General features: G+C 33.7%; 7 protein-coding genes and 1 long non-coding RNA gene across 10 annotated transcripts in view; 2 read left to right on the plus strand and 6 right to left on the minus strand.

Moving 5' to 3' along the window:
- The window catches only part of LOC111419358 (phenoloxidase 1-like), an 8454-nt gene extending 7531 nt beyond the window's left edge, over positions 1–923 (minus strand). Inside the window, exons 1-4 of the mRNA XM_023052140.2 lie at positions 784–923; positions 512–716; positions 231–454; positions 1–124 (exon numbers count right to left, since the gene is read on the minus strand). The exon at positions 1–124 is cut by the window's left edge and continues 482 nt beyond it. Of these exons, the coding sequence (XP_022907908.2) occupies positions 1–124; positions 231–454; positions 512–716; positions 784–885 (655 nt within the window). The 5' untranslated portion in view covers positions 886–923. The remainder of the gene's footprint in view (positions 125–230; positions 455–511; positions 717–783) is intronic.
- Positions 924–5015: 4092 nt separating this feature from the next.
- On the minus strand, positions 5016–18299 carry LOC111419364 (phenoloxidase 1-like). The gene is made up of 6 exons (XM_023052146.2): positions 18164–18299; positions 17905–18109; positions 17623–17846; positions 5725–6787; positions 5441–5664; positions 5016–5378 (listed from the first exon to the last, which is right to left on the minus strand). The coding sequence occupies exons 1-6, from the start codon at positions 18263–18265 to the stop codon at positions 5160–5162; spliced, it is 2037 nt and encodes a 678-aa protein (XP_022907914.2). The 5' UTR covers positions 18266–18299; the 3' UTR covers positions 5016–5159.
- Positions 18300–18680: 381 nt separating this feature from the next.
- On the plus strand, positions 18681–32167 carry LOC111419366 (splicing factor 2). 3 transcript variants are annotated; one of them, XM_023052147.2, is made up of 6 exons: positions 18681–18932; positions 19032–19216; positions 19290–19462; positions 25979–26194; positions 26349–27251; positions 31518–32167. In XM_023052147.2, the coding sequence occupies exons 1-4, from the start codon at positions 18766–18768 to the stop codon at positions 26135–26137; spliced, it is 684 nt and encodes a 227-aa protein (XP_022907915.1). In that variant the 5' UTR covers positions 18681–18765; the 3' UTR covers positions 26138–26194; positions 26349–27251; positions 31518–32167. The 3 variants fall into 3 exon arrangements, with proteins under 3 accessions (XP_022907915.1, XP_022907916.1, XP_071056953.1); XM_023052148.2 differs by having other exon boundaries at positions 26328–32167; XM_071200852.1 differs by having other exon boundaries at positions 26349–32167.
- On the minus strand, positions 24860–25983 carry LOC139432363 (uncharacterized). Its single transcript, XR_011642171.1, has 2 exons — positions 25142–25983; positions 24860–24970 (listed from the first exon to the last, which is right to left on the minus strand). It is a non-coding gene; the product is annotated as an uncharacterized lncRNA (long non-coding RNA).
- Positions 32168–46327: 14160 nt separating the features above from the next.
- LOC139432401 (uncharacterized) lies at positions 46328–46933 on the minus strand. The gene has a single exon (XM_071200921.1). The coding sequence runs from the start codon at positions 46931–46933 to the stop codon at positions 46328–46330; it is 606 nt and encodes a 201-aa protein (XP_071057022.1).
- A 2117-nt stretch (positions 46934–49050) lies between these two features.
- LOC111423322 (potassium/sodium hyperpolarization-activated cyclic nucleotide-gated channel 1-like) lies at positions 49051–50886 on the minus strand. The gene has a single exon (XM_023056563.2). The coding sequence runs from the start codon at positions 50816–50818 to the stop codon at positions 49115–49117; it is 1704 nt and encodes a 567-aa protein (XP_022912331.2). The 5' UTR covers positions 50819–50886; the 3' UTR covers positions 49051–49114.
- A 10950-nt stretch (positions 50887–61836) lies between these two features.
- Positions 61837–63088, minus strand: LOC111418792 (peroxin 12). Its single transcript, XM_023051461.2, has 4 exons — positions 62857–63088; positions 62165–62809; positions 62025–62110; positions 61837–61976 (listed from the first exon to the last, which is right to left on the minus strand). The coding sequence occupies exons 1-4, from the start codon at positions 62974–62976 to the stop codon at positions 61862–61864; spliced, it is 966 nt and encodes a 321-aa protein (XP_022907229.2). The 5' UTR covers positions 62977–63088; the 3' UTR covers positions 61837–61861.
- A 1141-nt stretch (positions 63089–64229) lies between these two features.
- LOC111418791 (required for meiotic nuclear division protein 1 homolog) lies at positions 64230–65576 on the plus strand. Its single transcript, XM_023051459.2, has 2 exons — positions 64230–64845; positions 64912–65576. Exons 1-2 carry the CDS (start codon positions 64271–64273, stop codon positions 65429–65431), a joined length of 1095 nt encoding a protein of 364 aa, XP_022907227.1. The 5' UTR covers positions 64230–64270; the 3' UTR covers positions 65432–65576.
- The last annotated feature ends 6513 nt before the right edge of the window (positions 65577–72089 follow it).

Here is a 72089-nt window from a genome sequence, read left to right on the forward strand (position 1 = left end):
GGGGGTAAACCAAGTGCCAGTGCCAATGGTGCGAATTAACACCGATGTCTTCGCGGAAATAAGCGAGACGTTGTTCTTCTTCTAAACCGGTGGCGGTGTAAGTGAGAGGAACTTCAATTGGAATCTAAAATGTTTGTTATAATATAGTGACTTTCTGTTGTAAGCGGTTGGGTTGGTAAGTAAGAACCATTATGGCGCCCATATTTTAAAACCTTTATTTTTTTATTTACCTTGTACTCATCTGGTACAACGCTGATTTCTTCGCTAGCTTTTTGCAAAGCCCTACCATCGAGGAACTTATATGGAAACGATTGAATAAAAGCTGGTAATTCGAGATGTTGCGTATCTGGACGATGTATTAAAGCAACCGAAAGAGCATAATTAAAAAGGTAGGGGTTTACTCTATCTCTTGTGTAGACGGCAATTGCTAACAAATCATCAATGGATACCATTCCTAACAATTTATTAATGATTACGCTTCTAAATAATTGTAATCTTAATTAATATGTACCTCTAAAAATTTGGATTAAATTCCCGGCAATTTCTCTGTGCTTCGGAATAAAAAGAGAGAATCCAGATTGTCGGGGAAACGCTAAAATTTCTCTAAATTGGACCGAATCCGGAAAGGAAATGTCTTTTACATTTATTTTATCGTTTACATATTCATGCCCGATATCATTGACCACCGATTCTGGAATAGCTTGATATCTTTCAGGCTAAAAAGTTAACATTAAATTAAATAAATCATAAATTAACATAAATCATAAATCATTATTTCCTTACCATTAGATGTGGAGGCACCTTAAACGATTTCTTTCCAAGTCCTTTCGGAAGAAAACATGGCTCGAAAGGACGGTCGTATAATAAAAGAAGATTTTCTGCCATTTTTGGTTTATTTAGTGTTTGTGTACTAAAACGATTTTAGTCAAATGATGAAAGTTTCTTCTCTTTATATAGTTAGTTAATTGTGCCATCATAACCCCAAAAATTTGTTTTCTTGATATTTGGCCAGACAACAGGATGAGGTTAACAGATGTCTAGACGGAAAAAAATAATTTCTATTTTTATTAATTTGATTATAACCGTTTTAATTGATATTACCCAAACTTTCAGTTCATTTGGAATGTATTTTCCCATATTTCTTTGGTTGATTCTTTGAAAATTAATGTTTAAAGTTGCGAATTTTTAATCTTTATGTCAGTTTGACACAAATGACATTGACACTAACCATATCCGCCACCCTTTTAAAAATGAATGGTTCCTTGACAACGATTTTCCATGATATTTATTAAATGCTTGCCAGATCTCTTTTACCAATATGTACAATTCTTCTTTTGCATATAACAGGTGTCCTTGTTAATATTTATTTCTCGATCTAGGTACAATTGGTATTTGCTTTTGTATTTGAATCCCTTCCCATTATGTACCATCTTATTCGATGTTGGTACTCGCGAGCTGTTGGGTTGTCATTAATAACACCGGCTCCTCGGATGTTTGAGAACAAGCTTTCCAGTACATCTTGATTCAAACGATCAGTCAAAATGTATTCTATATCGTATTTCTTTTTTAAATAATGGTATAATTTTAGCAAACACTTGTTGTTTAATAGAAATGCCTTTTGAAATGGCAAAAGTGATATATTTTCATTAACAGCTTCAAGCAACCACATTTGTTTTTCCAAATCTACTCCAAATGCGTTAGACTGTTTTGAGAATTTCATGTTTGAGTTAAACACATCAAACCAATTATTAAAGAGTCCTACAATTTTATGTGTATACTGCCACTTGAATTTTGACAGAAGGCCTTTTTCACCGCATCATTTAATTGCCTGAGCAACAAGCGGGAGATAACTTGAGCAGCCAATTTAACATTTTGTCGTTGCTGACCTGTTACATCCATATGAAACTGAGTTATTTTGGGAGTTAATTTTATTTCTCCTTTTTGAAGAGCTAGTTAAGCTTCAAAACATACTTTCAAAGCAACTTGTTCACCACACCTAAAGCCAATAATGTGTAGTGCATCAGAAAAAAAAAATACTTCTTGCTGCCTTTTCAATCTTAGAATAGTTCCTCTCTGTTTTCGATAATGTACATGATGCAAACATAATTGAACGTTCTTCACCATCTATTAAATGACTTAATACTGCTCCGATTCCATATTGTGATGAGCCACCTCACCCCGCCAACGTCAAGTTGTTCGAGTTGGATAACGTTATAACCAATACTCAACGGACGTTGTTACATCCCAAGGTCCGTTGAGTATTGGTTATAAGGTTATCCAACTCGAACAACTTGACGTTGGCGGGGTGAGGTGGGAAACGTGACGTCATTGGAGGAAAAATATAACATAATATAATATAATATAAATTTAATATAATATAATAATAATATTTATGTTAATAATTATTTAAAAATTCAACAAGTGTTATTAAACTCAAGAAATTATAGCTTTGTTCGTTGGGACTGCACTACTTGCACTAAGCAGTTTAGTGAAGATGTTGTGTGTTCGTTGGGGATAGTGTAGTTTAGTGCAGTTGCACTCATACTGTTCGTTGGGCCATGCGCAGTGCAATTTCGTGCAGCGGGTGCAAGTTAGTGCAGATTTTGTTGCACCTGCTTTCGATTAAGTTCAATAAGTAATTAATATTAATATTAAGAAATAAAACCTTATAATAATTAATATTTGTTGTGTTAGAGAACACAATATATTCAATCCCAGTAGAGGCAGTAGAAAACTACCCCTACTTTTTTGGAATAATTTAAAAACTACCCTGTCGATTTTGGCGGCATTAAATACACTTATAGTATATTTAAAAATATTAATTAACTGCTTTTTCTCATTTAGGGGTGGCTGGGGTTAACTACCCTCAGCACCCCAAATTTTTTTTTTTGCAAGTACTTCTATCGATTTTGGTGCAATTTAGCATGTGATTTCTTTATACGTTAAGTAGTACTTTTGAAAGAACTTATAAGGGTTAGTAGTTTGGTGTAGAAAATACATATTGTTAGCAATTAGGCGTTTTAATTTAAACATTGTTAAGAATTGTTATTTAATTTGATATTTTTATGAAACAGACTGTACCCGCTCATTCTGTTTATGTCTAGAGGGAATGAGCGTGTACCTGGTATTTGTTTACTTAAGGCCCCTCGACACTTGAACCGCTATCGGTTTCCGAAAAGATACATTCTTGGTTCGGACCCCGTGTCAATTGCTGTTCTAATTGCGTCTTGCGTAATAAAGTGTTTTTAATACGAGTGTCATTGTTTTTGAGTGCGCCCTACTTTATATTATCGTTATTAAAAATTTTGAAAAATTACCTAACAATATATATCGCTAATAATTGAAAAAATAAAAAATAATAATAATTGATGAACCGCTACTAAAAAAACATTCTGCGATGATTTCATTTTCCACGAGTATTTCGCTGACAATCTCCTGTTCGTCCACTTTTTTTTATAAAAATCTGTTCGTTGAGACCATGGTTTACACACTTTTCTGACCTGCACTAAATAGTAGAAACCACGAGAGCTGGCAGTGACAGATCGCTTAAAAATGGTATGAATCAAGATATGGACGTACGACTTAGATTATTTCACCACATACATTTAAATGTAGGTTATGTTAGTAATGGAGGTTATATGTCAAACATTGTCAAAGATATTATTTAATGATTTTCCTTTCAAAGAAAGCATTTTCGGCTTGTGAAAACACTAACAGATTCATGACAACGCTCACAAGACGTTTCGATTTGAGGTTATAATTATAGAATGACATCCCTTAGAAGAACAGACATACTTTTTCGATGTGGCCATTTGAATTGTACAGCAGACATATTAAACTAATGCTATCTCTTTCCAACACACATTACTCTCTAGCGGTTTGTGAACTACGCATGGCATTTGTAAGAGCGGAAAATGATGATTTACTGCCAGCTCTCGTGGCGTCTACTATAAGTTGACATGACATTGCACTTATTTACACTTTATTGCACTATGACGTCATACTAGTGCCATGTCGTGCAGAGTAGTGCAGTCCCAACGAACAAAGCTTATGAGTTTCTATTGGTTTACGTATATAAATGAAAACAGAAATGACAATTCTTCCAATGACGTCACAACAAGGCCTTTGTCTATGGGCCTTTGCGGAGGGGATACGTTCATAACAACAGCGTTCATAGGGAGTTGGATAACCTTATACAGTATGTTTACTCAACGGACCTTGGTTACATCCTTGGTTTGCTTTGAAACTGTCACACCGCAAGCGCTATCTAACGGACAATTTAATTTGTTTCAGACTGTGCACTTCCTGGCACTTCCTACGTCACAGAAAAGCCGCAAAATTATTTCGTTTGAATACTTGCTATTTTCCACTTCAAATTACGCAAAATATAAAATTTATCAAAATATTTCCTTTGCTTTGTGTTCATACATATACTTGCATATCTCGTTTTATGTAAAAATTTTCTCTAAATTTAATTAGTGCGTATGCGCCTATTAGAGTAACAAAGAAAATCTGTTTTTCCAAGTTTTCCAGTTTTTTAATGTGGGGCTATTCAAAAAAACCGTTTTTTCGGTTTTTCTCGCCAAGTTTTTATTTTTTCTATTTGTCGCTTTGAAACAATGTAGAACAATTCTAGAACAACAATGAAAAATCAAAAAATGGGGGGCTAACTTCCCGCACTCGCGTCAAGGCCTGTAAAGACAAGGAAGCTTCCTTTGAGTTTGAATTAGGAATGGTGGACGAATCTACCTTGGAATAATAATTAAGTTATTCTGTTGTCATAGCGCAAGAAGAGGGGTAACTTTGCAGACTTTAGAAATAAGTAATTAGTTTTTTCGTGTTTTTTCCTTTTGTACCAATCATATCGTTGATTGGTATTACGAATGAATGTTGAATGGAAAGGACGTTACTGATTAAAATAAACGACACAAGGTCAATCCTTCGTTTTATTTCGCTCCACTCGAACATAACAGACAGGATAAGGTGCGAAGAGGGTAATTAGGTAAACAAATAAATATATCATAACATTTATTAAGTTTTTTCAAGTGGATTCATTAAATACACAACAACAATATATATTATATTAATTATACAAAGAATCATGAATCGTTAATCCATTAATCGCAATCAAGTCGTCAACATTAATTTTTGCTTCAATTCTACAACGGTTGTTTATGCGGTTGCACCACACGGTCATTGAAGAAAATTTTGCAGCTTACAACAATCATATTAGATGTAAGGAAACTGTTTAAAGTCGTGGAAGTAGACGGTCTATCGAATGGATATCCCATAGCTCGTTTGTCCGGGTATTTCCGGTCCTTAACTCCACAGTAACTCATAGCATCCTTACATTCGTTGCTGGATGTTGTTTCACCAACCTTCAATAACAAGATACGAATATAAAAATATTAGAAAATAAGTGAATTAAAAATTTCTTTACTTTATCTAGCTCATAATCGGAAATCATCACGAATAGTTGACATCTCATCCCTCCTTCGGTCCCTTTCGGTATCAACATGTGTTCGGGCCAACCACACCGACAATAATCAGAACGAGCCGATTGTGTAATTGAAGAAATCGTCTCGTTATCGAACGTTTTATGGAATGGAATCGTAACGGAGGACTCCTTGGAGTGGCGTTTTATCGTGTTGGGACCTTGTTTGACTAAAAATAATTAGTAAATTAATTAAAATTAAATTACTAAAAGGTTTTTAAAGTATTTACGCGCGACAGTGAATCGATCTAATTCGATAAACATCGTTCGTTGATCTCTAAAGACAAAATCAACTTTTCGTTCATCTTGTTGCGGTGCCAAAAAGATGCGACAAGTTCCCATGCGTTCTCCTCCAGTATCGTTGGTCACGGTGATGTTATAAGTAAAGGGTTGGTGTTGTAAATGGGTAAAACGCGCGTAAACTGAGCCCCACTTGCGAAAATCTAATCCCCGGGATAATTGGAGATCCGATTTTTGCCAAAATGTGTATAAGTTGTTTTTCACCCCATTAGGGGCTTCCACGAAGACATCGTTCATTTTTATATCTTTAAACTCTAATTGTTGTTTGGTGTAAGGATTTAATTTATTTTTATGCCTTTGGAATAATCCGTCAATGTACGAATGCCAACGATAAAAAACTGGATCTCTCATCGCCGTTGCTGTATCCCCCATAACAGCACTATCCTCAAGGTAACGATTATCCGGATCGTGAGCCAAAGAAATAAACGCATGACCCATATTGTGAAGGTCCCCATAAAAATTTCGATCCGGCGATAACACACTCGACTCCACCATATTCCCCAACACATCGATCCCGGTTTCTTCGGTTAATTCCATCAATCCATCCTTTGTTCTAACCTGATTTCTATCAATTGCTTCTATTATTCTATCGTTCCACTGAATTAAGTCACTGACGGCCATATTTATGTTATCTCTGTTTAAATTTTTAATCAATTGATTTTCCATGCGAGCGGGCCATACTCGAGCCGCCACTTGGCTGTCTAATTTGGGAAAATATGCCTCCTTAATCGGCGTTTTCCAATCACTCCAAGGTAACACACGATTCAAACTATTACAAAGACGCTCGAAATTGTACCTGGCAATAACCTGTTGGTGCATATAAAAGAAAAGTTCTCCTCTTCGATCTTTATTGGCTTCCTTCCCGGAATAGGGATAAACCAAGTGCCAATACCAGTGATGAGAATTAATCCCAATATCTTCCCGAAAATAAGCGAGGCGTTGTTCTTCTTCTAAATCGGTGGCTGTGTAGTGACGAGGAACTTCAATCGGCATCTAAAATGTTTATTATTAATTTCGATAATCTTTAAAAATGAGTAATAATAAATGTGATTGCTGTGATATTAGTTGTCCTCTTAGCAAGCACCAACATAAATGAAAAAACAAAAAATGATTAATTGTACCACTCTAAAGAATCAACACAATGAAGATCAAAGTATTTATTATAGAGCTAACATTCCAAGGCAACATATCCAATAAAATAAAACAGAGTTTAAAACAATATAATATAAATCTTAATTTCAAACCAAATAAAACATTAGAAAGAATGCTTATAAACAATAAGGACAAAATAAATAAACTGGACGACAATGGTGTGTACAGGGTGTCCCAATTTCGATGTCCACATAGGCTATCTCCGAAACTAAAAGAGATAGAAAAAAAGTAGCTTACATGTCATGATCTCGTTTTTCGAGAAAATGCTAATGCCGAAAACTCCGAACAGCTATCGTCTTTTGTTTTCGCCCTATCGGCAAAAACTGAAAATTTTGCGAAAACGACATTCGCAAATATCTCACTTATTATCAAAGATGGAGTATTATAAATAAAACATTATATGGGCAACTTTTTACGAAGAATAATTTATTTTTTTAAATGGAAACCACAGTTGGCTATGACCTAAAATAATTTGTTATTTTCTTCTGATAACAAATATATATAGTTTGTGGGGTATATTTTTTATGGTTATTGAATAATTAACAAAAATTCATTTTTTCTTCAAACGTCATTAAATGACAACTTTGTTGTCGTGTTTACTCGCGGTAGAAGTAAGTCATTGTTGCATAACGACGGTTGCTAAGATCAACATAGCAAAAAAGTACTTCAGCGTTATGGCGCTAAAGTAAATTTCACTTTAGCGCCATAACGTTGAAGAACATTTCACTTTAGCGCCGTATTATTTGCAACGTTTGAAGAAAAAATACTATGTTTTATTCGGAAGAGAAGCAGATTCGTTTGTGGCTGGTCCGTCATTGCCGGACTCACTTCGTTCGTCCGGCAAACTGTCGGACACGCCACAATTTTAACGGCTCATCTGTCATTAGCGACTCACTGCGTTCGTCGCTAAGCGACAGACCACGCCATAAAAAGCACTGCTTCTCTTCCATATAAAACAATATACTATTGTTCCATCTAAAACTAATGTATGTATTTAAAAGTTAATGTTGCTATGGTGATAACCATACATACTATGATGGAACATAATGTATCAAATAATTGCCAAAGTTTGTATTTAAAAATTCGATATCAACTCTGACATTATGTGCTGGCATTATGCACCAGCGTGTTAAGTGTCAAAGTATAACAAAACTGAATAAAACTTTACAATGAATTTCGAAAATTATGAAAAATGTAACATGATGGAATGCTATATGTTATCAGATAAGAATGCGACGTTAGCCGCGGAATTTTATTTCCGCACGTACGAACCTTCAGCCGATCAGCAGAAAATTTAATAGATATTTGGTCCTTCCCCAAACCACATACAAAAACATACCAAAATGACCTGCAAAAAAAATTGCAACAAGACGTCTGACCCAAAAGACGCTGCTCCCGAATATGAAAGAAAAATAACTATAAACCATACAAAGCGGGGCTAACTCATTATTTACGTGCCGGAGATGTCAATCGAAGATTAGAATTTTGTAGATGATATTTAAAAAAATTAAATAATCTGCTGTTTGTTCAAAATGTTATCTGGACCGATGAAGTCTCTGAGTGTTCAAAGAAGATTGGGGTTCAATGTATGGTGTGTCCTTTTAGATAATAGAATTTTGGCATATAGTATCTACCATAAAAACTTAAACTCAGGGAAATACCTCAATATATTAAGGCAGCACATTGAGCCTTTGGTCGACAATTTGCCACTAAATATGTCTCAAATGATATATTTTCAATATGACGGAGCACCAGCACATAATGCCAGAGTTGTTAGTGAATTTTTAAATACTACTACAAACTCAAGGACAGTAGAATCTAACAGGACTGCTACATCCATTGTTGTGACAGCCTACCCGCAAACTACGTCACACTATTTTCCACGCCTAGCTGTTGTTATGGTCTATGCGTTTGCTGTGTGTTTTTAGAGGTTATATCCTAGACGTATTCATATTAGTTTTGAAGTTTTATGTTTTTAGACGTATTAATGTCTATCATATAACCTCTAAAAACATAGACAGTTATCAGGCGGGGCAAATAGTGTGACGTAGAGTGCGGGCAACCAACCCGTAGTCGACTACAAAAATACAATGGATGTAGCAGTCCTGTTAGATTCTACTGTCCTTGCTACAAACTTTGGCAATAATTGGAAACAATGCTTTCCCTCATGGTATGGTTATCACCATAACAACATTAAGTTTTAAATACATACAATAGTTTTAGAAAGAACAAACAAAATTGATACATTATATTCCATCATAGTATGTATGGTTATCACCATAGCAACATTAACTTTTAAATACATACATTAGTTTTAGATAGAACAAAATGAATTATTGTTAATTATTCAATAACTATAAGAAATATACCCCACAAACTATATATATTTGTTATCAGAAGAAAATAACAAATTATTTTAAGTCATAGCCAACTATGGTTTCCATTTAAAAAAATAAAGTTACGTCTAAAATCTCGAAAATAAAAGATGGGAAAAAAATTCTACCTACGCCACTGAATTCTTCGTAAAAAGTTGCCCATATAATGTTTTATTTATAATACACCATCTTTGATAATAAGTGAAATATTCGCGATTGTCGTTTTTGCAAAATTTTCAGTTTTTGCCGATAGGGCGAAAACAAAAGACGATAGCTGTTCGGAGTTTTCGGCATTAACATTTTCTCGAAAAACGAGATCATGACATGTAAGCTACTTTTTTTCTATCTCTTTTAGTTTCGGAGATAGCCTATGCGGACATCGAAATTGGGACACCCTGTACATACTAGAGTGCGACACTTGTAAAGCAGCGTACATTGGAGAAACAGGCAGAAGCCTTAGAAAAAGAATAAGAGAACATAAACACAAAAATAACTCCAACTTCGGAAATCACTTAACATTTAACTCAAAACATGAATTTAATGAAGATAAAAATTCCAGAATCCTTCATCATATCAATAAAAGTTACTATTTAGAAATAATGGAAAACTATGAAATTAATAAATTCCTCAACAACTGCCCTGATGTAACATGCCTAAACGAACAAATTATACCTACAAGAAGACCACTATATACCTATCTCAAACAACTATACACACCTCCACGAAAACCTCCCGAACTCTAAAAATAGCTGCTCTCTCTGTACCATTATATTTTTCAGTGTGTTTGATGTAGGGAGTTGATATGTTTATGTTGTAATACCTCATTTTAACCTGTTCAAAATCAACCTATTCAAAACAAGAAAGTTTAAATTCAATACACGACAATCACATTTGACAGATTACCAACATTAAAATAGAAAATATACCATTGACAGTTTCAACATAACCTAAAATATAATAAAAAGTGATGTATGATAGCACATATTTAGAGATTAACATTTTAATAGTGAATTAATTCAATAAAATATCACATACATGTTTAGTTGTTCAAAAAATTGACGTAAGTTAAAATGTAAAATTATATAATAATAGAAAGTGTTGTAAAATTAATAACTTTAGAAATTCCTGAAGATGCTCCGAAAGGAGCGAAACCGGTAGAGTGATAATAAACACATTTCACCTTTAAGTACAAAATTTGTTTAATTGAATTACCCAGGTGAAAAGAAAACAAAAATGAATATTAATAAATGAAAGAGGTGAGTTGTTTTTTGACTACCTATTAGGGGCTTACTGTTAAAAATAGATCAGAGGTACTTGAAATTACGTTCAGCTCAAACATATTAAGCTCAAACATAACCTCCTGGAAGGTAAAGATCTGCTCTTGACAGGGGAGTGGAAGCAACTATAGCGGGTTGGATCCACAGTATGCGTGATAGTAGAATAGTTTCTAGTTCACTTCACGGTGATAAGATACGCTTCAGGCCTGGATGTGGCTGTCCGCATTGAGGGGTGTTATCTCCCCTGCTTTGGTCCCTTTTGGTTGTAGAAATACAAGCTTATGCTGATGACATTGTCGTTATGGTCAAAGGAACCTGTTTCTCAAGGATATCCAGTGACCTTAGATACTATTTGCGCTTGATGTAAGGGAGAGAATCTCTCGATAAACCCGCAAAAGACAATCGTTGTGCCCATCACCAGGAGACGACAGTTGGATGGACGACCCCAACCCAACTATCCAAGGTGAAGAAATTCCTTTCTGGAAAGAAGTCAAATATCTAGAAGTAATCTCAGACAAAAAACTCTCATGGAATGAAAATTTGCAGGGAGTTTTATACAGAGCTAGACTATCCTTGTGGACTTGTCGTAGTCTTTGTGGAAAAAATTGGGGTCTTACCCCTGAAAGACTGTACTGGTTCTATGTGACTGTGGTTAGAGCTATGATCACATAGACTTCAGTTATCAGTAAACTTTCACGAATTCCATGAGTAGCTGGATTAGCAATCTCTGGTGCGATAAACACAACGCCAACTCTAGCAATGGATCTTCTGCTTAGCCTATCTCCTTTGCATTTGCATATAGATAGATACAAACCAACAAGAGTTACGCCATAGCGAATGTACGTGATCGTGTAGTTCCTTCTAATTTTTTCTTTTTTGACGGTTAAAAGTTGTCGGTGTTGTGTTATATCAGTGTCGTTTCACTCGTGATAACCTCCTCCATCCGTTTTCGTTTGTTTTTCTTCCGTTGATTATACCGCATAAGAGTAATTTGTAATTTATCTCATTTGACTTATTAGTTTCGGTTCGTGGTGTAAAAACTAGTTTCGATGCCGTCATCACAGTGCGGGGTATGCGGACAGATGGTGGGGAGAGATAAAGCAGGGATACACTGCGTGTCCTGCGATCTTCTCTCCAAAGCGGCGGCTTGTGCGCTCTCCACCCCCGGATCGTCGTGGAAATGTCCTGGTTGCCGTTCATCTTCTGATAATCGTAGGAGGACAATGTTACCGCATGATTTAAATCGTGTCCCGACTCTCGATGCCGTTTATGAGATGGTTAGGGAAATTCGATCGGAACTTAGGGATATGAAGGCTAATAATGATGATCTTATAAAGTCGGTGCAATTCTGCTCTGACCAGATTACCGACTTCGAAATACTCCTTAAAGAGAAGTGTAAAGTAATCGATGGTCTTTCTACAGAGAATGCTTCGTTGAGGAAACAAGTTGACAATTTGTCCACTAGGGTCGCGGACTTAGAGCATTATTCCAGGCGCAACAACCTAGAGATACAGGGTATTCCTGAAAAGTCGGATGAGAATATTACTCAAATCATTAATAAAATAGGTGACTTTCTTGAGATCCCGTTAAAAACAGATAATATTGACGCCGTTCATCGTGTGCCGCAATTTGGAGATAAGAGCCGAGCAAAGAACGTCATCGTTCGCTTTTGTAATCGTACAAAGCGCGATTCTGTACTGGCTGCTGCTGTCGTCAAGAGACGTTCCCTCCCTAAGGGATCCCGCCCAGGGTTTGCGATTGAGGGTTTATCACAGCAGTGTTTCATTAATGAGCATCTCACAGTTGCTAATAAGAAATTGTTTGGCACTACTAGAGCCGTGGCTAGAGAAAAAAAAACAAACAAATCCATCTCTATCTACTACCAGAATGTGCGCGGTTTGCGAAGCAAAAGCACTATTTTCAGCACGAACCTTCTAAACGCGGATTTGGATGTTGTGTCTCTTACAGAAACATGGCTCTGTCCCGGAATTGAATCCGCGGAGTTCTTCCCCGACTCGTATGTTGTTTACAGGCGCGACCGGTTCATGAACGTTGATGCGGGTGCTCGGCGTGGTGGCGGTGTTTTGTTGGCCGTTTCTAGGGCGATTCCCAGTGCGGAGCGACCGGACTGGTTTACAGGTGTTGAAGCGGTGTGTGTAGCTTTAAGAAGTGGTTCCTCTGTGCTTATATATGTTGTGCTTATATACCGCCGAATGACAACGCTGCGTTTTCGCAATTCTCCCAATCCCTAATAAATGTGATTGAGCGACACCCTAATGAGGGATTCTTAATTTGCGGTGATTTTAATGTACCGGAAATTGGGTGGTCCCTTGATCCCGCTTGCCGATATTGTATTCCGTCTAGGGTTACCTCTTCTAGAGCTGCGGACTTCTTAGATGACATCGCTCTAACCGCTCTGTATCAATTAAATCATTATTGTAATAATTTTGGTAACATTCTTGACCTTATTTTTACTAACACGTTATTTGACTTTGAGCTGGTTTTAAGTACTTATGCACTTGTTTCAGAAGATATCGCGCACACTACACTAGATATTTCATGTAAATTTTCAATTGCTAGAAATCTATCTCACTGTAACGAGTTGCTTTATAATTTCAAGTCTGCATCATTTATTAAATTGATCGGTTTTTTGTACCGCGTAGACGAGTCGTAGGGCTCGGTTTCCCGTGCTGGTTTTCAAAAGATACAATAAAAGTTATACGTGAAAAACGTAAAATGCATAAAAAGTGGAAGCGGTATAGTAATGATCTTGATTACGTCACCTTTTCCCTCTTACGGGGTCGCTCAAAGTTTCTTATCAATCGTGATTACCGAAACTTTGTTGTAACTAGTGAAGAAAATATACGGCGTGACCCCAAAAAGTTTTGGTCGTTCGTGAGGAGCAGACGAGAGGGTTGTCACATACCTACCGAGGTTACGCTCGACGGCGTTACTGCTACTGATGGTACGCACATCTGCGATCTGTTCTCCAATTATTTCGGTTCGGTATTTCGCTCATCGCGGGTTACGGGTGGCAGCAATGGTTTTCTCCCTGTAAATTCGCGCTTTTGCGACCAGTCCCTACAGTTTGAGCAAGCTCAGGTCTTGAGAGCTCTGCGAGCAGTTAACTCTACTGGGGGGCCCGGCGGCGACGGTGTACCTCCTGTTCTCATTAAAAACTGCTGTGAATCTCTTAGTGAGCCTTTAACAATTTTGTACAATAGATCCTTAAGAGAGTGTGTATTTCCGCAAATATGGAAGCGTGCCACAGTTGTACCTATATTCAAATCTGGCAGTAGAAGTTCCGTCAAAAATTACAGGCCCATTTCTCTACTGCCTATATTCGGTAAAGTTCTCAAGAGCTTAATTTATAAACCAATTTTTTACATTGTTAAGAATGTTTTAGACCAACAACAACATGGTTTTTTTGCTGGTCGCTCAGTAGAGACTAATCTTCTTGAATACACTAATTATATTTTACATTCTTTTGACGATAACTGCCAAGTTGACTCCGTATACACTGATTTTAGCAAAGCTTTTGATAAGGTTGATCATCTGCTATTATTAAATAAAATAGAACAAGTTGGTTTGCCCAGCAATATACAACAGTGGCTCGCTTCCTATGTGGTTAATAGAACGCAATGTGTCAGGATTAGAGGTTTCTCCTCACAGGCAGTGGCCGTCTCGTCCGGTGTCCCTCAGGGAAGTATCCTTGGCCCCTTGCTCTTCAATATTTATATTAATGATATTTTTCATTGTTTTAAACATTCAAACTGTTTAATGTACGCAGACGATTTAAAAATTTTCTGCCGTGTATCTGGCCCTAAGGATTGTTCTGCTCTTCAGCGCGATCTCTTCGACCTTGCTCAATATTGTCTGACAAATTTTATTAGCCTAAATTTTAGTAAATGTGTTACCATCACATTTACAAAGAAAGCTAATCCCATACGTTTTGATTATTTTATTGGTGGGGAATTGTTGCAGAGAGTCACGTCTATAAAAGATCTGGGGGTAACTTTTGATAGCAAACTTTTATTTAATGAGCACGTCGACTCGGTGGTCAACAAGGCTTCTCGTATGCTTGGATTTGTCATGAGATCAGCGACTGATTTCACTGATATCAGTTCCATAAAAACTCTCTATTTTGCGTATGTATTCAGCGTTTTAAATTATTGTTCTGTCATCTGGAATCCTAAATATGATATGTACGTGAAAAGATTAGAACTAGTCCAAAAGAGATTCCTTCGATTTTTATGCCGAAAGTCTCATAACACCTATGTTGACTACGACTCGGCGTGCCAATCCTTTCGGTTTCTGAGACTGACTCAGCGACGTTTTGCTAGTGACGTATTGCTATTCTATAAATTAATTCATAATATCTATAATTCGACTTCGCTTACGTCTCTAGTGAATTTGCATGTTCCGCCCAGAACGTTGAGATATGATTTTCTCTTTTTCACTCCTACAACCCGCACTAATGCTTATCAACATTCCCCATTGTTGCGTGCCGCTCGTTCAGCCGATCGTCTGTCCATCGATATATTTGCTTATGAATCCATTAGCTCGTTTAAAAAATCGACCTTAGCTGCTGTTGGGAGCATGCCGTATAATTAACATTACAATCAGCAATTCCTTATTGTTGTTATTTTTTACTTGTTTATAGAATGTTTGCTTAATTTCAATCAGAATTTTTGATCGTTTATTTTACTTATCTTATTTTATTTTTTTTTTTTGCTACTGTTCACTACTGATGTTATTTTGTGTCTTTATTATTTTGTTTTGTTCTTATTCTTTTCAGTGACACAGCTTTTATTGGGTTTGTCCTGTGCTGTGTCCTATGTACAGGGTGGTTCAAATTCGATGTCCGAATAGGCTAACTCGGAAACTATAAGAGTTAGAAAAAAAGTAGCTTACATGTCATGATCTCGTTTTTCGAGAAACTGCTAATGCCGAAAACCTTATAGCGCTACCGTCTTTTGTTTTTCCCCTAGAGGCCAAAATTGAAAATATCGTAAAACCAATAAGTGCAATTATCTTGGTTATTATTATAGGTGGAGTATTATAACTACGACATTATATGGACACTTTTTTACAGAGAATTTCATGGCATAGTCAAAAAAAAATTTTCGGTTTTAGATTTTGAGATATCATGAGAATTTTCGTTTTTTTAAATGGAAACAACCACTGATTATTCGCTTATTAAATTCGTTATTTTTTTCTGATTACAAAAATATAGGGTTCGACAGGTCTATTTCTTATTGTTTTAGAATAAAGCTAAAAATAAACTTTTTTATAAAATTTCCATCTAGTGTCGTCGAGAAAATTAAATTTACAGTTTCCTGTAAGTTACGGGGCGGTAGGTAAAATCTAAAAAGTTAACAATTAAATACGAAGATAACTTCTGGTATTTAAAAACAAATCATTTTTTAATATGTAACATTCTAACATGTCAAACTTTTCAAAATTTACGTAATTAATCTTAAAAACAGGATTTTTAAAGTGACACTTCAGAAAATTTTTGAATACAAACAAATGTTGCTATGTTTATTTGAATTAAAAAAAAAACATGAGCGCCATCTATCGATAATTTATTAAGTAATTTAAAAATAATATTAAATCGTAATAAAAAATGTGAAATAATGCAATCTATTCCAATTTTTGTGTAAAACATATATAAATTAAACAGTTCAACAAATATATTTGTTTCAAATATCAGAAATATGTTTTTTTAAATTTTAGTTATAGAACCGTAATTTACAGGAAACTGTAAATTTAATTTCTTCGACGACACTAAAAGAAAAGTTTATTTTTAGTTTTATTCTAAAACAATAAGAAATAGACCTGTCAAACCCTATATTTTTGTAATCAGAAAAAAATAACGAATTTATTAAGCGAATAATCAGTGGTTGTTTCCATTTAAAAAAGTGAAAATTGTGATAATATCTCAAAATCTAAAACCGACAAAATTTTTTTGACTACGTCATCAAATTCTCTGTAAAAAAGTGTCCATATAATGTCTTAGTTATAATACTCCACCTATAATAATAACCAAGATAATTACATATGCGGGTTTTGCGATATTTTCAATTTTGGCCTCTAGCGGAAAAACAAAAGACGATAGCGCTATGAGGTTTTCGGCATTAGCAGTTTCTCGAAAAACGAGATCATGACATGTCAGCTACTTTTCTTCTAACTCTTATAGTTTTCGAGTTAGCCTATTCGGACATCGAATTTGAACCACCCTGTACATAAATAAATAAATAAATAAATAGTAGCTAGAACTACTATTTACAGATTTAAGCAATATGCTCAAAACTATTCCGACATGTCCTACCAATGGCATGCGGAAGACATTATAAGCACCGATACTGTGCTATCAATGCCGTCAGATTTAGCGGGATCACTATCAGTGATTAATGCTTAATACCAGATTGTACTGCCTAAACGGCAGTCCTGGATCGAAAACGAAAATTCTCTGATTCAGACAGATATTTGCATGTTCACAGATGGATCAAAAACGCCGGAAGGGGTCGAAGCAGGAGTATACTGAGAGACACCTCGGATTAAGCAAGCTCACAGCCTGGGAACGTACTGTACTGTATTCCAGGCGGAAGTATTTGCTATTGACATGGGTGCTAAAATCCTTCTTGACTGAGGGGTGAAGAACACGACGGTACGATTTTTCTCAGACAGTCAAATTGCTCGCCAGGCGCTGCAGGCCGTGAAAACGGTGTCGGCTCTGGTAAATGACTATAAAAGGACATTAAATATGGGTCCCAGGTCACTCTGGGGCTGCTGGCAATGAGCAGATGAGCCAGCACGGAAGGGCAGCGCTAAAGCGTTTGTGGGGCCAGAACCACCAGTTGGTGAATCATTTGCAATGGCCGATGGATTTGCTGTAGACCAGTACAATAGATCCTTAGCGTCGTGGTGCATGGTTGGTTGGTCCGCCTACCCGATATGTAATCTACATAATGTAATGTAGTTCTTGGCTTCTATGTTATGAAAGAAAAGAATTTCGTACTTTGTATGAATCTGGTACCACACCAAGTTCTTCGCTAGCTTTTTGTAAAACCTTTCCATCTAAAAACTTATACGGAAATGATTGTATGAAAGCCGGTAATTCTAAATGTTGCGTATCCGGGCGATGTATAATAGCGACCGAAAGTCCGTAATTAAAAAGATAGGGGTTTATTCTGTCTCTGGTGTAAACAGCCATTGCCAATAAATCTTCAAAGGTTACCATTCCTACAAAAAAAAAACAATTTTTGATTTTTGAGATGAATTAAAAGAATTTTAATTTTACCTGTAAACGTAGCAATTAAATATCCCGCGATTTCCCTATGCTTCGGAATGAAAAGAGAAAAACTAGCTTCTCTAGGAAACGATAAAATTTCTCTAAATTTTGCAGAGTCCGGTATCGAAATTTGTTTTACAGGTATCTTATCGTTTGTGTAATAATCTGCAATATCATTAACCACCTGTTCTGGTAAAGCTTTGTACCTAGCAGTCTGAAAAAAAAGAATCAAATTAAATAGAATTTATTAAAATTTAGTAATGTTTACCATATATTCATGTGGCACGATAAAAGATTTTTTTTCGGGACCTTTTGGGAGAAAACATGGTTCCAAAGGACGGTCGTAAAGTAAAAGAAGATTTTCTGCCATTTCGGAACGCTTTGATGCACTTAAACGAATGATAAAACGGAATAAGCTGCATCCTTTTTATATCATTCATTCTAACCTCAAATATTTGTTTTGACTGGATTTACTTGAAAAACAGGATGCGGTTAATAAACTAAAGAAGTACGTCTAAAGAAGAAAAATAGTATTATATAGGTATGTATTAATATTTAAATTTTAATTTAAGGGTTATGAATTTCTAACATTGTTGCCAACGTTAATTTGTTTTCCATTATGTGGGGATATTATAATGTTAAAAAAGGAAACAAAAACAAAATGTTTGTGTAAGTTAATAACGAATTAATTTTAATTATTCATTTTAATAATTAAACTTTAAAAAATATTTATTCTATTTAATTAATTTTTGGATTTAACGGTTGGTAGTATTTAAACGCGACCATTTCAACCGCCATTTTGTTTGGACCCAAGCGCGTTTTGCGGCGTCGTAATTTTAACTTGTAAAAATTCAAGAACTCCTTCCAAAAATGTCTCACGGTAGAAGCGATTGCAGAATTTACGTTGGGAATTTACCTCCAGACATCCGTACGAAAGATATTCAAGATCTTTTCTACAAATTCGGTAAGGTTACGTTCGTCGACTTGAAGAACAGAAGGGGTCCGCCATTCGCTTTCGTTGAATTCGAAGATCATAGGTAAATTTAAAAATATACAACATTCTAGAGAACCGCCAATATTTACTTTTAGAAAGAATGTCATAAAAAATTTAAAAAAATTTTTTTTTGGGTAAATAGGGATGCAGATGATGCTGTTCATGCTCGAGATGGTTACGATTACGATGGTTATCGTCTTAGGGTTGAATTTCCAAGAGGGGGTGGTCCTGGTGGATTTAGAGGTGGCCGAGGAGGTGGTGGAGATCGTGGAAGAAGTTCTAGGGGCCCACCTGCTCGTCGGTCTCAATTCAGAGTTTTAGTTACTGGTAAGTCATCTGATCCAATTTAATAATCTTGTTTCCAATAACATAATATTTATTTAATCTTTTCTTCATTTAGGACTACCTCCTTCGGGTTCATGGCAAGATTTAAAAGATCATATGCGCGAAGCTGGGGATGTGTGTTTTGCGGATGCTTTCAAAGATGGTTCTGGAGTTGTTGAATTTTTGCGTTACGAAGACATGAAGTATGCGATTAAGAAATTGGATGATTCTCGGTTTCGATCACATGAGGTAATATTCTTTATTAAAAAATTTAATATTAAAAAAAATGCTAGTGCGATTGAACAATTAATAGGAGGATGTGGTTCTTACGATTAAAAAAAAAGTTCTGTTTTTTATAATAACCTTGAATTTTTAAATTGTTTTTCTTTGACATATTGTGTTGAAAATATAAGAAGCTGATTTGTTTAACGCAAATTGATAAGACTGTTTTATTAAATTATTAATTTTATTTCATTTTACTTTTAAATTTTGTCAATTCTGTCAATTGATGTAGGTTAAAAATTTTTTTTGAAGTTATGTTTAATGATTATTTTAATTATTTTTTATTGAAAAAAAATTACAAAATGAGGCATATATCAAGATTAGAGCTTTGTTCGTTGGGACTGCACTACTTGCACTCACTTGCACTATGCAGTTTAGTGCAGATGTTGTGTGTTCGTTGGGGATAGTGCAGTTTAGTGCAGTTGCATTCATACTGTTCGTTGGGCCAGGTGCAGTGCAATTTAGTGCAGCCGGTGCACGTTAGTGCAGATTTTGTTGCACCTGCTTTCGATTAAGTTCAATAAGTGCAGTGTAACTAAAATGGCGGAATATCGACCTGTATTTCGTTTAGGACGAAATGAACCAGTCTCACCTAAGCGGTCATACAAATTTTTAAATAACTTGTGATTTGGTTGTCTTCTGTTGGGGTATTTTAATAAATATCTTCTGCACGCTTCCCTTCCATTAAACTTTTCTTGAGCGTATATGCGTGTTAGAAAAAAAATTATGCCGGGGCATTATTTCAAAGTAACAAATACATTGATTACAATAATACTGAGCGTAAAATGAAACGGAATGTCAAACTGATTGTCTAGTGTTTGACTAAATAAAAACTTTGTCAACGCCAACTAATGTTTATTGAGCATAGTGAAATTTTGCAATGTGCGCTTAAACAGTGATTATCTCGGGAACGGAGAACTTTAGAGAATATTGATAGGTATACCAAATTTATGTAAAAATGTCTGAGAAACTGTTTTATGTTATGTGAGTTGTAAAAATTTTAATGATGAAAAAGATATGCCTACTTTAAGGATGGTTTTTTAAGGTAGACAGCGCCATCTGAAAGATAAATCAAAACTAACACCAAATTATTATTTATTGTAATAAAAAATGATAATGTACCAATTTGCATGTTCATAATGTAAGAGACAACGAAATTATTAAAGAAAAACGAAAATAAAGTATTAACTTTAACCATCTGTATCTTCGTTATTATTAACAATTGGACTAAGATAAATTGGGTTAAATCGTAATAATTATATGTAAGGAATTCACTGTTGCTCTGTGTCCCATTAGTAACGGACCACCCTGTATATATTAAGAAATAAAGCCTTATAATTATTAATATTTGTTGTATTAGAGAACACAGTACATTCAATACCAGTAGAGGCAGTAGAAAACTACCCCTACTTTTTTGGAATAATTTAAAAACTACCTGTTGATTTTGGCTTCATTAAATACACTTATAGTACATTTAAAAATATTAATCATGTGTTTTTTCTCATTTAGGGGTGGCTGGGGTTAACTACCCTCACCACCCCAAATTTTTTTTTTTCAAGTACTGCTTATCGATTTTGGTGCAGTTTAGCATGTGATTTCTACTAATAAGGGTTAGTAGTTTGGGGTAGAAAATATATTTCGCTAATAATTGAAAAAAATAAAAAATAATAATAATATAATAATAATTGATGAATCGCTACTAAAAAAACATTCTGCAATGATTTCATTTTCCACGAGTATTTCGCTGACAATCTCCTGTTCGTCCATTTCAAATATTACACACTTTTTTTATAAAAATCTGTTCGTTGGGACCACGGTTTATACACTTTTCTGACCTGCACTAAGTTGACATGACATTGCATTGACTTACACTTCATTGCACTATGACGTCATACGAGTGCCATGTCGTGCAGAGTAGTACAGTCCCAACGAACAAAGCTTAGGAGTCACTCTTAAAAATCGATGATTTTTTTTTTAATTGATAGGAAATGAGTCAAAAGAGGCGTTAATGATAAAAAAAAAGTGCGGAAAAGTGTAGTACTTACCGAAAAATCACTTTAAAGTTGCGATTTGACGTTTCTTTTTGCAAGTTCAAAGCAATGTTAAAATTGCATTTTCATATTAAATCCTAACCTGAAATTGTTTAATTTATACCCACGCACTAAATAAAAACTTATTTTCACTAAACTTATTGAGATTACAACATATTTTCGGATGAAAACCTTATTTCTTAGGCTATCAATGCATAACGACAACTACCTGTCGTTAGATAGAATTGTTTCTACCAAATGTGTGTTAATAGACTTTGTGTTAATAGATTGTGTATCAATTGATCTGTCAAACGACTGAAATATCTTTATATTGTAAATATAAATGATAAATAAGTATAATAGCTTATTTAATAGTACCTTACTTAAGTTAAAATAGTTAATTAATTAAAAATTAATATTAAAAAAGACGTGTACATGGTTACAAAATAACAATAAAAAAAATAACCCGTGTGACGATGGCAACAAACTGTGTATTTAACCAAATGACAATTACAACTAACAACACAAGCAATGTTAACCATGACATGTATTTTCGTATTAAATCCTAACCTCAAATTGTTTAATTTATACCCACGCACAAAATAAAAAGTTATTTTCACTTAACTTGAGATTACAACATAACTATTCATAATGACACCTATGTGAAGTTAGCCCCCAATTAGATAGGATTTTACATGTATAGTATTTTGATTATAACATGAGAACCAGTGAACCCATTTCGATAAACAATGTCTCATTCGAAAGCTTAATCTTTGGTCAATACGACAGTGGAAATGCCCGATTCGAAATCTCTTTCGAATTTCGTTAAAACGCCAAAATAATGCGAACATACACGAAAATTACACAAAATTGACCTTCTTTAAATGGTGATAACTCGTAAACGATGTACCCGTTAATCAAGATCTATACGTCACTCGATTCGTCATAGTGTCTTCTATTGAAATTACAAGATGCCCGATTTCAATTCTCTTCCGTTAACTTTATACAGCCACGTGTGAACGCTCAAAAGTATAGTCCCCAATATAAAAAAATTAATTTAAACTAAATCGACCATAATAATTAAAGAACAGTTTGACGGATTTTAATGTTTTATATCTCAATCGAAAGTTTATGTCTGGCTGAATGCTGTTGTCGAAATGCCCGATTCGAAATATTTAAGGATTTTGATTAAAACACAACAAACGAATTAATTAAACACATCAATTATCTTCGTAACTAATTGACCAATTTTAGTCATCAAAATCTCGGTCGAAAGTATGATCTGCAATGAATGCGAAGGTGGAAATACCCGATTTCAAAATTTACTAATTATGTACATACAAACATTGAAATGATTCCGCGAGAGATTTCGAGTCGGGCATTTCCACTTTCGTATTGGCCAAAGATTAAGCTTTCGAATGAGATTTTGATTATCGAAATCGATTGACTGGTTTTCTTGTTATAATCAAAATACTATACATGTAAAATCCTATCTAATTGGGGGCTAGAAAAATTTGGAGCTAACCTCGCATAGGTCATGATGACTAAGTGGCTGTCGTTACATAGACTGTGTGTCTATTAACTATGTACAAGAGCGTCGCCAGATAGGAGCAAAGATAGATTCGAAAAAAAAATTGAATAGAATATAAGATACAAATAGATTCTAAAAATCCATTACTATACATGTAAAATTCTGTTTAATTGGGGGCTAACTTCACATAGGTCTCATTATGAATAATTATGTTGTAATCTCAACAAGTTTAGTGAAAATAACTTTTTACTTTGTGCGTGGGTATAAATTAAACAATTTGAGGTTAGGATTTAATACGAGAAATACATGGTTAACATTGCTTGTGTTGTCAGTTGTAATTGTCATTTGGTTCAATACACAGTTTGTTGCTATCGTCACACGGATTATTTATTTATTTTTATTTTGTAAGCATGTCTTTTTTAATAACTATTTTAATTTAACTAAACTACTATTAAATAAGCTACTATACTTATTTATCATTTATATTTACAACATAAAGATATTTCAGCTTTCAGTCATTTGACAGATCAATGCAATCTATTAACACAAAGTCTATTATAGTGAGTTTACACATGCATGGATTTAGTGGCGCCAATACAAACTGGTGCGCCAGTAAAATTAAATTGCATGTGTAATAGTGAGTTTACACATGCATGGATTTAGTGGCGCCAATAAAAACTGGCGCGCCAGTAAAATTAAATTGCATGTGTAAACATCAACTGGCATGCAAGTTGAAACCAAGCATGCATGGATCGGAAAAGTCTGCACCCTTCTGAAATTACTGGCGCCAGTGATGAGTCTAAAACATGTAACCATGGCAACATAGGTGAGTGTCCACAAAAATTCAAAATTTTTTAATGTCAAATTTAGGTTATGTTTCATTGCATTCAAATTAAATCCCAATTACGTTAACAGATTCAAAGATACTGTTTAATTATCCACATAAAACCTAGAATATATCTATTTTCGTTTCAGTTGAGGTCCTAATTTATGTATATAGTTGTAGTACACTTTAAAATGACACTGGCGTGTCACTTATTTTTTACATGTGCCACGCCAGTGGCACATGTAATGTAAACCTTTACTGGCGTGCAAATAGAACTAGCGCAACTACTGGCGCCACTAAATCCATGCTCTAAACTCACCTTAAACATCAACTGGCATGCAAGTTGAAACCATGCATGCATGGATCGGAAAAGTCTGCACCCTTCTGAAATTACTGGCGCCAGTGATGAGTCTAAAACATGTAACCATGGCAACATAGGTGAGTGTCCACAAAAATACAAAATTTTTTAATGTCAAATTTAGGTTATGTTTCATTGCATTCAAATTAAATCCCAATTACGTTAAACTGGCGTGTCACTTATTTTTTACATGTGCCACGCCAGTGGCACATGTAATGTAAACTTTTATTGGCGTGCAAGTAGAACTGACGCAACTACTGGCGCCACTAAATCCATGCATGTCTAAACTCACCTTTAATCACAGACTACTACCAGACGGCCAACTCCATTGTGAAAGCGAGATCCAATATATACCGGTCTCTCTCACTCATCATGTAACACTTATGTATGTAGATGGCAGTGAGAAGCAAAAATGCAATTGGCGCCAAATTCAAATCTTTTATTTAATTTAATATTTGAATACAGAAATATTTTTGATCTAATGTGCTTTTTGTGGATCTATTAAGCTATATTTAGCTTACGTAAACCAAAATAATTACAGCTTAATAGACCAATAAAAAGCACCTCAAATCAAAAAGTTATAATTTTATAATTTCAATGCAAAATAAAGAGAAATCCGTTGGCGATTTAAAATTTTATATTTAAATTACAATATAATTACACTAAAAACCCCTGTCCTCGTCTTCTCCGGGATGACCCTCACAGGTTGGGTTGGGTTGGCCGTTTTTGTCTGTGGTTTTCAATTGATAAAGTACATATAACAAAAAAGCATTATAACAAATAAATGTTGGTTATCAAACACCAACGGCTTCTTACCCTAAGTGACACGGTGTTATCAAAAATTTGAATACTTAATTTGAATACTATTGAAATTAAAAATTGATATAATTAAAATACTAACCTATCCTTATTCTTGGGAAAACAAAATAATTTTCCAACTTCATCTTCGCTACATCCACACACAATGCAAAACATTTTTACAATAATTATTCTCGAAAATTATTCGTACAAAATACAACGCAAAAATAGATAATAAGTACAAATAAGACAATAAACGCAAAAGGACTGTGTGACATGTGACATACATAAAATGTCAAAACAGCTTAAACAAAGTCAACAGCTTTCTGTAATATTACTAACGACATGTACGCCATCTACTAAGGATTTCTATCAAGATGACAAAGAGAAAATATCGGTATTATGATGTGATAATAAGAGATAGAGAATGGCCTATCATTTTCCCGGTGAGCTAACTCTCTGCCTTACTCTGTGCCTTTAATACACATTTGGTAGAAACAATTCTATCTAACGACATTTAATTGTCGTTCTGCATCGATAGCCTAAGAAACAAGGTTTTCGTCCGAAAATATGTTGTAATCTCAACAAGTTTAGTGAAAATAACTTTTTATTTTGTGCGTGGGTATAAATTAAACAATTTCAGGTTAGGATTTAATACGAAAATGCAATTTTAACATTGCTTTGAACTTCCAAAAAGAAACGTCAAATCGCAACTTTAAAGTGATTTTTCGGTAAGTACTACACTTTTCCGCACTTTTTTTTATCATTAACGCCTCTTTTGACTCATTTCCTATCGATTAAAAAAGAAATCATCGATTTTTAAGAGAGACTACTATTTTTTAGTAATAATTTTGATTACTGCTGATTTGTTATTTACTTTAAATTTTAATTGTCAATAATATATTTCATATTTATGTTAGTTATTTTTTTATTGATTTAGGGTGAAGTTTCATATATTCGTGTAAAAGAAGACAGAGGCGGTTCCGATCGACGTTCTGGAGGTCGGTCTCGTAGCAGATCTTACTCGCCGAGACGTCGCGGATCCCCAACGTACAGCCCCGTTAAGCGGAGTTATTCAAGAAGCCGTTCCCGTTCGTAAAAAAATTTAAATTCTGCCCATGAATTAGAAGACGGAGAGAGTTAAGAAGGGAGATCGGTAAGTGTTCTTTTTCGGTTCTTATTTGATTAATTTTTTTTTGTTTAAAATATCAAAATCAAGATTTTGACATGGAGAAAAAAAATTTTTTTTGTACAAAAACCCTGCTAGACATCACGTCTTAGTTTTTTAGTTTTGTTACGATATGTTTCAGGATGTCGTCGCCTAAACTCTCTCACTCTATCTCTCTCTCTCTCCGGTGTGTGTTGTTAGCGGGGGCAAGTTATCAAACGAAATTTTATGTAAATGAACTAATAATTAATTCCGGTAGAAATACACTTTACACAGGATGAAACAACAAAACACACACACACACTCGTTATTATTTTTCCGATTGGATTTTTGATGTCTCGCGTTTAATAATTTTTTACGATTGTTCTGTTTTTTTTTTTTTTTTGGTTAATTTTTCTTAATTTTCTCTTCCATTTTTTCCATTTTTTATGTTTATAATGTGGACCGATAACCTATAACTAACGCAGGATCTAAAATTATTTAAAAAATGTTGAATAAAATTGGAATTATTTTAGATCTCGCGAGTAATGATGTTTAATTATAAATATAATAAAATGATTAGTTTGTAAGTTATAGGGTACTAACGATGATTTGATGACTAATTTGTAATTGTTTTCTTTCTGTTGCCGATCCGGCCGGATTTTTGGTCGAAACGAGCGTTTAAAATAAAGGATACACATAAAAAAATTAATAAAAACCCGACTGTAAGCGTTTCTTTACTCTTGAACTGAAATAAACTGAGCTAAACTGAAATAAACTGACCGAAAGAAAGAAAGATTTATCTTATCGTATTGATAAAGAGGAATTTAAAAAATTATAAAAATAAAAAGCGGATGATGAGGATGATGATGTGTGGAAAAAGGAGGAAAGGATAGGAAAAAGAAAGGATAGGAGTGTTCTTGAATTTATCTTGATTTGTAAAGCTAAAAGTAATCTGTTTAAAACGGGAGACGCGAAGTAGGGCAGAATAGGAGGGAGAGGATCTTAAAACGGAAGAGGAGATGTAAAGGGAGAGCACAATGAAACGAAAAAGGGACTTTTTGCGGTATTTAGACTGTTTTTGTTTGCTGATTTTTTTTTCATTTCCTTATTACCTTTTTTTTTTGAAATTTTCTTTGTTTGAATGATTTGTTAGCACGACCTAATCCTTTATTAGTAATCTAATTGAACACGTTCGCTACGGCTTCGACGCCATGTTTTATCTTAAATCAAGTGTGCACATCAAAATTGGCTTGACGTTTGTTCATGCTTTAATTTGTTAGATTTTTAAAATAAATGAGTGAAAGTGGAATTTCTCTATTTTTCCTGTTCACATAATATATTTCCAATCAGTTTTCTAAATTATCGAACGTGCATATTAATTGCAAGCACTCTTGTATAATGTAATTCAGAGTATTCATGGACAATTTATTTTGAAAATTTTGTTAACACCAAGGACAGTAGAATCTAACAGGACTGCTACATTCATTGTTGTGACAACCTGCCCGCAAACTACGTCACACCATTTTCCACGCCCAGCTGTTGTTATGGTCTATGCGTTTGCTGTGTATTTTTAGAGGTTATATCGTAGACGTATTCATATTATTTTTGAAGTTTTATGTTTTTAGACGTATTAATGGCTATCATATAACCTCTAAAAACATAGACAGTTACCAGGCGGGGCAAATAATGTGACGTAGAGTGCGGGCAACCAACCCGTAGTGGACTACGTTTTTTTTCTATAATACTTGTCAATGTAAATTATTTAGGGTTTCTGTTGGTATTATCTAGGACCCTTATAAAATTTATGTTGTTTTCATGATTTTTAATAACATTTTCAGTAACTAATTAGTTGAGGTTAAAATACTAATAAATTTGTAGATAAATACGATTTTCACGAAGTACATATTTGTTGTAAAAACGTGCTACAAAGTAATTAATAGAATAAAATACCTTTTCTAGGTAAATAAATGGCAAATAAACACCCCACAACACTTTTTATGCACCTTTTCTTTTTGAATAACGAAAGCTCAAACGTCAATGTGACATATTTACTTCAAAACATGATAAAACAAACCCCCTATTAATTTTGCCAACTTTACAACAATTTGACAGGTATTATAAGGTTCGTTCCAACCGCACTTTTAACTGCCAATTGACAGTCACCAGCCTGCGCAGTTGAAAAGTGCTGTTCCATCCGACCCGTGGACGTGCCGCGGACTGGTCGGCGACAAGTTGTCATGAGTTCCAACGACCGTCGGACGCGTTCATGTACGCGTCCGCGACAAGTCAAATGCGTACCTGGTTTCGACGATGTACGGTTTGTCACGTTCTTTAGCGCTTGCGCATAACTCATTTCCAATTGTGCAGCCGTCCTGTTTGTATCTCTTATGGGTATCTTTACCATCAAGCGTGTCTGTCACGACGAGCTGAGTCTATATCTATGTGGCACTATTTCTCTGAAAATTTGTATATAGCGTTTATCCGAGGTGCTCGTTTCAGCTAAAATATTTTCAGTTTTCTCCAACTTCCGGTTATACCGGAAATGGACCCAACTTCGTATTTTAAATGGAATGCACCAATTTTTATAGAATTTTTGAGATCCACACAAAATTTTAATACAATTTGATACAAGTCATCATATGTCTAGAGTGCACCATTTATGAATTATTTCAGGTTTTTCGAAAATTATGGCAGATGCAACCCTTCATAATAAAAGTAATTTTTCGAAATTACAGGAGTCCGGCCAAATATTCTCAGGGTTTGCACAGAGAGGGCCCATAGGTTACATAACCCTTTAAAAGTTTTTTAAAAAATTACAGAGAGTTGTCAGAAATTTGCCCCGAATTTCCGAATTTGGGGTTGCTTTTCAAGTATTATGTAAGCAGTGGGTCGTCTCTGTGCAAACTTTGGGAATATTTGGCCGGACTCGAGCGTAATTTCGAAAAATTATTTTTATTGTATCTGCCCAAATTTTCGAAATGACTAAAATAATTGAAAAATGGTGCACTCTAGACATATGATGACTTTATCAAATTGTATTAAAATTTGGCGGGGACCTCGAAAATTCAATAAAAATTGTTAAAATAACGAAGTTAGGGTCCATTTCCGGTATAACCGCAAGTTGGAGAAATCTGAAAATATTTTAGCTGAAACGAGCACTTCGGGTAAACCCATATGCAAATTTTCACAAAAATAGTGCCAGTAGTTTGCCATATACATACAGAGTGTATCTGAATGACATGCCCAAACTTCAGGGGGTGATTCTTTAGGCAATTTTAAGGGTACTTTGATATATAAACCATGGGCGACTTGGGCTCCCCTGAGGAGCTACACCCCTCCAAAAATGGCGGAAAATTTTGGTTTAATTTTTTTTTCTCAAAAACCATATACGCTAGGAAAACGAAATTTGGGAAATATGTTTAACTGGTAGTAGGGCACGTTTTCACCCTATTTGTACTTTCAACCTATCCTTCTAAACTACTAAACGTAACCGCCCCCTTTACATTTTTGCTAAAATTTTTTTATGCAGATGGTAAATACATTAAAAAAAAAAATTACATAGGTAGATGAAAGTATCTTAAAACTTTTTTATCTCTCTAAAATTTTTTCAAAAACGACTAATTTTTGAGAAAAAAAATAAAGCAAACACAATCAACAACGGGGTTGTCGATCAAAAGTTGGAATGAATTTTTAATGAAAAAATCTTGGTAGGCTTTGCACTCTTTGTCAGAAATATTTTTGACGTTTAAATGTCAGTGGTTTTCTTACTTAAGTACCCTTAAAATTGCCTAAAGAATCACCCCCTGAAGTTTGGGCACGTCATTCAGATACACCTGTATAAGACTCAGCTCGTCGTGACAGACCCTGTACATTTGGATGTGGATTATTCTCTACTCTTTTACATGTTTCTGGTGTTTTGTTTAACAAATTTTTAAGAACTTTTATTTCATATGTATGTTTTATGATAAATTTCATAGACAAATTAATCAAAAAAGTGTAAAAACATGCATATTTTTATTTCATTTTTCTAGTAAGACTTATTACGTTTTTTTACATTTCTAATTAATGCTACTTTAGTTCATTATTGTTAAAAAAATGAGTAAATGGATTTCGTTTGAAATGGTAAATTGTGGTTGCAGCGCTAACTATCGGCAGGGTTGGATATAAAACGTACATAGAAATTTCAAACCGTTTCAACAGCGTTGACGAAATGTACGCGTACACGAACGTGTCCACGGACGAACATGCGCAGAAAAAAGTCCTGTACTAGTCGTGTACGCGTACACGACGAGTCAAATTTGTGCGGTTGGAACGAACCTAATGTATAGTTCGTTTTTTTTCTATAATACTTGTCAATGTAAATTATTTAGGGTCTCTGTTGGTATTATCTAGGACCCTTATAAAATTTATGTTGTTTTCATGATTTTTAGTAACATTTTCAGTAACTAATTAGTTGAGGTTAAAATACTAATAAGTTTGTAGATAAATACGATTTTCACGAAGTACATATTTGTTGTAAAAACGTGCTACAAAGTAATTAATAGAATAAAATACCTTTTCTAGGTAAATAAATGGCAAATAAACACCCCACAACACTTTTTATGCACCTTTTCTTTTTGAATAACGAAAGCTCAAACGTCAATGTGACATATTTACTTCAAAACATGATAAAACAAACCCCCTATTAATTTTGCCAACTTTACAACAATATGACAGGTATTATAGAAAAAAAATGAACATTTTTTTTTATATGTAGCAGACCTGTTAGATTCTACTGTCCTTGGTTAACACATTTTTTTATAACCTCACTTTGACGCAATCAATGTACTATCTACTCACACCGCGTATGTTGCTAAGCAACGTTATAACACTTTTACATGCAGAAACGTCAATTGAGTTTAAAATAAATTTTTCATTTAAATTTGAACATAAGCATGATATTGACCGCAGCGAACGTGGTAAATTGATTTTAAAATATCCCACTTAATATAAACCCTAAAAATTAAAAAAGAAAAAAATGATGTATTGATTGATTGAGATGTTGGGTGTTGTTGATTGAGACGATGTCAGAAAATTTACAGAATGCGCTTTATATGCAAAATTGTATAGTTTTAATCGATCATCTGTATTTTATCTGATTGTGATTGATTGATGATGTCTCCTCACGTATAGCGTGCGAATGAATTTTTTTCCTACTCTTTCACATCACCACAACATTAATTACTCATTAAATCAAATAAGTGGTTGATGTGAATGTGGTATTGGCAAAAAAATGTGTGAATGCGTCGCGTTTTATATCTTGATTAATAAAATTTTCTCCAATGCCCAGGTATAAGGATGATAATAAATAAAAAGGATTAAGGATTAAATATTAAAAGGATAAGGATTAAGGATAGTGATCAGGATGAGATGAGGATTAGGGATTTCTTCTCATAGGAAAAACGCGGGACGGGACTCTTCTTCTAGAATTCGTGACGAGCGCTTACAAATCTTCTCTTCTTTAAAAATACAAAACAAAAACAATAAAAAATAAAATCGTTTTGGACAGGAGACAGAGAGAGAGACACGCTTTTTGGACGATTCCTTTTTGGATTCTTGTTGCGCTCCGTTGACGACCGAACTCCCTTCTCTCCTCCCTACTCGCTCCATTTGCCGGATCAGCCGGATTAAGTCGGATCCCGAAAGGTATTTTAAAACAAATAAAAATTAATTAATTAAAAAAAAAGAATATATAAGAAACTCACTTTTGAATGATTTTCAATATTTTTCTTATAGTTTGATTTTTTTTAATTTGCTTGCCGATTTTTTTATTAACCGACCGTATTTTTCTTTAAAACTTAAGCCTATATAGTTTGTGTGCATGGATGTTGCTTTCTAAAATTTTAAAGGTTACATTTAACGGAAATAAAGAAGATGGAAAAAACATTTTTAATATTAGTTTTGTAGATCAATACAATAAAGACTATTGCGGTACATTTATTTGAATCGTTTTATTAAATATATCTTTTATCACCTCTAGATAAAGTGATTGCTAACTTTATCTAACCGATAGTAGTTTATATATATTCCTAACAGTGATTTAAACGGTGGGAGGCGTGATAACGTACGTAACGTATAGCATTTTTGTCCTTCGGAGGGGACCTTAAACATCTCTGGTGTCGTCAGTAGTAGTAGTAGTAGCCACCTTTCCTCCTAAAATGGGGTTGACCTTGTGATTAACACAGCCTGTGTCCTTTTTCGTAACATTGTTACAAAACCTCTAGAAATTTCTAGAGGAGGTCAATGTTCAAAAATTGGGCTGTTCGTCACGGATGATTATAATGATTTAAACGGTGTTATATTATTTTGTTAAAGAAAACTGTTACCATAACGAAATTATACACTGGTTTTAAACCAGGAGGAGTAAACGCGAAAGTCAGATTTACACTAGGAAAAATCACCAGAAAATATCACTAGATATTTTGGCGGTAAATTTAAATTGATAATTATTATTATTTATTTTTTTACTTATTATTGTATTTATTTTCGTTTGTTATCGTCAACACTAAACATACAAATTAACATTGAAGTTAAGAGTGTATTTATTTCAAAATATAATAAAGAAGGGTTTAAGAACACAAAATTTACAATAATGACACGAAACTGTCGAATTGTCAATAACCTAACCTTCAAATTCAAAATTGCCTGTGTGTGAACCTTCCTCGCATTCAACCAATCACGTGCAAGGTCAATCTGGTGACAAATTTAAAATACTCCTCCTGGTTTAAAAACAGAGTATAGAACGATTTGAAATTGATGAAGATTTGGAGGAAATTAATAATTCGATTTGATTCAATCACTAGGTAACGTTATTATAGGTACAGGTGTCCCAATTTCGATGTCCGCATAGGCTATTTCCGAAACTAAAAGAGATAGAAAAAAAGTAGCTTACATGTCATGATATCGTTTTTCGAGAAAATGTTAATGCCGAAAACTCCGAACAGTTATCGTCTTTTGTTTTCGCCCTATCGGCAAAAACTGCAAATTTTGCGAAAACGACAATCGCGAATATCTCACTTATTATCAAAGATGGAATATTATAAATAAAACATTATATGGGCAACTTTTTACGAAGAATTCAGTGGCGTAGGTAGAATTTTTTTTCCATCTTTTATTTTCGAGATTTTAGACCTAACTTTATTTTTTTAAATGGAAACCATAGTTGACTATGACCTAAAATAATTTGTTATTTTCTTCTGATAATAAATATATATAGTTTGTGGGGTATATTTCTTATAGTTATTGAATAATTAACAAAAATTCATTTTATTCTATCTAAAACTATTGTATGCATTAAAAGTTAATGCTGTTATGGTGATAACCATACCATGATGGAAAACATTGTTTCCAATTATTGCCAAAATTTGTAGTAGTATTTAAAAATTCACTAACAACTCTGGCATTATGTGCTGGTGCTCCGTCATATTGAAAATATATCATTTGAGACATATTTAATGGCAAATTGTCGACCAAAGGCGCAATGTGCTGCCTTAGTTTAAGTTTTTATGGTTGATACTATATGCCAAATATCTATTATCTAAAAACGCACACCATACATTGAACCCTAATCTTCTTTGAACACTCAGAGACTTCATCGGTCCAGATGACATTTTGCACAAACAGCAGATTATTTAATATTTCTAAATATCATCTACAAAATTCTAATCTTAGATTAGACACGTAAATAATGAGTAAGCCCCGCTTTGTATGGTTTATACTTATTTTTCTTTCATATTCGGGAGCAGCGGCTGTTGGGTCAGACGTCTTGTTTAATTTCTCTGCAAGATGTTGAAGGATTTATCGCAATTGAAGCCAACACTTCATCCTCTTGCAGGTCATTTTGGTATGTTTTTGCACGTGGTTTGGGGAAGGACCAAAAATCTATTAAATTTTCTGCTAATCGGCTGGAGGTTCTTATGTGCGGTTGTCTTTTTTCCGGACACTTGTGAAATATAATTCCGCGGTTAACGTGGTATTCTTATCTGATAACATATAGCGTTCCATTATGTTACATTTTTCATAATTTTCGAAATTCATTGTAAAGTTTTATTCAGTTTTGTTATACTTTCACACTTAACATGCTAGTGCTTCGTACCAGCACATAATGTCAGAGTTGTTATCAAATATTTAAATACAAACTTTGGCAATTATTTGATACATTATGTTCCATCATAGTATGTATGGTTATCACCATAGCAACATTAACTTTTAAATACATACATTAGTTTTAGATCAAACAAAATGAATTTTTGTTAATTACTCAATAACTATAAGAAATATACCGCACAAACTATAGATATTTGTTATCAGAAGAAAATAACAAATTATTTTAGGTCATAGCCAACTATGATTTCCATTTAAAAAAATAAAGTTACGTCTAAAATCTCGAAAATAAAAGATGGGAAAAAAATTCTACCTACGCCACTGAATTCTTCGTAAAAAGTTGCCCATATAATGTTTTATTTATAATACTCCATCTTTGATAATAAGTGAGATATTCGCGATTGTCGTTTTCGCAAAATTTTCAGTTTTTGCCGATAGGGCGATAGCTGTTCGGAGTTTTCGGCATTAGCATTTTCTCGAAAAACGAGATCATGACATGTAAGCTACTTTTTTAGGTAGCTTTTTTTTAGGTATTTTCAAAACATTGCTTTTATGTTTCCTCAGATTTCTTTGGCGTCCAATAGTTCCTTGTATTCTCCTTTTCTTCTGTACCATCAAATTGTGATGTTGTAGGTTCCTTCGAATGCAATTCCGGCTCCATATACAGTGTGTCCCGTATCTTCCGCATCATTTCGAAAAAATTTTATTAGAAAGATCGCTTCAGAATAATGTATCCTACAACCGTATAATGCTCTGATGCGGAAGATACGGGACACGCTGTATACTTCTACAGCAGTTCAGTCAAAGTTATTACCTATTATTGTTAGAAAACCCCAACAAAGTACACATATCTAGAATCAAGTGTGCATTCTTAGATGATTTATCTTTATTTCGTTTTTCTTTGGCAGGCGTGAAGTTGTTCGGTATTTGTAGTCCGTTCCAGTACACATTGTACCTATCTCTACTTTTTTTTAAATAGTACTTCATGTTTTAATTAATCTATTACTACTTATTGCGCTTACTTAATTCGATAACGTCACAAGTTCTCCCTTCTAAATTAAGCAAGGCGGTTCCATTTATATTCTCAATATTGTATAGATGTGGTGTTAATCGCAGCGCCTCGGCTTAATAAGCCGCCTACACATTCTTTATGATAAGTTAAACCGAAGAGCCGTCATACATATCGTATCGAGTACTATCAAATGTACCGTCTCGGCTGCAAGCGACCTTGGCTTAATTACAAGAAATTACACATCCTTCTTTTTAAGTTAAGCCAAGGTCGCTTACGGCCGAAGCACTGCACTATACTATGTATATTGTTGTTATAACATTATCATCAAAGTCTGTGACCCTCTGTAGCTCTGCAATATATGATAGTTTTTAGGTTTATGTAGTACTACTTGTTTTTGCTATGAGAGAGACATTGTAGTTTGTCTTATTTAAGTGTAAAGGATTTTATTAAAAAAAGGTAAGTAGATTTTTTTTAATTGAAATGTTAAGTGAATTATGGCAATTTTTGCTTTAGTTATAGAAAACTGTAATAGGAGTTTACAAAAGCCTGTAATAACGATTAAAGAAATCTGTAATAAATTATAGAAACCTGTACTAAAACTTTTGGGTTAGGTTTATTCCGATTTGTTATAAATGGGTGTCATTTTTCGAGGCGGCAAATTAGATATTTTCAACGACAAATTATGTGTTGACAGCGACAAAAAAAATATCCAACGGCAATTTATGTTATTGACCGGCAAAATATGTAGCTTCATAGCAAAAAGTGTAAATAAGCAGCAATATATGTATTCTAGCGACAAAAAGTGTAAAAGAGCAGCTAATTAATTCGTACTACTGCGCCATCTTACAGATTTTATTTAAATCTAAAACCCAACCCAACAAATTTGTAAGTTCTTGTCCAGCCTATTTAAAAAATTACAAATGCAAACATGCCCTTGGATTAGAAATTCGAATAAAAAAGGTTTCAGTTCCTGAAGAAGCAAAAAATATTCGTTTAGGACAAAAAAGAAAAAGAGGAAGACCTTCAAAAGCAAAAAAAGCTCTTATTCTTCAGAACTAACTTTTGTTTTATATTGGTTTTAAAGAACTAAATGTTTGATTTGAATGGTTATATATGCATGGTTATAACTAAATGTTTGATTTATAATTTGTTATAATATTTATTTATTATTTATGTTTTCTATTATATTTTTTTTATTTTTATTACATACTTAAATAATTTATGTTATGTTATTACTTTTATTATTTTTTAATAAAGTACATACTTTTCAAATCCAGTGTTTTGCACACCCTACACCAAGAGTATTAAAAGTAATTCATAAAACTCAGATAAAATAGAGTCTAATTTGTAGTATATGTTCTGGTGCGCAAGAATTGTCGCTCCGAATCGTTAATTTGCCTCTAGGAGTACATATTCTGCCGCTCAAGAACAGCCGCTCCGAATCACTAATTTACCGCTCGGAGTACATATTCTGCCGCCTAAGAATTGCTGCTCCGAGTTCCCTAATTGGCCGCCCTGATATACAGCCTGATTCAGAGTAAGCGCCTTATTTTTTTTTAGCCACACTATGGGTACTACTTTCAAAATATTTGTCAGTAATATGTTTTAGGACACTCTCTACACGATGGTGATATCATATTTTCAATTGGACGAATTATTTCAAAATGGCGACTGTCAACTTTTTTTTTAAATGGAATGCCAAAATTTTTTTTTTATTATTGAGATCTTAAAAGCATTCTTTTTACGACAGTATTTTGTTTTTCTTAAAAATTCATTTCTTTCCCCATCCAAAAGGAACCTAATATTTTAATCTATACTCTGTTTTTAAACCAGGAGGAGTATTTTAAATTTGTCACCAGATTGACCTTGCACGTGATTGGTTGAATGCGAGGAAGGTTCACACACAGGCAATTTTGAATTTTGAATTTGAAGGTTAGGTTATTGACAATTGGACAGTTTCGTGTCATTATTGTAAATTTTGTGTTCTTAAACCCTTCTTTATTATATTTTGAAATAAATACACTCATAACTTCAATGTTAATTTGTATGTTTAGTGTTGACGATAACAAACGAAAATAAATACAATAATAAGTAAATAAATAAATAATAACAATTATTAATTTAAATTTACCGCCAAAATATCGAGTGATATTTTCTGGTGATTTTTCCTAGTGTAAATCTGACTTTCGCGCATGAATGTTTTACACTTGATGTTATTTTTGTCAAAATAAATAACTAAGTAGATGTTTATTACAAAATAAAGTATAATTGTTTCTTTTGTGTCTAGCGCTACTTGATATTTGGACAAAAATAACATCGAGTGTAAAACATTCATGCGCTACTAGATTAAAATGTGTGCTTTTTGATGGGGAAAGAAATGAATTTTTAAGAAAAACAAAATACTATCGTATAAAGAATGTTTTTAGGACCTCAATAATAAAAAAAAAATTTTGGCATTCCATTTAAAAAAAAAAAGTTGACAGTCGCCATTTTGAAATAATTCTTCCAATTGAAAATGTGGCATCACCATCGTGTAGAGAATGACCCAAAACATATTACTGCCAAATATTTTGAAAGTAGTACCCATAGTGTGGCTAAAAAAAATAAGGCGCTTACTCTGAATCAGGCTGTATATTCCCCGTTATAAATTGGGACTATAATTAGAAATTATTATTTTTTATGATTTATTAAAGGTAAGTGATGATTTTAATTTTCTAAGATCTTTTTTTTTAATTAAAGCAGTGATTTCAATAACTTTCATCAATTTCTATGAATCCTATTCGAAATGGAATCTAATTTTAATGATTTTATCCATATTTAGATTTATAATTAATTTTTCATCATTTTAACACATCTTTATGATTAATGAAGTTTAATATATTAATAAATGATTATATTAGATTTGAGGTGGTTTTAATGGGAAAATAATAACGAAATAAAAGCATTCAAATTAACGGCCATTAAGCACTAAATTATTCATAACCCACTGAAAGAACCCATCAACTTTACTATTCAAGTAGATCTTTACCAGAAATGTTTTATCTAAAACCGAAAAACCTTTTCGCCAACTTCATTTTAACAGTTTTAAATTTAACCTCACACAAACGAATGTGGTCAATAATCTTTTTAAAACTAATTTTTGTTTTAACTTGTTTAAGCATTTTCGCGGAACTAAAAGAAAACGAGACAGAAATTTCAAAAACAACCGGTATTTTAAAAAGAATCATATTAAGCTTTTACAACATCCTAATAAACATCGAAATAGATTTTTTACAACGCAACAATTTTAACTTGTTATTAAAAAATTTGAGACATAAAAAACGATTTTTCAATTTAAATTTTAATTGCATCTTTATCCACATCATCTTAATCTTGGAGCTTTTTAACGCGGGCTTTTACCCCTTAATAATCTTCGATACCATTTTAAAGTATCGGTTAAGTTTGGTTTTGTTGTTAATTTTGGGGTTAATTAAACAAATTAAAATTGGCTTTGAAGAAATAAATGATATTTTGAGGCGAAAACAAAAATTAAAGCTTACCCTAAATAATTACATTCAATTAATTGAATGTGTTGATTATTTCAACGAAATTTTTGGGTACATCTTATTATGCAAAATCTTATTTTTCATCATTAACTTATTAATATCGTTCCAATCGATTTTAACAGCAAGAAATGAAAGAATCTGCATTATTTTAAATTGTATACAAATCTGTTTCATTTTGGTAAGTAAAGATTTTTTTAATTACAATGTAAAATAATTAATATTTAATTTTTTAGTGGGGGTTAATTTCTTTAATTTCAATCGCAAGCTCAACATCGAAAGTAGCAATGTGGTCCTCGTTTTTAATCCAAAATTTAATTTATTCTTCTCCTTTAATTGAATCAAGATTAAATTTGGAGGTTTTCTTGAAACAAACAACGATTAGGAATCCCGTTTTCTCGGCGGGGGGATTTTTCGATATCAATTTCGCTTTGTTAAATCATTTGTTGCAATCTTGCGCTTCTTATATCGTCGTAATCGTTCAATTTAGTGATTTTTAAAATAATAATTGATGTATGATAGACAGTATTAATTTATAAAAGGATCTAAAAGAATCTTTTATTAATATTAATAGTGACCAAATAAAAAACATCTTGACAAAAAGTCAAGAAAGTAAGAAAATACAAGACCACTTTTTTATAATTTTAGAAATTCATAGATCCTTTTTGACATCTATAAGTGTTTAGAAAGCGTTTAGACACTTTTCGATCATTTTAGAAATTCATAGGAAAAATTTTCAGCCGAGGCAACCGTACAGGGTGTCCCAATTTCGATGTCCGCATAGGCTATCTCCGAAACTAAAAGAGATAGAAAAAAAGTAGCTTACATGTCATGATCTCGTTTTTCGAGAAAATGCTAATGCCGAAAACTCCGAACAGCTATCGTCTTTTGTTTTCGCCCTATCGGCAAAAACTGAAAATTTTGCGAAAACGACAATCGCGAATATCTCACTTATTATCAAAGATGGAGTATTATAAATAAAACATTATATGGGCCACTTTTTACGAAGAATTCAGTGGCGTAGGTAGAATTTTTTTCCTATCTTTCATTTTCGAGATTTTAGACGTAACTTTATTTTTTTAAATGGAAACCATAGTTGGCTATGACCTAAAATAATTTGTTATTTTCTTCTGATAACAAATATCTATAGTTTGTGGGGTATATTTCTTATAGTTATTGAGTAATTAACAAAAATTCATTTTGTTTGATCTAAAACTAATGTATGTATTTAAAAGTTAATGTTGCTATGGTGATAACCATACATACTATGATGAAACATAATGTATCAAATAATTGCCAAAGTTTATATTTAAAGATTTGATAACAACTCTGACATTATGTGCTGGTACGAAGCACTAGCATGTTAAATGTGAAAGTATAACAAAACTGAATAAAACTTTACAATGAATTTCGAGAATTATGAAAAATGTAACATGATGGAACGCTATATGTTATCAGATAAGAATGCCACGTTAGCCGCGGAATTATATTTCACAAGGTATCCGAAAAAAAGACAACCGCACGTAAGAACCTTCAGCCGATTAGCAGAAAATTTAATAGATTTTTGATCCTTCCCCAAACCACGTGCAAAAACATACCAAAATGACCTGCAAGAGGATGAAGTCAATGTGTTGGCTTCAATTGCGATAAATCCTTCAACATCTTGCAGAGAAATTAAACAAGACGTCTGACCCAACAGCCGCTGCTCCCGAATATGAAAGAAAAATATGTATAAACCATACAAAGCGGGCCTAACTCATTATTTACGTGCAGGAGATGTCAATCTAAGATTAGAATTTTGTAGATGATATTTAGAAAAATTAAATAATCTGCTGTTTGTGCAAAATGTCATCTGGACCGATGAAGTCTCTAAGTGTAAGTAAGTAAGTTTTTAGATAATAGATATTTGGCATATAGTATCTACCATAAAAACTTAAACTCACGTAAATACCTGAATATATTAAGGCAGCACATTGAGCCTTTGGTCGACAATTTTCCATTAAATATGTCTCAAATGATATATTTTCAATATGACGGAGCACCAGCACAAAATGCCAGAGTTGTTAGTGAATTTTTAAATACTACTACAAATTTTGGCAATAATTGGAAACAATGTTTTCCATCATGGTATGGTTATCACCATAACAGCATTAACTTTTAATGCATACAATAGTTTTAGATAGAATAAAATGAATTTTTGTTAATTATTCAATAACTATAAGAAATATTCCCCACAAACTATATATATTTGTTATCAGAAGAAAATAACAAATTATTTTAAGTCATAGCCAACTATGGTTTCCATTTAAAAAAATAAAGTATGTAAAGCTGTATTTATAATTCTCCATCTTTGATAATAAGTGAGATATTCGCGATTATCGTTTTTGCAAAATTTTCAGTTTTTGCCGATAGGGCGAAAACAAAAGACGATAGCTGTTCGGAGTTTTCGGCATTAGCATTTTCTCGAAAAACGAGATCATGACATGTAAGCTACTTTTTTTCTATCTCTTTTAGTTTCGGAGATGGCCTATGCGGACATCGAAATTGGGACACCCTGTACAGATGAGGCAGTTTTAATATCATATTAATAATTAAAAAAAGCCTTTATTTATTGCATTGTAATACTTGAGCCACTGCCTCGGTAGCACAGGTACCTCAACTTTTGAGTGTACAGGGTGGTTCAAATTCGATGTCCGAATAGGCTAACTCGGAAACTATAAGAGTTAGACAAAAAGTAGCTTACATGTCATGATCTCGTTTTTCGAGAAACTGCTAATGCCGAAAACCTCATAGCGCTATCGTCTTTTGTTTTTCCCCTAGAGGCCAAAATTGGAAATATCGTAAAACCAGCAAGTGCAATTATCTTCGTTATTATTATAGGTGGAGTATTATAACTAAGACATTATATGGACACTTTTTTATAGAGAATTGGATGACGTAGTCAAAAAAAATTTTTCGGTTTTAGATTTTGAGATATCACAATTTTCGTTTTTTTTAAATGGAAACAACTACTGATTATTCGCTTATTAAATTCGTTATTTTTTTCTGATTACAAAAATATAGGGTTCGACAGGTCTATTTCTTATTGTTTTAGAATAAAGCCAAAAATAAACATTTTTTATAAAATTTCCATCTAGTATCATCGGCGAAATGAAATTTACAGTTTCCTGTAAATTACGGGGCGGTAGGTAAAATCTAAAAAGTTAACAATTAAATAAGAAGATAACTTCTGGTATTTAAAAACAAATAATTATGTTTATTACACCAACTGTTAATACGGAAATATTTAATGACTTGCATTGCTTCACACTATTTTATTAGCAACTTGATAAATTATTAAGTGGCTGATTTTAGAAATTGTAGGTTTACTACATACCTACATTTCTTAATACTTTATGAATAACTTTTAAAAATTTTCACATCTATAAGATTGACATTATTTAATATATTATTTGTTTTTGTTAGATCAAATAGTATTTATAAATATTTTATTAACGCAAAAAACTAGTAATTTAACAACAAATACTAATAATTTTATTTTCCAAACATTATTAAAACAATGCTACAAAAAATGCTCAAATTGACCTCCTCTTTTTTCGATGCAAATTTCACAACGCTTTCTAACACTGTTTATTGCGTTAAATATACTTATATTTGGAATAGAATTGAGACAATGCTCAAAATTTATCTTTAATTCTCTTATATTTCCATTATCCATTAAATATAACTGGTTTTTGATGTAGCCCCAGAGAAAAAAATCCAGTGACGTCAAATCCGGTGATCTTGGTGGCCACCGATGGTTTCCGCTGGAACCAATCCAGTTGTCTTCAAAATTAATATTTAAAAAATCAGTTATACGCCTAGCAGTATGCGCAGGAGCGCCATCATGTTGAAAATCAACATATCTTTCAATGTGGTTTGTTAATATGTTTAAATACCGTTCCGCATTTAAATTTTCTTGGTATATTTGATATGCCAAAACTTCATTATTTAGCAATGCTACCCATACGTTAAAACCAAAGCGACCTTGAGTACGCCTTTCAATGGTACTTGGTTTGGGGATTAACGTTCGACCATATATGTTGGTTATTTCTGTTAAATATCCCCGCACTGCTAATGTGTGCTTCATCGGTCCAGATAATTGCTCTACTGAAAACTGGGTTTTCATTAACCTGATCTACGTACCAACGGCAAAATTCAAGCCTTCTTTGGGTATCACCATCTCGTAAATGATGCATGATTCGAGGAACGTATGGCTTATACTTGTGTTTATGTAAAACACGAAGACAGCGATTTCTGGAAATACCAAGATCATTCTCCATTTCGCGGCTTGATATCGACAAATTTGCTGTAACTGCCGCTAAAACATTTATTTCTTCGTCTTCATTTTCTTTATAATACGATTTTGGTCTAGGCTTTTTAAAAGAACCGAATGTTTTTAAATTTTTTTCTAAACGACTAAATATTTTCGCATTTGGCTGCCTTCTTTCCGGGTATCTATTAAAATACAACTCTGCAGCCAATTCACTACTTTTATTTTGTAATATGTAACATTCTAACATGTCAAACTTTTCAAAGTTTTCGTAATTCATCTTTAAAACAGGATTTTTAAAGTGACACTTTTTGAATACAAACAAATGTTGCTATGTTTATTTGAATTCCAAAGAAAAATATATGAGCGCCATCTATCAATAATTTATTAAGTCATTTAATAATAATATTAAATATTAATAAAAAATGTGAAATAATGCAATCTATTCCAACTTTTGTGTAAAACATATATAAATTAAATAGTTCAACAAATTTATTTGTTTCAAACATCAGAAATTTGTTTTTTTAATTTTTAGTTATAGTACCATAATTTACAGGAAACTGTAAATTTTATTTCGTCGATGACACTAGATGGAAATTTTAAAAAAAAGTTTATTTTTGGCTTTATTCTAAAACAATAAGAAATAGACCGGTCGAACCCTATATTTTTGTAATCAGAAAAAAATAACGAATTTAATAAGCGAATAATCAGTGGTTGTTTCCATTTAAAAAAACGAAAATTGTGATGATATCTCAAAATCTAAAACCGAAAAAATTTTTTTGACTACGTCATCCAATTCCCTGTAAAAAAGTGTCCATATAATGTCTTAGTTATAATACTCCACCTATAATAATAACGAAGATAATTGCACTTGCTGGTTTTACGATATTTCCAATTTTGGCCTCTAGGGGAAAAACAAAAGACGATAGCGCTATGAGGTTTTTGGCATTAACAGTTTCTCGAAAAACGAGATCATGACATGTAAGCTACTTTTTGTCTAACTCTTATAGTTTCCGAGTTAGCCTATTCGGACATCGAATTTGAACCACCCTGTACATTGATACAGCATAGAAACTTTTACTTATTAAATATTTTATTATACTTGAATTGCTGCCTCGACAGCTTAGCTGCCTCAGCTTCTAATATCATATTACTGATGAAAAGAAGCCTTTATATGTATATTGTAATACTTGAAACACTGTCTCGGCTTAACAGCAACACATTCGTAGGTACAGTGATGGACTAAAGTGTTGGCACACTTGACATCATTAAGTAAAATTGAGGTCTACGTAAAATTAAAATAAAAATTTTATTTAGTTGTTTCACCAAAAATATTTATTGACATTTTCACTACTTAATATTATAAAATAGAAACATTCATATAAAAAATAACAACAAAATATTTTTAAAATACTAATTTTTGAGTGGACAAAAGTGTTCGCACAGTAACTTTTTCATTTATTAAACATAATGGGTTGGCAGCAATGACGTTATAATATACCAACGGAGAAAATCCCGATCTGTCATACGCGCGTAAAGGTTATTTAAATAGTTGGATTTCATAAAAGTGTTTAATTTACCGATATGAGCGGCAAACGGAAAGAAACAACTGCAGCTGAGAGAGAAATCATAATCCGCCTACATAAACAAAATAAATCATACTCCGAAATTGGAAAAATAGTAAACAGAAGTAGATTTAGCATTAGAAGCATAATAAAACAATTTCAAAACAGCGAACATTTTGAAAGTCGAAAACGGACAGGGCGTCCACGAAAACTTACCGAAAGAGAGGAGATTCAAATTGTAAGAAAAATAAAAAAAAATCCAAAAATATCATCCTCAGAAATTGCGTCAGAGGTAAGGATGGAATTTAAAAAGGACGTCCATCCAAAAACAATACGCAGAACGCTACATCGTGCTGGTTATAGTGCGAGAGTAGCCAGGCGAAAACCTCACATCAGTGAGATCAATAAAAAGAAGAGAATAGAATTTGCTAAAAATTTCGGTAATAAACCCAAAGAATTTTGGAACAATGTGTTATTCTCCGAACAGATGGTCGAATATTGGTATGGCGAAAACCGAATACTGAATTAGAAGAAAAAAATGTAGTAAGCACGGTAAAACATGGAGGAGGGGGAGTAATGGTATGGGGTTGTATGGCCGCATCAGGTGTAGGCGAATTTGTGTTTATTGACGAAATCATGGATAAGAAAGTTTACCTAAATATATTGAAAGAAAATCTAAAGAAAAGTGCAGAGAAGTTGGGTTTAAACAAAAACTTTTATTTTCAACAGGATAACGATCCGAAACATACCGCCTATGATGTGAGGATGTGGATCGTATACAATATTCCACATATCCTTCCTTTACCTCCTCAATCCCCCGACCTCAACCCTATCGAGCATTTGTGGGAGGAACTAGAAAGGAGAATTAGAAAAAATAAAGTTTCTAACAAAACCGACCTTAAAAACATTTTACAAAAAGAATGGCATAATATTGGGGAGGAAGTTACCAAAAAACTAGTATCTTCCATGACCAATAGACTCGCCGAAGTTCTAAAAAGGAAGGGATTTCCAACAAGATACTAAACAAATGATTTTTTTTATTAAAACGCCAACTGTGCCAATAATTTTGTCTACCCAAAAATAGGGTGTAAAACTTTCTTTTGTTGTTGTTGTTGTTTATATAAATGATTATATTTTATATTTCTATGTAATACTAAGTAGTAAGGATGTTAATTATTATTTTTCGTGAAACAACTGAATAAAATTTTTGTTTTAAATTTACCTAGACCATAATATTACTTAATAGTATCAAGTGTGCCAATACTTTAGTCCATCACTGTATAATCTGTTTTTTATTTAAATCAATTGTCATTGCCAAATTTTTATAAAAAAAACGGTCTGTACCACCCTAGATACCATGTTCTATGACCACGCTTTATAATATTTTCCACTAAATAATAAGTAAGGTTGTGTATATTCTAAACGAAGTTGTCACTGATTGTCACTTTAAACACGAAGCCACTAATCTCTCGTCACTTGGCTAATATCTACGTTTTGAAATTAAAACTCGTGAGCAATATATTAAGATAACATAATTAAGTGCTATAATTAAAATTTGAATATTGTTTAAAAATCAGAATTACTGGAAGAATCTGAGTCTTCCGCTAGTTGGATGATGACAGGAGGTAAATCAGTTATTAATGAATTTCCCATTAATGTTGTCCAATCTTTTTTAATTAGTTCTTCACAGTGGCGAACACTATTTGCCCACATTTCCGGAGTGTAATGACCAAGAGCTTTTTGCCAAGTCTCCTTAACACGACAGATCTTTTTCTCCGAGCTGGACTGAACATGTTTATTGTAATAAGTTTTTAAGAACGCCCAACATAGTTCAATGGGATTATATTGGCAATTGTATGGAGGAAGGCGAAGAACAGTATGGCCATGGTCTCTTATTAATTTGTCAATTTCAAAGGATTTTTCAATTTGAGGCTTGTAATAACGGATTATTTCCCATAACGATTTTTTATTTAAGGTTGGTTCAAACTGTATATTATGTTCAGTTAACCATTTTTTCATATCATTTTCTTTTGTGCAGAAACTTGGAGCTTTCTCGATTTGTTTTGAGTGATATGGAGCATTATCCATTACTACCGCACACTTCGCACCCAAATTATTTAATGCTGGAAGTAATTGATTTTTCACCCATTCCATAAAAATAATTGACGTCATATTTTTATGATAATCTCTGTGCTCCGTGTCGTCACTAAGCAAGAGATCGCAATTTGGCAAAAACCCTGACGAAGTGCCTGCGTGCAAGATTGTAAATCTTTTTCCTTCGCCTTCTGCTCTTTGCGGAATACCGAATCTTTCATTTTCATTTACCCATTGATAAACTTGGGTGCCATTTTCGTAAATCCAAGTTTCGTCAAGAAAAACAAAAGTATACTCTCCGGATTGTAGGTATTGCAAGTATGTCTTTAAAAATGTAATTCTTTTTGAAACTATATGTGGTTGTTCAATTAACACTTTTCCATTGTTAATCTTTTTATATCTATATCCCATAGATTTTATAATTTTATGTAATTTTGATCTACCATTAGTAAAATCACATTCATTTCTTGCAAAATTAAGTAAATCATTAAGATTAAAATACTGTTTCTTTTCATGCAATTTTTGTATTTGTCTTCCTAACTCTTCTTTAATAAAATATAAATTATTATCCGTTTTGTAGTTCATTTTACAACGCCCTTGTGTTTTTGGTTTTTTTACAGTTTGATATTTTTTGTAGGTTTGAATCATTTTAAAAACCGTCGTGCTGTGAACCTAATACAATTAAGTCAATTTAAATAAAACAAAATTTTCCTCTTTCTTGCTATTTATTTTATTATGCTTCTAAATCGATTTCGAGGAAACAATCCTCATCTTCAGTAGAATTGTCAGTTTAGTTGAAAAAATATATTAATCATCAAATTTAACACATCCTCCAAAGTTAACTTCATCTTTTTTATCCAAACTTGAAAATTTCTTATTTTAATAATTGAACAACAATTTTAAAATACACTTAAAACAAAATCCAAAATAATATAAAACAAAACACGCGTTTACATTTAACAAAAGATACGAAAAATGGCATTTTTTAACTTTTGGTTTTGAATTTGATATTCTATTATATTTGTTCAATTATTAAAATAAGAAATTTTCAAGTTTGGATAAAAAAGATGAAGTTAACTTTGGAGGATGTGTTAAATTTGATGATTAATATATTTTTTCAACTAAACTGACAATTCTACTGAAGATGAGGATTGTTTCCTCGAAATCGATTTAGAAGCATAATAAAATAAATAGCAAGAAAGAGGAAAATTTTGTTTTATTTAAATTGACTTAAACAAAGCTTGCTAATGAATAATTTAATCAACTAATACAATTATGTTGAATATAAATTTAATTTTAAAACTCAAGTGCAATACACATACATCAAAAATACGTGAAGCTTTATCACATATATATTTTAAATTCGTATTTGGTGTCTCCGTCTGTACTTCTTCATAATACCTAATTATAGAGTTTTTTTCGCGTTTAGACAGTTGACATCCCGTTCCACCCTTTCTTAACATTTTTATGGTAGATTTAGCAGCAAAAAAATTATATGAAAATTGTTTTTTAATCAATCTTAACAAATTTGATAGACAGTGGTGGCACACAATTAAAGTAAAAGTCACGACATGCGCTTTTACTTTCAATACCAACTTGACGACACTTTGACAATTGATTTAAATAAAAAACAGATTATATGTATTTGATATATTTCTGACATTTCATTTCTTTGACAGCGTTGCTTGAGTTAGATTACGGTTTTGTGAGTTTATCGAGTTTATTTTCTATTATCGTTCTATTTCGTTTATCTATTAACTGTTCTTTTCAGAGCAAAAGCCCTTCTCATCTAATTTTCAGGTCAGTAATGTTAATTTTAATAGGTGTCAGATATGTATGTATATAATTTATTTTCACAATTAGATACGTATATTACAAAGTAACTAAGTAACTGTTATGCCAAATTTTAAATTTTTTACTCATTTACAAAAAAAATCGGGGTCGAAAGGGTTAAATCCTTTTGTTTACTGTTACATTGCCTCGGCTTTTACGCCTTTAACACATTTGTATCAAAAAAGACGTTGGTCGCTTCTTTTATTATCAAGTACACGTCTCAACAGCACAGCTGCCTCGGCTCCGAATTAATACATTAACATCGAAATAATGATTTTATTTTTAATTTGTATTAGTTTTTTTTTTGTATTTGTTTCAAGGAAACCCGATAGTTTTTAGTTCAATATAATTAACAACACTCATTTAGAATGAAAGCAGTAACAACATCTATTTATATCATTTTTTTGCAATTTTTAAAACAAAATATTAAAAATCCTGCCCGAATTTAGCCCGCGGCAAACCGCTCTCCAAAATATTCCCCTTCTTAACTTCGAACAAAATTTCGGTTTTCTCCTGCAACTTTGGATCTTGCTTACTCAGAGCTTGCATCAAAATTTCCTGCCTCTTGTCAACTTGATCCATCAATCTCTCGTAAATCGTCCTATTTTTCATATTGCTCAAAAAGTCCTGCTTGGTCATCCGAAAAATCTCCGAAATCTCAAGCGCCACCACGTTCACCGGAAAATCAGTTACATCCATGAGCCTCCCACCTCCGAACACCTCTCCATCCTCTAAATGACATAGCTCAATTCCACTCGTGTGTATCATAGCAACCGTTCCATGTGAAATTATGTACCAATAATGTAACGGTTTATGTGCTGATACAACGACGTCGTTTTTAAGATAAATCTCGGTGTTTAAGCTCGCGATGATGCTTCCAATCAATCCTTTGGGCAATCCCTTAAAAATTTCGACCTTTCCGATCAGATTTCTCATGGTGTACAATTTAATTTCGTTTTGGAGGTGCTCGGAGAGCGTCGCTAAAATGGCCTCAGTTCTAAAATAGCGCTTTTGAAAGCGATATTCGCAATACCTCGTTAAACGCTTATTAATATTAACGGGAACTCGCTTCGACCTCAAATACTCGTAAAGTTGCCTCAAAAGCTCTTCGTATTTGCTTTCGGCCGCGTTTACAGTCCCAATCGCTTGTAATATTATTACGATTACGTATCCGAAAAAGGCTGAGCCTAAGATGGCGATTAATGATAACGTGACGTAATCAAATTTCGAATGGGTGGGAAAAATCTCGCCCCCCATGCTATAAAAGTGAGCTATGCTTAGTTGTAACGACCACATGTATCGCTCAAACACCGTGACGTTGCTCCCGGTGAGATTCGCGTGTCTAAACCACGATTCATTCGTATCCCCCAACAAAACATAAATATAATCCACGCTCGCTAAGAAACAAGAGCACCAATGCAACATATATATCGATAACGATATTAAAGAAACAATTTCGTGCTGGGTGTCGCTTAAACGCATCAATACCGTGATATGTCGCAAATATTTGTACATAGTGGGTACTCGGAAATAAAGAAAGAGAGTTGGGATTACCCCGATCGCTTTTCCCACGGCATTCCACGCTAATAACGTCGACGGGAACAAACATATACAATCGGCGGCGAAATAAGTCTTTAAATAATTAACGGCGATTCGTTTCGGCTCTAAAACCGCCTCTTTAATTTGAGCGTGATGGTACCCGGAGATTAAATTAAATATGATATTAATAAAAATCGTTACGTTAATAGCCTGGCTGAATGCTCTTGGCCACCGAAACTGCGTTTCATCCTCGTAAAAAACGTGTGCCATCAAAATCGGCCACACCGTAAAGATTACGATGTATATTAAACACCATACGATTTCTCGGTAATAAGTGAATTGGCTGAATGGGTGGATTATATAGACGGGGGCCGTTGATATTTGGCGTCTTCTTTCAAAGGTAATCGCCGCGCTGCTGCGGTAATGTTGCTTGGAATTGGGGTGGCGCGAAGATACTATCAAGGTTTTTCGAAATCGCCGTTTTAATTTTTCCCAGTTTGAAGCGTTCGGAGATAGTTTCGGGAGGCACGACTCGGAACGTTTTCTGATGGTACATTCGTGGCGGTTTATATCTTTAAATGATTTTGCCATTTCATTTATATATTACTATTACTTATTTTGTCTCACCAATATAATACGTCAAATTGACATTTAATTATATAATACCACTTGACGTTTCTTTAATTTTTTATTTTTTAGGTTATGCATGATAACTTTTATATTTATTTATAAACTTTAGTATTTCTTTTAAGATATTAATACGTTGTGATGAGAAAGAAATAAAACGAAATAATAAACAGTTTTTAAATTCACTGAAATGTCAACATTAATTAATAGGTACAGTCGTGTTCACGGGAAATGCGTACCGAAGGTCAAAAGCTGTTGTGAGATCCGACATGGCGCTTACCTGCCCGGGACCGCCACAAGTCGCTTCTCCATGAGCTTCGTGTGAGCTCGGCTCAGCCCGTTTAGCCAGCGGCATGTCGGATCTCACAACAGCGCTTGACCTTTTAGTGCGCATTTTTCCCGTGAACCCGACTGTACATTTTCCAGCGCATCGACTTAACGTACAAGAATCGCCCGCAAGCAATCTCGGCGATACAAGAAGTCATTTATCCTCAAATCGCCGAAGTCGCTTGCGGGCGAGAATTTTCCAAAATTGACGATTTGAGGCGAAACGTTATTTCGGTAAAGATACAAAGTCGCTTACAATATAGTATATTATTATATGAGCATATAATGAGGGCTATTATTCACGAAGGTTAAGTTTATGTCACGAGCGTAGCGAGTGGTATAATTAACCTGAGTGAATAATAGCTCATTATATGCGAGTAGAATACGGCATATATCAAGATTAGGAGTCTCTCTTAAAAATCGATGATTTTTTTTTAATCGATAGGAAATGAGTCAAAAGAGGAGTAAATGATAAAAAAAAAGTGCGGAAAAGTGTAGTACTTACCGAAAAATCACTTTAAAGTTGCGATTTGACGTTTTGTTTTGGAAGTTAAAAGCAATGTTAAATATGCATTTTCGTATTAAATCCTAACCTCAAATTGTTTAATTTATACCCACGCACTAAATAAAAACTTATTTTCACTAAACTTGTTGAGATTACAACATATTTTCAGATGAAAACCTTATTTCTTAGGCTATCAAAGCATAACGACAATTACCTGTCGTTAGATAGAATTGTTTCTACCAAATGTGTGCTAATAGACTTTCTGTTAATAGATTGTGTATCAATTGATATGTCAAACGACTGAAATATCTTTATATTGTAAATATAAATGATAAATAAGTATAATAGCTTATTTAATAGTACCTTACTTAAGTTAAAATAGTTAATTAATTAAAAATGAATATTAAACAAGACGTTACAAAATAATAATAAAAAAATAACCCGTGTGACGATGGCAACAAACTGTGCATTTAACCAAATGACAATTACCTACAACTGACAACACAAGCAATGTTAACCATGTATTTTCGTATTAAATCCTAACCTCAAATTGTTTAATTTATACCCACGCACAAAATAAAAAGTTATTTTCACTAAACTTGTTGAGATTACAACATAATTATTCATAATGACACCTATGTGAAGTTAGCCCCAATTAAATAGCATTTTACATGTATAGTATTTTGATTATAACATGAGAACCAGTGAACCGATTTCGATAAACAATGTCTCATTCGAAAGCTTAATCCTTGGCCAATACGAAAGTGGAAATGCCCGATTTGAAAACTCTTTCGAATTTCGCTAAAATGCCAAAATAATGCGAAGATACACGAAAATAACACAAAATTGACCTTCTTTAAGTGGTGATAACTCGTAAACAATGTACCCGATGATCAAGATCTATACGTCACTCGATTCGTCATAGTGTCTTCTATCGAAATCACAAAATGTTCGATTTCAATTCTCTCCCGCTAACTTTATGCAGCCCTCGGAACGACACCGTCTTCGGCTCGCTGTTTATGCACGTGTGAACGCTCGTGCTAAAAAATTAATTTAATCTAAATCGACTATAATTAGAGAACAGTTTGACGGATTTTAATGTTTTATATCTCAATTGAAAGTTTGTGTCGAAACATTTAAGGATTTTGATTAAAACACAACAAACGAATTTTAGTCATCACATTGATGTGTTTAATCTCCGTAACTAATTGACCAATTTTAGTCATCAAAATCTCGGTCGAAAGTATGATCTGCAATGAATGCGAAGGTGGAAATGCCCGATTTCAAAATTTACTAATTATGTGCGTACAGCCATTGAAATGACCCCGCGAGAGATTTCGAGTCGGGCATTTCCACTTTCGTATTGGCCAAAGATTAAGCTTTCGAATGAGATTTTGATTATCGAAATCGGTTGACTGGTTTTCTTGTTATAATCAAAATACTATACATGTAAAATCCTATCTAATTGGGAGCTAGAAAAATTTGGAGCTAACTTCGCATAGGTCCTAATGATTAAGTGCCTGTCGTTACATAGACTGTGTGTCTATTAACTATGTACAAGAGCGTCGCCAGCTAGGAGTAAAGATAGATTCGAAAAAAGAAATTGAATAGAATATAAGATACAAATAGATTCTAAAAATCTATTTGAAATGTTTATAATGTTTGTTTTTTTTGTATGTTCTAACTCAAAATCTAATTTCTACACAAAATTCTTATTTGGGCGATATTACATCGATAAAAGCAAGATTGACGATTTTTAAGCAACATGTATGTTGTAAAATTATACGAAGATGGGTTTATGGAAAAGTTGAACTTGTTCATTCATAAGTAGATAGTTATTATTATTTTTATAATTTGTTACACGAATGTAAAAGCTCAACTCCTCCATAATTTATATTATGTTCAGTCTTTATGTGGTGCTTAGAAACATTGGAATTTGCTTTAGTTTTATGTTTACGAATTCTAGTTTTCAGCCTCCTCCACATTTGTCCGATAGCAACAAACTTTCCAGCAACAAACTTGTATCTGTAATTTTTTATCTACTTTCTTAGCTGATATCTTTCTTATTATTAGAGATAATTCGAGATAATAATTAGAGATTCTTTCTCTATCTAAAACCGGTCTTTGTCTGTCGATAAGTTAATACTAAGATCAATCTGTACTTAAACTACAAAGCGGTGGCTCTGTACTTAGATTAAATAGCTTAAAATTACCAAACTTCAAGCCTTTGTGCAATTGTTATCAAACCGAATTTTAAAAAACTATTATCACACTCGGAAAGAGCGCTCTTTAAATTATCTTAACCCGGGTTTTCGTTGGTAAATGTCTATCGGCGACATGCTTAAATCGCCCTTAATATACATCCCTACACGCAAAAACGCTTAATTACTATTCCTTTAAACAAATTTCTTATTTGATAGGGGGAAAACTATAGAAGTATAGATCTATCTTATCTACAATTTTTTGCTCTCTCTAATGGTGTATAACACGCGGCTATCGCTGCTTGGTTATAGAGTTTTTTCCTGGTGATATAAGAAAGTTATTGATCCCAACAATGTTTAAAAGTAGCTAAAACGTGTGAATTTGGTAATTTTTTGACCAAAAACGTCCTTGTGTAAGTCTATAACTTCATGATATACTTCTATAGTTTTCCTCATATCAAATATGTAAGAAAGTTGTTTAGAGGTAGAGCAATTAAACGTTTCTGTATATAGATTTATATAATATATAGTTTTGACCAACAAAAACCCGGATTAAGATATTTGAAGGAGCGTTCTTTCTGATTGTGAACACAGTTTTTTAAAATTCGGTTTGATAACAATTGCACAAGGGCTTGAAGTTTGGTAATATTAAGCTATTTTACGTACAGAGCGGTGTTCTTCATCTTTTATTGATTTTAATATTAACATATCGGCAAACGAGGACCGACGATTTTATAAAGAAAGAATCAAGCTTTCATATGGTGCATTTAGTGTTCTGCTATATCTAATAATAAGAAAGATATCAGCTAATAAAATAGATAGGAAATTGCGGATAAAAATTTGTTGTTGGAAGGTTTGTTGCTATCGTTGCTATCGTCACATCGTCAATCGGGCATTTCCACTTTCGTATTGGCCAAGGATTAAGCTTTCGAATGAGACATTGTTTATCGAAATCGGTTCACTGGTTCTCATGTTATAATTAAAATACTATACATGTAAAATTCTGTTTAATTGGGGGCTAACTTCACATAGGTATCATTATGAATAATTATGTTGCAATCTCAACAAGTTTAGTGAAAATAACATGTTGTAAAATAAGCAATTTGAGGTTAGGATTTAATACGAGAAAATACATGGTTAACATTGCTTGTGTTGTCAGTTGTAATTGTCATTTGGTAGGGTTAAATACACAGTTTGTTGCTATCGTCACACGGATTATTTATTTATTTTTATTTTGTAAGCATGTCTTTTTTAATAACTATTTTAATTTAACTAAACTACTATTAAATAAGCTACTATACTTATTTATCATTTATATTTACAACATAAAGATATTTCAGCTTTCAGTCATTTGACAGATCAATTGATACACAATCTATTAACACAAGGTCTATTAATACACATTTGGTAGAAACAATTCTATCTAACGACATTTAATTGTCGTTCTGCATCGATAGCCTAAGAAACAAGGTTTTCATCCGAAAATATGTTGTAATCTCAACAAGTTTAGTGAAAATAACTTTTTATTTTGTGCGTGGGTATAAATTAAACAATTTCAGGTTAGGATTTAATACGAAAATGCAATTTTAACATTGCTTTGAACTTCCAAAAAGAAACGTCAAATCGCAACTTTAAAGTGATTTTTCGGTAAGTACTACACTTTTCCGCACTTTTTTTTATCATTTACGCCTCTTTTGACTCATTTCCTATCGATTAAAAAAAAAATCATCGATTTTTAAGAGAGACTCCTAATCTTGAATTATTCCTAGAATACTATACTTTGTTCATGACTATTAAATTATTATAATAAATTTTTGAATAAAGGTTAAACGTCAATGTGACACAAATTCAATGTTACTAACTGTAATCAACTTCACAACAATTTGTCAAAATTAAATGTCAGTTTTATAAAGCGTCGTTTTCTTTACGAAAATTAATTAATTTATGCTTAAATCATACAAAAAAAAGGAATTTGTTAAAAGGTTTTTTTAATGTCAAACATTTAGAAACTTCTATAAAATTGAATTTATGCGCAAGTATTTTTTAAAATTGACTTCATATTTATACAGGGTGTCTCAGCCAGACCGGTCATTAGACGTTTCTGGGGTTCTGGCCAAACAAAAAATTTGAGAATGCAGACTTAAATATTATCAATTACGTTCTCTTCATCTAAAATATTTTCAGATTTCTAGCACTTCCGGTTATATCGGAAGTCGCCACCTACTTTATTTTTTTAAATGGAACACCCTGTATATTTTTACATATTTGGATTTGTCTGTTTTGAAGGTTTATAAATAACTTTACTTTTTGCAATTTGAACCAGCAATTCTCGAGTTATTCGAATTTTTATAGAAAAATTTGCTCCAGCGGACACTTGTTCAAAAAATCATAGAACACTCAATTTTTGAGATATCAATTTAGGATTCAGAACATGCTTAAACAACATGATGGAGTATGTTTTGGTGCCGAGAACGGCTGTCTAAAACGTTTGGTCACTTTACTATGGCACGTTATCTTTTCGAAATTTGGAAACACCATAACTTCATTTTTTTAAATGGCAGCCCCCATATTTTATTACTTAGTCGTCTTCGGCGTCTCATTTTACATCTTTTATATTTCATATGTCCTATGCCTAACATTAATAGTTTGAGAAATAATTAGGTTTTTTTGAAAAATGCTCACATATCATATCGATATTAACCTAGTGTGCCATGGAAAACAAATGTTTAATGACTTATTGATAAACGTCAAAGTCTGATTTACGTTGTTTGATGCTTGTGAGTCTAAAACCAGTTAAAATTGATATTAATAACGTAAATAATGTTTATACGAAGAAAAATGAAGAAATCCATAATTTATTTTTTGTGCACGAAAAGTGCGACAAAGTTCTTTTTAGAACTTGCAGAATGTTTAATGAAAATTATCCACATTTATCTCCGATGACAAAAGGTAAATTTAGAAGAATAGAAGCAAATTTTTTGCATTTTGGACGAATTAATCACGTGTTAAACTGCCCAAAAAATGTAGTAGATAATGCAACGGAAGAAGTGAATACCTTGGCTTATTTCGAGCCCAGTCCCAACACCTCAATTCGAGCTGCCAAAGAAGATCTGGGAATCATACTACGAACTTTGTCGCGCTTTTCATGCAAAAAAAATAAATTAACAATTTCTTGATTTGTGTAAATATTACTTTCGTTATTGTTATCGATTTTAACTCTTTTCAGTACTAATATTAAGGGACCTAACAGATAATTATTAGCTCACATGCATCAAGTGACGTAAACAAGTGAGTCTTTGACAAGAACTCATTGAGAAGGCTTGTTTTTCATGGCACACTAGAAATGAAAATGAAATGAACCCCAACGAGATCCCCGCCAAATTTTAATACAATTTGATAAAGTCATCATATGTCTAGAGTGCACCATTTTTCAATTATTTCAGTCATTTCGAAAATTTGGGCAGATACAATAAAAATAATTTTTCGAAATTACGCTCGAGTCCGGCCAAATGTTCCCAAAGTTTGCACAGAGACGACCCATAGCTTACATAATACTTGAAAAGCAACCCCCAAATTAGGGTTGCCATTTAAAAAAATGAAGTTTTCGACTTTTCGAGATAGGGAAATTCGGGGAAAATTTCTGACCAATCTGTATAATTTTTTAAAAAGCTTTTCAAGGGTTATGTAAACTATGGGTCTTCTCTGTGCAAACCCTGAGAATATTTGGCCGGACTCGAGTGTAATTTCGAAAAATTACTTTTATTGTGAAGGGTTGCATCTGCCATAATTTTCGAAAAAACTGAAATAATCCATAAATGGTGCGCTCTAGACATATGATGACTTATATCGAATTATATTAAAATTTAGTGGGGATCTCGAAAATTCAATAAAAATTGGTACATTCCATTTAAAATAACGAAGTTGGAGTCCATTTCCGGTATAACCGGAAGTTGGAGAACACTGAAAATATTTTAGCTGAAACGAGATCCTCGAATAAACGCTATATGCAAATTTTCAGAGAAATTGTACCAGTAGTTTGCCACATAGATATAGACTTAGCTCGTCGTGACAGACCCGCTTGATGGTAAAGATACCCATAACAGATACAAACAGACCGGCTGCACAATTGGAAATGAGTTATGCGCAAGCGCTAAAGAACGTGACAAACCGTACATCGTCGAAACCAGGTACGCATTTGACTTGTCGCGGACGCGTACATGAACGCGTCCGACGGTCGTTGGAACTCATGACAACTTGTCGCCGACCAGTCCGCGGCACGTCCACGGGTCGGATGGAACAGCACTTTTCAACTGCGCAGGCTGGTGACTGTCAATTGGCAGTCAAAAGTGCGGTTGGGACGAACCTAATAATAACAAATAAAACAAATTTTGACAATGTAAGGAAATAGGTATGCAGCAGTTGGTAACACCGTAACACTTGAAAAGATAAATTTGAATTGACAATTAGAAACTGTCAAAACACAAAATATATTCACCTTAAACAATGTTTCATGTACACCTCCCAAAATAAGAGAAATTGCTCAGTGTTCAATGTCCTCATCATTGTGGACCTTGTATCCGATGCTAAGAACGTGTTTAAACATCCATAGACAAAAATTGTCACATTGACAACTAGAAAAATTAATGACCCAATCTCATTACAGCACCCGTTTGGGTACTGTTAGAGCTTTCGTTACCGTCGCGAATTACAAAAAATTGGTTACCTATCCCGCGACTCAAAGTGACAGTGTGAAAGTGCAGTGACATTGACAGTTTGAACCAATTTGAACTGTCAGATCAAAAATGTTAAATGTTAGCAATCCCAATTAACAACATATCGTCGCCGGGCGTGCAATACCTCTAATGTGAATAATTACAAATTTTACAGGAGAACGAAAAAACTATATAATTGAAGGAGATTCGGAAAAATATCATAAAAAATTGTATTGACGCTGATTTATATACATTTTGAATGTAACAGATCACACAAAAACAATCGGAACACCTTTTTTCTCCAAAAATTCGCTTATACAAGTCACATTGGGGGTATTGCTACATTTTAAAATATAACATTGTTGGTATTTACCACTTTACGGTTTCATTGTACCTATTTTAGGATTTAGAGATAATATATTTGTGCAAAACAAATAAAAGCCCTGTCTACTCAGAAATTTATTTATTATTATATTATTTATTTATATATAGAAATTTATCAAAACGCTTCAAAAGAAAATCAACTTAATTATTCAACTGAAAGAAACACTTTAGTTTTTAGTTTTCTTCTTTTTATGTTCGTGCGGCAATGCGTAAAATGGATGATAATCTTTTTCTATAACTCCCTTTAAGTCTTGCAAGTGGTTGTATTTGTCGTCAGATATTGGCACTTGTGTTTTATAAAGCGGCATAGTGTAAGAAGCAGTTTCTTAAGGACATCTTCGATGAGGTAATTCTTGCCAATTTTTAGAGTAGTAAAAAGGTGTATAAAATTTTACCATCAGGTAAATATTTTATTTGACGAACATCGACTACAACGGGATCTCCCACACGCTTTCCTGGCCTAATGGACGGAAAATTAGAAGGCATTTCATATTTTTTAAAGAAAGTGTGATCTAGAACTTTTATCTCGTATGGAAGACTTGGTCGAGCTAGCCGCATTCTTGCCACGTAGTCAGTTGGTGAGTTGATAGGAGGATGGAAGTAATGTTCTAATGCTGAATGGACAGAATCAGCTTCCATCATGGTATGTCCCTTTTCTAAGAAAAGCTGGTGAATTGTTACTTTTTTTTCAACGGCAAAGTCATTAAGGGCACTTGCCAAGACCTTATTGCGGTTTTGATAGTTGCATCCGTCCGAAATCAGAACAAATGATCTAATTTTGTTCTGGTCCTCCAGCTTGGATAGCAAGTAATCAATAACACAGGACGTGAATTCATTCGATGAAACTCCGCCATTGGCTTCGTGCCATACATATAGCGCAACCCTTTTGTCGTTTAACGAATGAATGGTAAAATTGTGTAGTTGTAGCTTCAGCTTATAATAGCTTTCTGAAGCTAGGAGTTTTGGGCATGTCAAAACACTCTGAAGGTTCATGGTGACAACAAAATTTTCATCACTTGCACTAGCCTTCAGAGCTGCTTTTTCTTCTCTACCAGCTTTTTCCTTTCCACGGTGAAGATTATATTCGACTTCAGAAACATTTCCGCATTTATAACCAACACAAGTATCACATTGATCTTTGCAAGGTTTGTGGATAGAAATTTTTTCATCCCTTAAAATACATTTAAATGATTTAAGGTGCGTTACTTCTTTTTCATTTTCTGTACACCAAGTCTTGTATATTTTATACATATTTTGTTTTGAAACAAAAGCATTGTCAACATAATGTCTAGATGAAGATGCTCTACAATAGTGTGACGGTACTTTTGGTATCAAACTAAGCCACTCAACAACAGTGCGGCTTAATTTCTGTTGCTGTATACCTTGACGAGTTTCTTTTTTGTTATTATTCATCGGAACTTCCGAGTGACTTATAGTATCATCTGTAGATGACTCAGAGACCGACCTGCTTTCTTTTAGCCATCTCTTCAAGCAGTCTTCACCCAAACTTAAAGTATGTAAAAACATCTTGTGACAAACTTTGAGTCTTTCCCTATTTCGCTTCGTAAGAAAATAGTCATGACCTTCATTTTTCTTGAAATCACCATCCTTATTTTTTATGTCTTTTCTTCGTCTGCGAATTGGTCTGGTGACAATGAGATTTCGGATAAATAGTTTTTTTTTCATTCCAAGTATCTAGCTTCCATAGTCTTCGAAAAATATCTTGTCTGTCCTCATCGGTAAGTGAAGCGCACAAAAAGATTTTTTTGTTATTTTTTCTATTTCTATTGTCTTGTGATTGCATCTTGCCTTTAGATGTCTAGCTTCCCTTGGAGTACGTGTTATATGTTTTTCTTTATTTCTTCTGTAACCTTTATAACCTTTACCTCGAACTCTTTCTAATTTTGTTTCTAGCTTGTCTCCTCGCTTTAAATGTGTCCTTTTCTTTAAAATGATTTCGCCTTCCTCATCACTACTTTCTGGCTCAAAATCAGAACCGTTTTCTGCATTTTTTATTTGTTTATATTTTTTACCCATCTCTGTACCTCCTCTAGAATCAGAATAAGGATCTTCCGATTGTTTTTGTTCTTCTTTGCCCTCTACTGCATCTTTGACGTTCTCGAACTTTTCACCGACTTCATCCTCTGTTTCTTCGTTGTTTTCCATGATACAAGGATCTTCGACAGATCCAAAATCAGAGTCTCTTCCTGCGTTCTCCATCTCCTCTCTAACGTGAATGAGCACAAAATGTGGACTTCTTCGTAATTCTTCGAGTTCTTCAAGTCCGATGCTTGGATTTTCACCCAGACCAAACGTTGAATGCCTATCTGCAGTTTCTACCTCATTCGATTTTTCCAGGACCGTGTCATTCGTGTGCAGGTATCTATCATTATTACCTGGCTGCTCTACGTAAATAATGCCATTACACGTTTCTATTTGAATTGTCTTCTTTTTTTCTTCTATCAGATTGGTGTATTCCAATGGTTGTGGTTGTGGAACTGCATCTTCAATTTTCTGCGACATATCATCATTCACTCTATCAAGCGTCCCATCGGAGCTAACTACATAAATAACACCAATGTTGCTTAATTGCACATTGGGTATATTTCTGTCATAGTATTTGGGCATGCGTCACATTGGCGATTGAAAAAGTTGTTTTGAATACCATGTTAGTGGACTGCGGAACATTAGAGATATCGCCAGAAGATGCGGCAATCTCCAATACGTCTTTTAGTGTCAAAACCTAGATTTAGGAAGGTACGTCACATTGGAGGTATTGCACGCCCGGCGACGATATAAAGTATAAAACGATATATGTAGATCAATAAGTAGGCGAAGCCCACATGACGCAAAGACGTTTTAAATAAATTTATTTTGGTCAAGAATCATACAATCGAACTAAATCTAAAGCTCTAACTGGAATGTTTGAAACGGGACAGGTTGATGCATTCTCTCGAAAATGTTTCACAATACACGGAAAACAATAAACATATCTAAAATAGAAACAATTACTAATAAATAAATTAAATTGGAAAATTTACCCCGAAGCTGGAAGAACAGTCGGTATTTTCCACGGTTGTAAACAAATGGGACATTTTCCTTTCAAAGCTTTCGCTTTAGAATCAATCTAAAAATGTTAAACTTAGTAAATAATTAAAAAAAATAGATTTTATAAACTCACATTTGGTGGGGGAACCGTGGGAAGAGCCGTAACATTAAAATCCGATTTTTCCGCATACCAAGTTTGCAAAAATTGTATAAAAAACGCTCCAATTTCCAAACATGTCCTTAACCCGTGTTTCAACACCCCCGAAGTAAACTCTTTCAACTTTAATTTGCCTTTAAATAGAGCCCCCCAAAATGACGAGACATCATCACGATCCTCAACCAAAATCAATTGGATTTGAATAAGTTGTAATGTCGGTCTTTGATAAATAGTTTTATCCGACATGTATCGCAAATAATTAATTAAAACCCAAACACCCCACGTTAGATCAAACGTTGAGTGCGAATAAATAAGTAATTTTTTCGTTTTTGAGGTTAAAACACCCTCGGCGTTTTGAATCTTGTAAAAATTGATCCGTTCCTCTAATTTTCTTTTTAAATACGGCAAAATAACCAGGAATAGAAATGAAAGCTTTCTTTGATGATCGGAAAGGAGTTTACCATCGGACGAGATGCGTTTTAATCCGTAAAAGTACTCCGAAAATGAAGCATCATATTTTTTTATGTAATAATATTGTAAGAGTCCGTTTAAAACTAAAAATGTTTCCTCGTAATGTGTATACAACCAATTGAAATGCTTTGGGCTACTTTCTGCTAAAAACTAATCCATTTAATTAGCTTAATTCTTATTATTGTTATTATTATTACCTCCGCGATTCGTTTTAAAGCTGGGTGTAAGGTTATGTTTAAAGAGTGTTGGGCTATAACCTCAAAAATTGAAGGTTTCGCTTCGGATGTAAAAGCAAAATTTGCTGCTTTTTCAGCCATTTATTTAGTTTATCTAATATTATTTATTAAAATGCAAAAATCATTGTTTATCTTAAGATTAATTTGAACTTTGAACCAATATAAGAGTTGGTTTGAAACTTTGCTTATAAAACCGCCATCTATTATTTATTACTTAAATATTCTTTAATTTAATAATGTCAAATTACCAGATAACCTTAAAAAAATTAAACGTCAAATAATTTTTATGTTGTATTAGAATTAAAAAGTACTAATACTTAAAATGTTATTTATTAAAAAGTAAAAATCATTATTTATTTTGAATTTTTTTTATTAAAAGCGCCATCTCTTATTTATTACTTAAGTAGTCTTTAATTTAATAATGTCAAATTACCAGATAACCTTAAAAAAATTAAACGTCAAATAATTTTTATGTTGTATTAGAATTAAAAAGTACTAATACTTAAAATGTTATTTATTAAAAAGTAAAAATCATTATTTATTTTGAATTTTTTTTATTAAAAGCGCCATCTCTTATTTATTACTTAAATAGTCTTTAATTTAATAATGTCAAATTACCAGATAACCTTAAAAAAATTAAATGTCAAATAATTTTTATGTTGTATTAGAATTAAAAAGTACTAATACTTAAAATGTTATTTATTAAAAAGTAAAAATCATTATTTATTTTGAATTTTTTTTATTAAAAGCGCCATCTCTTATTTATTACTTAAGTAGTCTTTAATTTAATGTCAAATTACCAGATAACCTTAAAAAAATTAAACGTCAAATAATTTTTATGTTGTATTAGAATTAAAAAGTACTAATACTTAAAATGTTATTTATTAAAAAGTAAAAATCATTATTTATTTTGAATTTTTTTTATTAAAAGCGCCATCTCTTATTTATTACTTAAGTAGTCTTTAATTTAATAATGTCAAATTACCAGATAACCTTAAAAAAATTAAACGTCAAATAATTTTTATGTTGTATTAGAATTAAAAAGTACTAATACTTAAAATGTTATTTATTAAAAAGTAAAAATCATTATTTATTTTGAATTTTTTTTTATTAAAAGCGCCATCTCTTATTTATTACTTAAATAGTCTTTAATTTAATAATGTCAAATTACCAGATAAACTTAAAAAAATTAAACGTCAAATAATTTTTATGTTGTATTAGAATTAAAAAGTACTAATACTTAAAATGTTATTTATTAAAAAGTAAAAATCATTATTTATTTTGAATTTTTTTATTAAAAGCGCCATCTGTTATTTATTAGATATTTTTAATTCAAATTTTTAGGTTATGTTGATAAGTCGAATTAACCTCAAAAATGTCTCGGTTTTTTAGAACGTTTTCGGCAATTCGCCCTGTTCTGTTTAAAACGAACCCTATTATAGATTTAAAGCCCTTTACAATCATAAATACAACCGTTTTGTATCGTCCAAATTCAACGTTAATACCCAAAGTGAAGCCCCAACTTGTTCAAGGTATTCAAGATAAAATCTCTTCGTTACAACTGAAAAAACGCCCCGCACGAAAAAAGCGAACCCTCGAAGAAGAAGACCTTAAAATTAAAACCCCCGGTTTTTTTGACGTGACCGCATTCTCCACCGCTGATGAGTACAACCTAGAAAAATTACTTTCCGGCTTAAAACAAGAAGATTTATACGAACCAAAATTCGTGGATAACACCGATGTAGTTCATGCGGTTGCTAAATATCAAGTTGGGGATGAACCCCGAGAGTTATTTTTTTTCCGGGAGGGCACCATTGTTATGTGGAACATATCCGAATTAGAAATCGAAAATATTTTAAACTTTATTAAAACCTTCGAAACGGACGCTTATTCCGAGAGTTTAATCCAAAACGAAGCTGAGTATATGAATTATAGATGTCAAAATGACAGGTAACCTAAAAAAAAAAATTTGTTTATGTCAAAATTGAATTAACCTCAAATTAATTTTTGTTTTAGAAAACCGTCATTAACTTCAAACGGAGAAATTTTAATCCCCCCGGAAGATAATACACTAGAAAAATACACCTTTTCAAACGCAATGGCTCTCTCGGTTAAATTAGGCTGTTGGGAGGCTTCGTTACAACGTTACATAGACACAATCGAGTTCGTTACGGACGATTTAAAATTCGGTAGGAAAATCAAAATGAGTCAAGATGATGTATTGAGAAAACACGGGGAATTATTTGCGCTACGTCATGTGATTAATCTAAGCTCGGATTTATTGGATACCCCCGATTTTTATTGGGACCAAGATCAATTGGAGGTGCTTTATTCTCATGTTTGCGGTTATTTTAGTATCGCGAAGCGTACGCGGGTGATGAACGAAAAAATTAATCATTGCGTTGAACTTATCGAGTTGTTATCGTCGCATTTAAGTGATAAACATCACGTACGATTGGAATGGATGATTATTGTTTTGATCATGGTTGAGGTTGGGTTCGAAACTTTGCATTATGTTGAACGATATTTGCATTGAAGTGTTTTGGGTGCAATCTCTTAATTAAGAATTAAATTAGTGTTTTTGAGAAAAATTTTAAAATAATTTTAGTGGATAAATAATCTTTGCTTATAATAATTCATTTTATAATTTGATAAATTTAATAATAAGATGATTTTCTGAATCCTAACATCTTTTTATAGAGCTTTTTATGTCCTCTAATATAGCTTAATCAGATTTTTTAAAACTGTAAAAGTGACTATATCACTTGGAAAAATTGCTTACTGCTTCCACAAAATAATTTACTCTTTAAGAAGACTATAAGGTAAATGGAGAAGGGTCTTCTAAAAAATACAACTATGTATTATCCGTGCAAAAAATCAAGGCCCCTCACTATAGAGATCGATATCTTCGTAACCGCTCGATGGAAAAATTTCTGCGTATCACATGTTAATTTGGAAATTTTCGGGTCCGCGGTTTTTCTTTTATCGCGAGTTAAGTGAAAAAAGTACCCGATTTTTGAGAGTGCCAGCAACTTTATCTACTTTGCGATTTTTTTTTCTCCAAAATTATTCGAAAAAAATTCAAATTTAAACTGGTGGTAAATCGATGTGTTCTTAATGTGGCGCATATTTTATTTTTTTAATATTCCATATACACTGTTGGAAATAATTCACGAGCACACCCTATATAATCTGAACGCGTCAAGATAAATCCATAATATTTGCGGAGCACAAAGGTTTACTATAGACGAGTTTATTCAGGGAGTTTCGAGTTGTTCCGTCGCGGCATTGTTGACTGAGCCGCCCTTCCAAGTGGAACATTCCGTCGTTATGGAGACCGAAGTGGATGGAAAATACCGGTCGTTTTTAGTGTGGTGTGAGGGACCACATTGTTATCGTACTCTGTGCGCAATTTATGGGCGATCGCGTTACTTAAGCGAGTTTGAGCGAGGAATGTTTGTGGGTATGCACATTGAGGTGTATCTATTGCGCGTCGTCTCGAGCGGTCGTTATCGGCAGTGCAACGGGCATGGTGAGAATGGTCTGAGGTAGGACATAGGTACCTTCAGCCGCGGCCGGGACGGCCCTGCGCATCCCCAACACACGAGGATCGCGCTCTTGTGCTCAGCGCTTTAGCGTCGTGTGTGTCCTCCTCAAGGCAACTTGGAGCTGTTTGGCCACTGGCAGGGGAAGGCGCACTCACTACGCGAACTGTATGGCGGCGTTTGGCAGATAGTGGACTGCGCGCGCGTCGTGCGATACAGCGGATTCCAGTAACACCCGAGCACCGCAGCATACGTCACGAGTGGGTCGACGCTAGGCATTAGTAGGTTGCCGAGTAGAGGGACATTTTGTTTTCCGACGAATCAAGATTCGAATTGAGCACCGGTGATGCGCGAATTTTAGTTCATCGGAGCCGTGGTGATCGTCTTCTCGAGCAGTGTGTGCAAGAACGCCCTATCCACCGACAACCGAGCATTATGGTATGGGGTGCGATTACATATGGTGGATCAACGATACGTAGATGGGGTGCTACGGCCCGTTGTGCTTCCCTACGTTCCACAGTGGGGCCAAACAAGGAAAAATGTGGAAAAAAGTTTTAATTTGGTGGCCCCTCCGCCACCAAATCAATTTGAATAGGATTAATAATAATATAATAACACATTACAATAAATATTTACATAGATATGAGTTATCAATCAGATTCAGATTCTGAAGAAGCGTCAATATCCGTTTCGTCCTCGATATCTTCCGTTGGAATTAAAATCATGTCCAAAACTTCTTTGTCGGTAACTTTCTTTCTTTTCGGTTTGTCTGTAATACTTGATATATATGGATCAGAGTTAATAAGCAAGCGACGAAGTACATCTTGATTTGTTTTTTCACGAGACATTTTTCGTGAGTATGATTCTCCAACTTTTTTAAAAATTTTGTTTGCCTCTTGTGCTTCTTCACTCAACAATCCTATGGGCAACCAGAAATTCGAAATTACGTCTGCACCATGTATTAATATTTTGTGTACTGTTGGGGTCATTGGATTCCAAGAATATTTTTCAACATATAATTTGCCGTTTCCAACGTATAATTTTAAAATTTTTCTATATTGATAGTATGTCCACTTGCTAATGTTTGTAATATAATTTTGAATCGTTTTATTAAATCTATAGAAACTCCAGTAATTTCTGCAGATTTTTCGGGGTTCATGAAAAAACGCCTTGACGTATTACCATCATTCGTGCTCCCAGACATTTGTTTTGGTTTATCGACAATAAGACCGAGTTCCTGTTTAAACCTAGCTTAAATTTTCTTTTTAGTCTCAGCAACAATGTCTTGATTTTCTTTTCCACGCGCTTGCCATTTCTTTATAGGTAATTTATAGGAAATGTGTAAAACACATTCAAAAAATCGAATCCAAGCGTGCAGTGTTGACAAACCAAAGTCAAAAGAATCTTTTTTAATTTCAGCTGTTTTTGCCTTTTCAATGTCATTAAAATCTTTTGATGTTAATCCGCAAATATAACAACGTTGTGTAGATGTCGTATCTGTAAGTGTATTGCAAATTTTTCCGTCTACCATTGTAAAAACTAGTTGATGAGTTATTTCGACATTCGCTTCATCCATATAATATTTTGTCGGTTTTAATTCTTTTATTTGTTGATCTAAGTATTCTTTCTCCGTTTTAATCAATTCTGTTGTTTCGTGCGCAAATTGAAACCGAATAGGCCTACAAAATCTGGTTGATGAGCATTTGTTATTTTGCCACAAGATACGCTCATTCATTGTCAAACGTAACGGTACCATTGACGCAATAAAAATGTTGGCATCTGACGCTTCCGGGTTCGTCCAAAATTTTTGTTTATACTGTTTTTGGGACGATCCGTCAAATCCCCATTTTGAAATTAAACAAAGTTTGCTGTCTATTGATTGCAATAGATCTTGTTGCGCTCAAAATACGATTTATGGTGTGATCCAATAGTCCTTGCAATCTCACCTCTGCCATTGTTTCTGAAACAATTATGTATTCTTCTATGTATGTAGGAAAGAGGAGGGTATGCTACGCACACAGCACCTAGGCCCCAACGGGCCCTTTGTACATCCTCCTACACTGTCTCCGGCTACATCAACCAGCCTAAGGAATTTCCGAAGGCTAGGATACAGCTCAGAGGTGTGTTCCTGATGCCATCTGTGGTCGGCCATTCCTCTCCGAAGTCTCTCATTCTGAGGTCTTGCAGAGTGGGGCATTCACACAAGATGTGTCGGACCGTCTCCTCGCTCTCTTTACAGAGGCGACAGAGAGGACTAATAGCAAGCTTGAGGTTATAAAGATGCTTGTTTACCTTACAGTGACCCGTGACGAGTCCCGGTACAGTTCGTAGAGCGTTTCTACCAAGCCTTACGAAAGACAAGGCTGCCTCTGCTGAAGGATAATGTAATACTTCCTTAAACAGATGGCAACCCTTAACCCTATCCCACCAGTTCATGAACTTTTTGTGGGTAAAATCTTTAATTATCTCAATCTGAGTTGATAAGGACGGAGCGATTATCGGTTCAGGCGAACATGGCGCTCGCTTGGCAGCCCTTTTGGCAAGCCTATCAGCGTGCTTGTTACCTGAACAAGTCGAGTGTCCTTTTATCCATTGAAGTATGACACAGTTATGCACTGCGGCCTTCTCCAATGTCAGATGACAACCCATAACAAGTCCTGAGGTAATTGTTATTCTACTCAGGGCGAAAATAGCTTGTCTACTGTCAGTATAAATTGTAAAAGTCTTACCTACCAAATTGGATCTGACAATAACGTCAGCGGCAAGTTGTATGGCGATTAACTCCGCCTGTATGACGGTGGTACTTATACCTAAAGGTTCAGATACGTGGAGTCGGAGATCGTACGAGAAGACTCCGGCTCCAGCTCCTTCCCGTCTCTTTGAACCATCAGTGTAGATTTTAAGGCTGTTTTTTACCTCTACTTATGTGGAACTTGGGTGGGTGAGATATTTCTTCGTAAAAATGTGTTGTAGTGGTGTAAAGTCCGTTACACACTCCAGAATTGGTGAGTAATCCACCATTTCATTCCAGAGATTGGCATTTTTACTATTTCTCTCACCCATTAGAATTCCTGCTGCTCGCAGTCGAGTCATGGTCACCAATGCCACCTCTTGGATGAACAAATGAAGTGGCGTTAGGTTTAACATGTTTTCCATGGCTGCAGTGGGGGTAGTCCGCAGCGCACCTGTAACATACAAACACGCAAGTCTCTGTACTTTATTAAGTGCAGTAGTGGATGTAGACTGTAGGGTCTTTGACCACCATAAGTAAGCATAGGTCGGATTACAGCCGTGTAAATCCAGAGGGCATTTCTGGGTGACAAACCCCATGTCTTACCTATAGCCCTCCGGCATTGACCGAATGCAACGTACGCTTTTTTTACTCTATTATCTAGGTGGGCTCTCCATGTCATTTTATTGTCAAGTGTGATGCCCAGATATTTAACTTCTTTTGACAATACCAATGGAGTATCAGCAAGGGATGGCATTCTGGGATTGCCAACCTTCCTCATCCGTGTGAAGAGAATCAACTCTGTCTTCTTAGGATTCACAGAGAGTCTTTGTTCGTCACACCAAGTCTCTATCAGTTTGAGAGCTACTTGCATCCTGTCAAACAGCACGTTTATATACTTGCCTTTGACGAGAATGGTTAAATCATCTGCGTAACCAACTGTGATAAAGTTGGCTTCGGCGAGGCGGTTCAAGAGGCTATCCAGGGTGAGGTTCCACAAAAGTGGGGATAGTACACCCCCTTGTGGACAGCCTCGAGTAACTCCTCCTTGAAGACTGACATCGCCAGCCCTAAGCTTAACTATCCTATGTTTAAGAGTGTTCTCAATCCAACCACAAAGAGTCGGTGGAACATTATGCTCTAACAAGGCATCGTTAATACCAGAGAAAGTTGTTTTATCAAAAGCTCCCTCTATATCTACGAAAACCCCCAGGGCGGACTCCTTTAGGTCCAGCGCCCCACCAACAAAGCATGTATTCTTCTAATGGATAGCATTCTTTTTTTGCAAGTTGAATTTCTTTGTAAGAAGGAAATCGCAATGGATCTTTCTTGCGTATTTTATTATATTGCTCTTTGCTAAGAGTGGCATCAACAAATAAAGAAAGTGCTTCGCTTCGTGGAAGTTTTTGAGAAATTACACCTTCTAGGGATTTTCGGTATCGAGACTTGTACCTACATCGTAAAAGGTATAGTATAAAAAAATGAAAAGAAAATATTTTTGCAAACAACTATTGTTTTTAACCCAGATAAAAAATCATCTAATAGATAAGTTTTTTAATCAGGTGAATGAACAAAACAACTATACTTGTTGGCTCGCGCTGGAGACGTGGTTGTTATATCTTTCAGTACGCTTGCAGCATCGCTCAATCCAGATGAAAGAAGACTCATCTGAGCCGCATAAACCAGCTCATCAGAATCATGGGAAGCACGTATTATTTCGGTTTTTTGCCGTTTGGATCTTTCACATACATCCGCAAAAGGTTTTGTTGGTCTTCCTAACTTTTTCTGCCCCGGTTCTTTACAATAAATAGCAAATCCTATGGAAGTATTTAGCCAATTCTCATTTTCCTTCAAAAATCTATCTTCTTTTCTTTGAGACTTTTGCCATCTACTTTTAAAATCCGATGCAAAATGAGAAACTGCCTTTTTCATTTCTGGAGTAATATCCATATCCATAGGATATTTCGTGAAGTTTTTAATGTACTGTTTCAGTGAGTTCAGTTGTTCATCCAAATTTTTCTCATGAGAACTCCTCATTTCGTAAACGAGAGTACGTCGTAGGACAGAGATAAATAAACCGGATGCTAAATAATTAAACAAAACCGTTTTATAGTATACTGTCTTTTAAGATGAGTATTTTGGAACACATTAATTTATTCCCATGTTCATTTTTAAATTGAATCCTTTTAAACAATAAATTTAAAACATAGCGATAAGTATATTTTGAATTTAGTATCTAACATGGCATTATTAATTATAGCGTTGCATGTTGTTCCGTGTTCCGTAAGAAAAGAAAGTCCGTAGATATTTGTTTATATAAAATGGCGCAAATGTGCGCAAACTTTTTTGATTGATTATGAAACTACATTAGTCTCTTTATGTTATAGAGGAAAAATTTTGACCGGATATCATCCGGAAGGTTATCAAAAGTCAACCTTAACATTTTCTTATACGTCAGTACTTATAAAATTAAAATTATAGTAAAAAGGTAAACAACTAACCTTTAGGTTGATTTTCCATCGCAAAATAAATAATAATAATAAATCGCCACACAAAGAAATTATATAAAAATATTTCGAAACCTCTATATAATTTTTACTGATTTGTAATAAGTCAAACTTTCTACTGTTATATCCGGAGCACCAGCGATCTCTTTGATATTTTTATTGTTGAGTAGGGTAGTTAGGTTATGTACCTGCATGTTGTCATAGAAAATTGGCCATAAATATGAATTATATTTTTCGACTTTTTTCCAACTTTTCATTGCTTTGGCCCCACTGTGCGTTCGGCGGCTCCCAGGTCTGCTATATATGCACGACAACACATCGGGCGTGTTGTACAGACCTTTGTGGAAGAGCACCGTATACGAATGCTTCCATGGCTAGCTCCGTTTCCGCATCTGAATCCGATCGAACATA

This window comes from Onthophagus taurus, unplaced genomic scaffold (assembly GCF_036711975.1).
Source record: "Onthophagus taurus isolate NC unplaced genomic scaffold, IU_Otau_3.0 ScKx7SY_15, whole genome shotgun sequence".
NCBI lineage: Eukaryota > Metazoa > Arthropoda > Insecta > Coleoptera > Scarabaeidae > Onthophagus > Onthophagus taurus.

Coding starts and splice junctions, on each gene's coding strand:
- LOC111419364 (XM_023052146.2), bottom strand. CDS start 18,265: ATGGCAGAAAATCTTCTTTTACTTTACGACCGTCCTTTGGAACCATGT. Junction 6,788..17,622: donor TGGTACCAGATTCATACAAA/GTACGAAATTCT, acceptor TAAACATTTTAG/ATGCCGATTGAAGTTCCTCG. Junction 5,665..5,724: donor AGATCGATTCACTGTCGCGC/GTAAATACTTTA, acceptor AATTATTTTTAG/TCAAACAAGGTCCCAACACG.
- LOC111419366 (XM_023052148.2), top strand. CDS start 18,766: ATGTCTCACGGTAGAAGCGATTGCAGAATTTACGTTGGGAATTTACCT. Junction 18,933..19,031: donor GTTGAATTCGAAGATCATAG/GTAAATTTAAAA, acceptor TTGGGTAAATAG/GGATGCAGATGATGCTGTTC. Junction 19,463..25,978: donor CTCGGTTTCGATCACATGAG/GTAATATTCTTT, acceptor TTATTGATTTAG/GGTGAAGTTTCATATATTCG.
- LOC139432401 (XM_071200921.1), bottom strand. CDS start 46,933: ATGACGTCAATTATTTTTATGGAATGGGTGAAAAATCAATTACTTCCA.
- LOC111423322 (XM_023056563.2), bottom strand. CDS start 50,818: ATGGCAAAATCATTTAAAGATATAAACCGCCACGAATGTACCATCAGA.
- LOC111418792 (XM_023051461.2), bottom strand. CDS start 62,976: ATGGCTGAAAAAGCAGCAAATTTTGCTTTTACATCCGAAGCGAAACCT. Junction 62,810..62,856: donor CTTTAAAACGAATCGCGGAG/GTAATAATAATA, acceptor TAAATGGATTAG/TTTTTAGCAGAAAGTAGCCC. Junction 62,111..62,164: donor CCACGGTTCCCCCACCAAAT/GTGAGTTTATAA, acceptor TAACATTTTTAG/ATTGATTCTAAAGCGAAAGC.
- LOC111418791 (XM_023051459.2), top strand. CDS start 64,271: ATGTCTCGGTTTTTTAGAACGTTTTCGGCAATTCGCCCTGTTCTGTTT. Junction 64,846..64,911: donor TATAGATGTCAAAATGACAG/GTAACCTAAAAA, acceptor TTTTTGTTTTAG/AAAACCGTCATTAACTTCAA.